This window comes from Ruditapes philippinarum, unplaced genomic scaffold, assembly GCF_026571515.1.
Source record: "Ruditapes philippinarum isolate M1 unplaced genomic scaffold, ASM2657151v2 ctg3775_1_1_1_1, whole genome shotgun sequence".
NCBI classification, from domain to species: Eukaryota; Metazoa; Mollusca; class Bivalvia; order Venerida; family Veneridae; genus Ruditapes; species Ruditapes philippinarum.
The window spans coordinates 187,634-259,722 of record NW_026854177.1 but is presented as its reverse complement, the minus strand read 5'-3'; the positions used below and the strand labels follow the sequence as shown (position 1 = coordinate 259,722).

General features: G+C 30.4%; 1 protein-coding gene across 1 annotated transcript; it reads right to left on the bottom strand.

Annotated features, from left to right (window-relative positions):
* Positions 1-33,368: 33,368 nt before the first annotated feature.
* LOC132739271 (uncharacterized) lies at positions 33,369-36,148 on the bottom strand. The gene has a single exon (XM_060726947.1). It carries the CDS (start codon positions 35,962-35,964, stop codon positions 34,249-34,251), a length of 1,716 nt encoding a protein of 571 aa, XP_060582930.1. The 5' UTR covers positions 35,965-36,148; the 3' UTR covers positions 33,369-34,248.
* Positions 36,149-72,089: the final 35,941 nt, after the last annotated feature.

Sequence of the window (72,089 nt, the reverse complement as noted above, 5' to 3'; positions counted from 1 at the left end):
TTGCCAATGATAAAAACAATTTTGTGACGTGGTACGAAACTCATTGTCAAACTATTCTAGCAAGTGTTTGTTTTGACAGACCAAATAGTTATGACTGCATGCTATTTCCCGACTGAAGACAGTTGAGTTTTGTCCTAATATGGGGAAGTATTTCTTAAAATGAACTAGAAATTTATAGAGATCAAATTATGAAATTATCCCAAATACACACGAACGTATCTTTATGTAGGCGCAAATAAAACAAGAAATTAATGTAGAAAATGAATGTTATTAAAAAAATAGAAGAAAGAAATTTTAAAACGCAACACACTTGCAAATATTTGGTTCAGATTTACTAGATAAAGTTCAATACAAACTGTTTTACACCCATTATGATGGTTCTTATATATAAACTGTTTAACATGCCCATTATGATGGTTCTTATATTCAAACTATTTAACATGCCCATTATAATGGTTCTTATAATTATACAAACTGTTTAACATACCAATTATGATGGTTCTTATCTACACATTATGTTCTTATATGTTCTGATTGTTTTGATATTTTTGATATCTCTGCAAATGGTAATGTTTCAATTGACAAACGATGTTTTTTTCTTCTATTAAAGGTCCTATTATTCACAATTGTCTAGGTTATGCTGAGAAATGACATTAATAGATTTATCATTGCCGATATACGAGTAGAGAAATAAAACAACCATGTTTATAAGTAAAAAAAGTTCATATCTGTGTTATATTGTTAATATGTCATGCAGTGTAAATATGTATACATATTCACTCCGTTGTTCATGATACAAATAACGTCAAACTCGTTTGAAGTGACCGTCAAGGAAAAAGTCAAAAATGGTAACTTAATACCAGCAACATCAAAGACAAAGTATAAAACTTTTTTCGAGATGTTCTGTGTCTAGACTAAGTAAAAATGTATATCTTAACTAAGCAAAATTATAATAATTTCAAACCTTTTGTATCGACTCTGGGCACTTTTGACTTTGCAAGACTTTTCATTCAATATGATTTGCTACGTTGTAGCAACTTGTTTGTGTTGATATTCATTCGATTCTTTCCACTATCGTTATATTAACAAATATCCCTCTTTCTGAAAAATATAAATATAACTAATAGTCATTTTCTTACTAAACTGTCATTATTTGAATATCCTGCATCTTTCCTTTAATGTTTTATTTTACAGAATAAAAAGACACGTCACAATGCAAAAGATATGTCAAATGTCCTATAACAAGAGCGATCAGTAATCACATGTGTCGCCTCATGATGGCCAATTTCATGTTGGGACAAATTTTGTGACAGACGGACAGACAGACGGACAGTGCACAACTAGACTTGGTACTGATCATTCCTGTAAAGTTTGGATAAAATTGCACCAGTAGTTTATGAGGAGTAGTCCGGACAAGTTTTTGCGTATCTGGCAACACACAGAAAAAACACCTTTTTATCAAAGGGCCATAACTCGGCCAAAAATCATTCAACCAGAAAACCCGTGCAATATGCGCAAGGACTTGAGCTACAGATTAATCCTGTAAAGTTTCATTGAAATTGCATTAGTGGTATAAGAGAAGTAGTCCGGACAAACTTTAAAAATAAAAATTATTAAAGGGCCATAACTCTGACAAAAATCATTGAACCGGTAAATGCTGACAATATGCACAACTAGACATAGTACTAATCATTCCTGTAAAGTTTGGATAAAATTGCACCAGTAGTTTATGAGGAGTAGTACGGACAAGCTTTTGTGTATCTGGCAACACACAGAAAAAAACACCTTTTTATCAAAGGGCCATAACTATGCCAAAAATCATTTAACCAAAAAACCCGTGCAATATGCGCAAGGACTTGAGCTACAGATCAATCCTGTTAAGTTTCATTGAAATTGCATTAGTGGTATAAGAGAAGTAGTCCGGACAAACTTTGTAATTAAAAATTATTAAAGGGCCATAACTCTGACAAAAATCATTAAACCGAAAAATGCTGATAATATGCACAACTAGACTTGGTACTGATCATTCCTGTAAAGTTTGGATGAAATTGCACCAGTAGTTCATGAGGAGTAGTCCGGACAAGCTTTTGTGTATCTGGCAACACACAGAAAAAAACACCTTTTTATCAAAGGGCCATAACTAGGCCAAAAATCATTCAACCACAAAACCCGTGCAATATGCGCAAGGACTTGAGCTACAGATCAATCCTGTAAAGTTTCATTGAAATTGCATTAGTGGTATAAGAGAAGTAGTCCGGACAAACTTTAAAAATAAAAATTATTAAAGGGCCATAACTCCGACAAAAATCATTGAACCGAAAAATGCTGACAATATGCACAATTAGACTTGGTACTGATCATTCCTGTAAAGTTTGGATGAAATTGCACCAGTAGTTTATGAGGAGTAGTTCGGACAAGTTTTGTGACGGACAGACGGACAGACAGACAGACGGACAGACAGACGACGGAGAAGTGATCCCTATATGTCGCCACTACTTCGTAGAGGCAACACAAAAATGAACATTAAATTACACGTTTATCGTAGTAAAACGGTAAATTTCATACCATATGTGTTTTATTTTGTATAAGTCATGTCGTGTAAAGTCATGCCAAATAAGATTAAAATACAGAACAATAAAGGAAAGGCTCTTACATCCGACAGCAACCAGCCAGAAATATCAGAACCCCAAGAAGACTGTACCGAATGACCTTGATAAACGTTCTTTTGTCTTTAAATGATAAATTGTTAGTAGAAAATTAGAACAGTGTATGAAAAAATGTAAGTCCGATGTAAAGACCTACAAACTGTTTCAGTGCATTTGTTTCTTGTATATTTTATATTTTAAGTGAAAAGCACTTTTACAGTACCAGTAATATTTTCCGTGGGCGTTTATTTGTATTAAACAACGGTGACACAAACCAAACTTATCAATGCAATAAAAGCTTTTAAAACAGCACAGATTTTATCACTTAAATTGAATCTCTAGATATATTTCTTGCTAGACATAGATAAAACTTGCTCTGGGAATATTAGGTCAGCTCTTCCATTCGTTTAACAGAAGCTTTTAGTCTTTTGTTTATCACAGGTTTGCACGTAAATATCGTGTTTTATTATTAACGTCTTTGATATACTTGTTTTAGAACAAATTACGGTTTCCTGTCGGTTTTGGTATATCTTTTATAAGCTTTTATTTTATCACCAAGTTGTTGTTTATGCATTTCATAAGGTTCGCAGTAAAAGTTAATTTGTTTTAAGGATAGGGTTTAATAAAAGTGTGTTTTTTGTTGCTGTTTTGTTCTCCTCTCTTTTTTGTTTGTTTTTGATTATTCTTTAATTTAATAAGAAATTTAAAAAAAAATGTTTGTAAAAATACAATACCTGACAACAGACATGTACATGACTGTTATAAATCAAAATATATTAGATGAAGACAGCATGACTTTATATAATTATATCAAGTTTCAAAATGATAGATTGCAATATGAGATTGAGTAAGAATATTTTCTTTTGTTCTTACTTTACAAGAAATTCTGATACTCGCTGCAATTGTATGTCAAAGATAAAAAAAGTCTTGCTTTATTGCTTGACACCTTAAATGATATATTTAAAAAAATAACAACAATAAAGATATGATGGTATTACAATATACAGTTTTTTTTTTCAACATAAAATTGTCCCGTCTTATTACTTACCAACTCATGAAAATCATTAACAGGTAAAAAAAGAAATTAAAGTTAAAATCTTATATTTAGATTCTTTCACATATTTGTTATTTCTATATTTTTCTAACTAGAAAAACAAATACACGAGGTTTTCTGAAAGATTGTAATTATTCAATTGTAAAAGCTTCTTTTATCTGTGAGTATTTTAAACATAATGTGTCTATATCCTTATTGCGCGATATATGACCCTTCAAAAATTTCAGAAATATTTTTTGTGCTTGTAAAAAACGACTTGAACTTAAAACAAGGAAAAAAAGCATACTTTAAGGCGCAAGAATCAATAAAACTTCATATTTAACTCCTAAACTGATTGAAGTAGAACCATTTTTAAAAGACTTCTGACAGCTAAGTGACAATTTACTTGAATGTCATGAATTACTTGATATTCCTTCGTAAAATTGAAAAAACATAATGCCTACCAAACAAAAAACACACACATCAACATTTTACTCGACAAATGCGCATGCGCAGATTTGAATTGTGAAATGTCATTAAGGGTTATAACAAAGCAAAAGTCAACACTCACTCATAAGTTTATTTCCAAAGTTACATCCATGCAATATGCGTGTATGTATAAAATGATCTTAAAAGATGCAAAACATATTTACAATTAGCGCCAAGGGACAATGTCTAAAGCATTCACGTGTATGTTTACAGTTATATATTTATGATTTTCATATTATTATTATAACAAATATGACGTTAAGATATATTAATCATTAGTGTCCAACTTTATTTGTCATCCAAGGAAAACGCTGTATTTCTTAAAAAAAATGTGCGTTAATTCTTATAGAAGAACAATAATACTATACTATAATTATAACGAATTCCATTTATAGTCGACTTCGTTGTTCATAGTACTTCATAGAACCAAAAAGTAACGTAATAAAGTGAATGATTTAGAAGCCAAATAATGCTTGATACTAAGTATGTAAGTATTCATCCGTAGCTGTTCTACATATATTAGAAACACTCTCCTCTCTCGAAGTTTCTAATTTTTGTAAAACAACACGGATTAACACTAACATGTACTTGGTAATCCATTTCATTTCACAGTTTAGACAATTGTATTTTAGTAAATACTTATCGCATTATTATTATAGATAAAAGACATAAATATGACACAATATTATCAATCAGTCCTAATTATGAATACGAGCATTATTCTTTATTACAATTTTCAAAAAAGTATGATAAATGTACACTTTGTCTCCACGGAAATAATAATTTTGAAGCTTGTATGCTTTTAACGGTTTTCAATGTAAACACGCAACTGATGTTAAGCATCACGATATCTTCTACTAGATCCATTTCAATTTATTACTTAAAAGTGGCATGGCTGATAGCAACATATTTAAGAGTTCATCAACCAACCAACGCGCGATATTTCATATCTTTTCTCGTTTGAGGACACCTTTAGAAAAATTCGTAAAAGTAATGTAAATATTTCCATATCAAAACAAAATATATCACAGGCTCATTATGCCCAGAAACACTTTTATTTTCATTTCTCAAAAGCTTTCTTATTGTTGTTGTTATAGTTTTTTTTCTAAAAATATACTCATAGACCATTCATCTTATCCATCTTTTGCTTCTGGCTTTTTGAAATTAGCACATTTATAGATATTTCTATTATTGTGTATGGAAGTCAAAACACTACTTCGATTACATTTTGCTACTTTTATGACAAACAATTTAACATTCAGCTTTATCTTTTGTTTTCGTTATCAGCATCTAACACGTTATAAAACCATTATTTAAAGAATAATACTCACGAGTGCCTTTTTCAAAGTGAGAAAAAATATTCTGGAAACAAATTTAAAGCCTTTTTGTATGAAACAGAACTATTGTTCTGAACAATTTTGAATTTAAATTGATGTAACACATGTTTTAAAGATACGAATATGTTTTACATTTATGCTTACACAAAACGTAATTAATGTACTTTGTAACGTTTATGTAACTTGTGACACTACGTTTTCATTGGAAAGAATATACCCAAGTTTGTGAATAAAATATTAGGAATTAATTTTTAATGATAACACACATTCTATATTTTCTTTTCATGCAGAAAATTCACTTATTTTTGTTCCAAACGTGTTTCCTCTAACTTGCCCTAAAAAGGTATCCAAACTTATGACTTTTGTAAAAAAAAAAGAACCACCACTTTTGTCACGCTATATGTGACTTGTTTATGTCTGAAGCATAGTGTGAACTTACATAAAGCGTCTTAACGTGTAACTAGGAGAAACAAAGTGTTTTTATCCATTTACTAGAGTATGTGTTTGACAGAATAATAACTATTGAGCTACTTAAATCAGAGCTTTGAACTATATTTTCCCTACTTAGTGTTTAGCGGCTGAAAAGAAGAGACAGACAACCACACGTTATGCTGTATTTCTCCAGGTTTTTGTTATTTATTTTGTAAGTTAAACTTTCTAAAATAATACTTTGTGTGATAACATCGTCTTCTATTCTCACAGTTTTTAAATCCGAAAGCATTATTTTCAAACTTAGATACAACGTTTATTTACATTTGCGTATATGCATGATAATGATGTGAATGGTATAAATATCTAAGCTTACATTGTGGAATTCACAATATTTGTACTCATGGTCTTTGGTCAAATTAAAATGATAACAAACCTTCTTGATGTCCTGCACTTATTGTGTAAAACTTTATTTTGAACAATATAAACAATATATTAAATTATGTAGCTAATTGTAACGCTAAATAAAATTATTCTTAATAATTGTAATATTGTTTTCGATGATCAATAGTTATACTTAAGTCCATGTTAAAGAACAGATAATTGAACTTAATGTAAAAAGAAATTCTCTGTCAATAATGCGGGTATTTTACTTCGATTTTTTGGTAAACCTTTTTGTTCACGCACATTTCTTGAAATAATATTTAGCCCATTTTTTCTCAAAATTTAAAGCCAGTGTTGGGGAACTGTCATTCTATAGACATATATCTTAATTACAGCGATTCTTTAACATTGTTTGTTTACATTATTTTTATTATTATTATGTTTAGATTAGTTTCCAAATTCTGAAGACGCCAAATATAAAATCGCTTATTTGGCCAATTAAGCAAATATTTATTAAGTATTATAGTAGGATGCATTTTATAAGAAAAATCTGGCCAAATTAATTCTTACTTTATCTTGTATCTAATTTTAATAATCAAGAAAAAATAATATGGCAGTGTTTAATAAAATTCATAAAGCAGTGATAACACATATTCAAGAAAAGTATTTCCTTATTTCTTAGAATGTGTTTCTAAATTCTGGTTTTATGCTCTGAAAACGTTTAAACAAACTCTTTATCCCCCATAATCTAACCACAGGATAAACGCACCATTATTGTTCCCGTAATAGCATGCTTGTTAATAAATGGTTTTAATTAATATTTGATGTTCTTTCAGATAATTTTTGTCTATTTTCCCTTTTTGCATTCTTTGTTTCCAGATTTCAAAAAAACAACGTTTAATTAAAGCAATAATTTAAACTAACATATGATAGGATAATTTCCTGAGGCAATGTACACCTTTATAACACCTTGCAATGACGTTTTGAAATTCATTAATATATTGAATTTCAAGAATAACTGGAACATAAAAACGACTTTATTAAGCCTGTAAATTATATCAGCATACCTTGTAGAATATTATCAACACATTTTGAAAAGGAACCGTTTATTAAGACCGTTAATAAAACATTCTTGGAAAAATAGCAACGAACAAGTAAGATGATACATACAAAGTATAAGGTTATCAAGATAAATTTTTTACCCAACTTATTACTTTCTTATTTGTAAAAATATAAGGTAAAATCGAGATAAACATCTTTAAATTTATTTTTTTTCACAGTTTTTATTTCTCAGACTGTATCCTTTTAATTATGAAAAGAAGAACACAAAAGATTTCTGCTCAAGCTTAAAGCTTCTATTATCTGTAAATACTTAAAACATACTGTTTCTATGTTGTAATAGCGCTATATATGACCTTGCAAAGTCTTGAGAAAGAAAGAAATTGTTTCACTTTAATTTAATGAACCAACTTGTAGTTAAAACAGGGAAATGAAGCATCCTTTAAGGCAAGAGGATCCGTAAATCTACTTTGATTTAAATCCTAAACGAGCTAAAGTTGAACAGTTTTTTAAAAGACGTTTTACGGCTGAATGGTAGTTTACTTGTCATGAATTTCTTGATATTCCTTCGCAAATTAGAAAAGAAGCACCACACAAACACACAAAAACAGACAAATAAACAAAAAAACACATCAGCATCTTAATAGACACATGCTCATTCGCAGATTTTAATTGTGAAAGTCCATTATCTAAAGGGTTATAATTCAGCAAAGTTAAACACCTCATGCATAAGTTCATAGTAACATCCAAGCAATATATATGTGTTAAGCAGTAAACTAAATGCTAAAAATATTTACAATAAATGTCAAGGGCCAATAATTGAAACTTTGAAATATATTTTTAGTTTGATATTTTTTGATGACGTATTATGATAACACATGACGTTAAGATATAATAACCATTGGTCCCATTTGATTTTACAAATTATACTATTTAGTTCCAGTAAATACTTATCGAATAATTATTATATATTAAAAGACGTGAATATGACACAAGAATATCAATCAGTCAGATATTATAAACAAGAACATAAATTTATGTAACAGTTTCCAAAAAAGTATAATAAATGTACACTTATTCTCGGCGCTTATTTGGCCCATTAAACAAATACAAATAGTTGGATGCATTTCATAAGAAGAATCTGAACAAACAAATTCTTATTTTATCTTAAGTATTGTACTTTAATTTAAAAGAAAAATATATCAGTGTTTTATAAAATTCGTAAAATAGTGATAACACACAAGAAAGAAATTTCCTAATTTCTAAGAATGTGTTTCTAAATTTTAATTTTATTCTCTGAAACTGTTTTTATATTTTTTTTCTTAAAATATGATTAAAGACTGAACGCAACAGCACTGTTCCTGCAATAACAAGCTTTGAATGTCGTGTGATATGGTTTTGATGTAACATTTGATGTTCTTTAAATTTTATCTTCTATAGTTGCATTCCAAAAAATATTAATTAAAGCAATAATGTAAACTAGTTTGTGATAGGAAAATACGCTGATGCAATACAACACGAAACAATGTACACCTTTATAACGCGGTACAATCGCGTTTTGAAATTCATTCATATAACGACTTTCAAGAATAACTGGAACATGAAAACCACTTTATTAAGTCTGTAAATGACAGGCCGAAATGTTAAAAGTTCTTTATAGATTAATCCTCCTCTGACGGAAGTAGATCTCTAGTAAGTGATCACTTATTGGTCGTTTTGTATCTGATATGTTTTAATGTGTTATTGTAATTGCATAACTGAAAGCATGTCAGCAATGTTGTCAACAAATTACAAAATAAGTCAAGATACTCCTTTCTCTGATGTATAGTCAAGGTTATAGTCATCTTTAGGGTAAATAGAAACAAATATCTTGAAATTTAAAGTATTTCATAATGTTTCATTTCTGTATTTTTCCAATTAGGAAAAGAAATACACATAGTTTTCTGAAAGTATGTAATTGTTCAATTGTAAAAGCTATAATTATTAACTATGAGGACTTTAAGCATAAAGTTTCTATGTTGTTATCGCGCGATGTATGATCTTTTTTCAAAGTCTTAAGAAATATTTCAACCGGTAATGAACCGACTTGTAGTTTAAACAAGAAAATAAAGCATACTTTAAGGCGCAAGGCACAAGTATCCGTGAATCTAGTTTGATATAACTCCTTAAATGACGGAAGTTAAAACAGGTTTTAAAAGACCTTTGACAGCTGAGTGGCAATTTAGTTGTCATGAATTACTTGATATTCCTTCGCAAACTTGAAAAAAAAACATCAGCATTCTAATCGTAAAAGGCGCATTTGCATATTTGATTTATAAAAGTTCATGAAGGGTTATAATTCAGCAAATTTTAGCACTTCATTCATAAGTTCATCAGTTCATCTGTGTTGAAGGTTACATTCAAGCAATATGTTTATATAAAAGCGATAAAAAGGCAAAATATATATTATATTTACAATCAGCGGCAATGGCTAAAGCTTTCATGTTTGTATGTTTACTTCGATATTTATTTTTAATGACGTATTGTGATAACAAACATGTCGTCAATATATATTTTGGTAGCCCGTTTCATTGCATTCTACAATTTAGACCATTTAATTTTGTTATTAGTTTTCGCATAGTTATTATAGATTAAAGGCATGAATATGACACAAGATTACTAATCAGTCCTTTTTATGAACACGAAATTAATTCGTATAATTCTTTACAAAAAAAAGTATGAAAAATGTTCACTTTATTTTTCGACTAAAGTACTAATATTGAAGTTTGTATGCTTTTAAATGTTTTCATTGTAAATACGCAACTGGTGGTAAGCATCAAGACATTTTCTACTGGATCCATTTCAGTTTATTACTTAAAGTGGCATGACTGATATCCATATATTTCAGGGTTCATCAACCAATCAATGCTCGAACTCTCATATTCAAGCTCGTTTGAAAAATACGCCTTTAGACAAACTCTAGAAATGTAGATATTTCCATATTCAAGATATTTAACAATACAAAAAATTAATTTTTGCTATAAAGTACTAACTATACAAAATATAGTTAACATGCAACCTGACAAATTTGGATTCTTATTAATGTTTAACATGCATCCTGACAATTTTGGATTTTAATAGATGTAAAACATGTTTTGTAGATACAATCATGCACCACTGCTCAATCATTTGCAGATTGCTTATGATCTCATATTTTTATAATATGTGTACCACAATTTGCTAACACAAACCGTATTTAATGCACTTTGCAACGCTTATTTTGATTGTTTCACTATTAAAAATTAATGTTAGATTATATAACACATTCTATATTTTGTTGACACTTATTACTGTTCCGAATGTGTTTTCTCTGACTTCCTTTAAAAGGTTTTCGAAACGTGTGCTTGATATAAACAACATCAGCTTTATTACGCTATATGTGACGTCTTTATGCTTGAAGTTTAGGGGAAACTGTATAAAGCATCTGAACGCGTAAGTTGGAGACAAGCAGTGTACTTTTATCCATTTACTAGAGTATGTGTTTGACAGCGTTACATCTCTTAAGCTACTTATATCAGAGTCTTGATTTATATTTTCTCAACTAATTGTTGGGTGACTGAAGATTAACCATCACTGTAGAGAAAGACAACCAACAGTAAATTTCCTAACATTGAAGTCACCAGATATTAATGTTGTTCATTTGACATATAAAGCGGATGAGAACAGTGGCGTACATATCATAACAATCTTTGGACAAACATTTTTATATTTTTAAGTACTAACAATTGAGGCGAATAACATGGCAGTGTTCAATAAAATAACTCAAAGCGGTGATTACACACGAGAGAGAAATTTTCTGATTTCTTAGAGTTTGTTTTCGAGAATCTGATGTTATTCACTAAAACAGTTTAACGAACTTTCTGTCTTTATATCTTACCAAATGCTCGACCTAATAACCATCTTCGAATGCATTCATTTTTTTGTTAAATGGTTTTAAATTATAATTTGATGTTATCTAAAACGATTTTAATTCGTGTCTATTTTCTCTAATTGCATTCCAAAAATTATTAAGTTAAAGCAATAATTTAAACTCAATTGTGAAAGAAAAATATGCTGACGCAAGAAAAACGGAACCCTGTACGCCTTCATTAGGCGATGAAGTGGGTTTATGAATTCATTCTTGTATTATTGGAACATGAAAAGCACTTTATTAAGCTTATAGGCTTGAATCTTGAAAAAGTATTCAAGAGGGAACTTCTCCCCTAACGGAAGCAGATCTTTGTTACTAAGTGATCGTTTCCTGATCGTATTTTACTTGATAAAATATATATAAATATATATTTTAAAATGTTTTACTGTTATTGAATATCATGAAAGTAGCGTTGTAAACAAATGCCAAAATGTTAAAATTTCCAGTCATAAAGTGTATGTCCTCAATTTAGACCAATATTCAAGATATGCTATTTATAAAAGTAACCTTGTGCTAATTCAACATAATATTATACGTAAAAAATATAAGAGAAGTGTGACAAAAAGGCTAGTTTGTTTTAAACTTTAATGTGGATGGTTTTTGCTTTTTTATACAAGCATGGCGCGATGTTTAACGTGTCAGCATGTTATGAAATCGTAAATGAAAATTAAAACTAAGTAACAAAATTGTGACTATTCTATTTTCCTGAATATTTATCAATATTTTTATACAACTGAACAATTTTGAAAATTCATTTACAAAACATAAAGACATCCATTTGATATCTATTATTGCTCTCATGGTATTGCAAACAGCACATTGTAAAATTATACTTAACAAAAAGTGTGGATAACGTACACTTAGGCTCGACGGAAGCAATGAATTTAGTATGCTTTCAAAGTCTTGAACACAGTTTTGTACACACGCAATGGTTATTAGGCATCAATTTCCTTCCTGCTATGTCCTTAATTTATTACATAATATGACATGACATATAAAAATCATGTGTGGCAGTAAACCATTCAATCAATGTTGAATCTTATTTTCATATTTTCCTAGGACTAAATGGTATTGACATTGATTTAATATCACCGACTTCTCTTGTACAAGTTGGTATTGATATAGAATGTATAATATTAAGGTTTTAGAAGATAAGAACTTTTACCATCCTTCATGAAATAACGTACACAGACAAAAATTTGTACACCTTATGAGGAAACAACGGCCGAAGAATTAAAGTGTACACTTAATATGGTAACGACGTGTAAACCAAATGAGGATTTTTTTAGACATAAGCACCTTATGGAATATCTTAGAGAACAATAGTATTAGGTGTAAAATACGTGCAATTCAAGAAGCATGCATAATTTTTAATTTTCTCGCAAAGACAAGAACTGAACATTAATTATTTATTTATGACTAAATCACGAACAGTTTATGACGCAAAAAACAGTCACCAAATATAAAAGTCCAAAACATACCTATGAATATGACAAGTAAAGTTCAAATTTTTATATCTGTACTTTTTTAAATATGATTGATATATTTCTTTTGTCGTGTATGGGTACATGAAGTATGCAAACGATTTTGTTACACCATGTTCTCATTTATTTCATTAAGTTAGTTTTATATGCACCACCAGATAAATGCAAACCTGAAAGATGTCTTTTATACCCTAGCAGTTTTTAATCGCTACCTTCTTCAAAGTACCTAAAAATAGTACACAACTGCGATTTAAGTAATCGAAGAGATATTATAGTGTCAAACACATTTTCTTGTTAATGGATAAAGGTTTACTTTATTTCTTCTACTGAATATTTGAGACACTGTTCTACAGTGTAAATTGTGTTTCAAGTGCTTTAAACATTCAATACAGAGTATCTTAGTCGTATAAATTGCTAATGGTAGCATTTAACTACTTCAACCTTTTAGCGGAAAAAAGAAGAAATGATTAGAAAAAAACAGGTATAGATACTTTTCACATTGCAGTAGTTACCTACACTGCCCGCCATTTTGCGTGTCATTTTCAATACAACATTGCTTATTGTGGAATAAACTATATGTATTTTGTTTTGGGTTGGTTTTACAGCGCACAAACACAATTTACGTCATATGGAGACGAAAGTGGAAAGATGATTTTGGCTAACCTCGAGTGTTATAAACTTGAAGCAGCACCAGAGATGCAAAGACGAAAGTAAAAATATTAATATGTACCCATTTAGTTGCCACTTACGATTTTCAGGTTTAAATGATGGCTACACTTTTATTATCTATCACCCTTTAAGTCAACTCCGCGGCCATAAGTGTAGACTATATAAATCACTGACTGAGGTAGCGTCCATATTGCTTTGTATTTTAAATTCTATTATTGCTTTCATAAAAATAAATATGTCATGAAACGAGATGATAATTCCAATTTATATTACTGTCTATTGAGGCTTTTTTATTTTCATTAACATCAATTTATTAATAAACACGTTATAAAAATGTTGTGATTATTAGGAAAAATATTCTAAAACTTTAAGCATTTTTAATTCCGATGAAATAAAAGAACACTGATTCATACATTATCAAAGGAATTGCTTGTTAGTAAACATGAAATAGAAAACAATATTATAATATAAAATGTAACACGTATTTACATACTTTAAAGTGAAATTATTATTTTTTTATGACTTAATCGCCTTTCTAAGAAACAGCAAGGAAATACATAATATCAAACCCATTGTTAAATTCACTTTTGTCGTTTGGGATAGCAAAACGAGCAGTGAATATCCATATAAGCTATTAACATGAGCATGCATTGTAACTTACATATATATTCATACATTATTCCAGTAACCTAAAACACACATTTTTTAACATAGTACACGATTTGAAAAATAATAAATTCATTCAATAGTCAAATACGTGTTTTCTTATATTATGAGTAATAGCGTTTCATAATCATTACGAATCGGATAAAAAACTTTCAATTTTAATCTAACACGTGCCAAATTGTACTCCCCCTTGCTGGGACGTTATGATCATACAAGGGAATATTATTATCTACACGAATCTAACATTTTTAGATAAGTACCTTGAATTTAACACCTCGAGACCGAAGTAAAATTATATAATTTTTAAATGAGAAAAAAAAACAATCCTCCGCTTTAGATATATTTTATTCGGCCAAAACATTGAGATTTTTGTGCGAATCTCAGCTTTTTGACTTAAGTGCTTTTCATTAAATTTGATTGATCATATTGCACAATTAAAATAGTTATCTGGAAATATAACGGGTCGAGCTAATTACCTTAAATTTTAAAAGCTATTGGTCCTGGAAAAACACAACGGAGTCCTTTTTATATCAGAGTAATTATAATTATCATCGCCGTCATGCAATACTATTTGAACTCAAGTGTGTCATTTCAAGATATGTTATAGTGTTTTATTCAACACATGACTCGCTTATTATTCCTAATATTGTTTTCTATGATTTCAGAAAAAGATATAATATATATTTAGGAAAACTGTAGCGTTAATAAGGTCTTAATTTGCATATGTTTTGAAAGCATTGCTGATGTTGGGAAATGCATGTCAATCTTTTACAACATTGAAAAGATGGTGTCCCTAGCAAATGTGTTTTATCTTTTCATTAACATGGTTAATACAAACATTCTAGCATTCACACACTGAGATGACCAGCACGTTTATTATCGATATATTTACCAGGTGGAAATATGTCATTTTTCCCAGAATAAGTTGGAAAAAATAAAACAAATGTGCCAAGCCAAAATATCTCTGTAGGAAACAAGTTTAACTTTTATGCACTTTTCAATAATGAAACAAAGGTCCAATTATCAATCTTGTGACAACAAATTGCTGCTTGTGGCACCTAACATATGACGCCACGAGGAATTTTGTATGACTGTTCTAGAATAGTGTAATTATCTTTAATCATGTAAAATCTATTATTAATGTATCAATAGAAGTCAAATTATCCGCAATTCCTTAACATCATAACACATAATTGTATGTCTTTCTATGATAAAGGAAAACACTTGTAATGAGTTTCCTTTGAGTTAAGTACAGATGAAATGTTATAACATGAAAGTCAATATACGGTTAATAAGATATATTTGTAGATAAACCACCACCAAATGAAAACAAAATCATTCCCATTTGCAGAAAACGAAAAGTGATATTACTCATAAGCCAGCAAATGGATATTTATTTTTTTGAAATCACGAAATTCGCAATGTAATTTTAAAACAAAATTATAATTGCATTTATAGCATGTAATGTAGCTACAAATAAATATATTTATTTTAAGGTGCATGGGGGAAAATGGTTTTGAAACTGACTCAAAAGCCCTATGTGCATAATTTCAGACATGAACAGGCACCAAAGTAGAACTTTCCGCGGTATCTAGCTTGAAGGCCTTCACCCTCACATGAGAGAGACTAGTGTTCCTGTCGGGATTCTAACCCACATAAATGAAGGGCAAGTGGTTTGAAGTCAACGACATTAACACGGCCACTTGCACTTCAATTCAGGTTCGTTATAACATAATTTTATTAAAATTGCGAGCACGCCGAGGAATTTTACAGCCATAGTAATGAGTCTGATAGTCATTCCATTTTTAATGCATGTTAAGTAATATTTCTCTTTAATAAAAAGCAGCTTTACTTGTGCAAATAACACAAAACGTAAGTTTGCAGTGGTTCGGTATGCAGAGGATGTTCAGGAAATTCAACGCCGTTTTAACATTGTAAGTTAAAAACTGTCATGCTGCGATTCTAACAGCGTTTCTTACGTAAATCTGTACCATTATTTAGTGCTTCGATGATTTTGAGGGGAGACACAAACCTGGACACTAATAATGATTTGTTTGACATTAAAAGGAATAATCAGTGAGAAGCGCACTTGCCTTTAAATGGCACCATCAGTTTTTTGGCGGCTAGGACAGGAACATGATGATCCTGAAAGATTAAAAACAGTACAGCGATGCAACAGTGCAGTCAATTTTGATGCACTAGGCTCTTACAGGCGAATGACCATTAGACTAAGGTTAAAATTACTGAAAGTACTGAAAGTCTATTTATTTATTTATTTACAATGTATTTATTTATTTTATATAGTTTATTTATTTATGTATTGTTTTTATTTATTTATTCATTTATTTATTTATTTTTTTTTTTAAATTCACGTAACATCAATACTGTATAGGTCATATGATGACTTCCCAGCATAACTGGTGGATGAAAAAACCTCAGGTGCTTTTCCGAGCATTATTTCCGGCACGAACGGGCACCTGAGTAGAATCTCTCAGGTTCAGTAAGCTGGCTGGATAGCTATGTTACAGCGGCTCTATCATCTGCATTTGTTAGAAATAATGTATATAGCCTTGGAATGACAGATAACAATATTACTTGAGGATAAATTTTTTAATCCAGGTCTGATCTTTCTATTCATGCTCCCTTCAGTTGAGTAAAATACTCTCGGAGGAAATCAACAATCAGGTTTATTGTAAAATAATGATATTAAAAGGATATTGGTGATTTTAGATTATATTTCCTACGATACGTACGACTAAGATTGTTCTTAAGGGCAAGTGCCACAGGCTAAGAATGGCTAAACAACAGCATTGCTTAAAGACATATATAGCAAATGCCCCTTAGTACGTTGACATATAGAGATAACAGCAGTAACGAGATAATGAATCCTAGTTACTGGATAACGGAACTAATAGCTACATTACCAAACCTCATTTCTAGATTATGATAGCTTCAATGTGATAACTGATTATTCTGAATAATAGATTGGGACATCATATATATGTCTAAAAAAAATATTTCTGAAAGACACGGATGCCGATGCTTTTTATATTAGAACACTGGATTATGTCAATAGATGAGGTGGAATAAAAATGTTATGAAAGGACAAATTAGTTGGTTTGTCATAAATTGTTTTGCAATTGTAATCAGGCAGATGGCTGTTTGAATATTCACTGGAGCATAAAACCTGAAAAAATTCATAAAGTTTTTACATTAAGTAACAATTATATCTATTGTCAAAGTTAAACATTGCTTATAACTATTCTAGCAAAGACTCAGTAGTTTTATCAAAGTTTAAGAAATCAAATGAATGTTTTTAAGTTTAAGAAGACGACGACTTGGCCGAGTGGTGAACGTGTCGTATTTGAAATACTTTATAAGCATTTCTTGCCATATATCACAATCCCCGTCAGGGACACGCCGCTGTATTCTCGAACAAGAAACGTTACTTATTGCTCAGTACTGCTTGATTGTTTCGTTCAGCCTATAGTGTTACCTACACAATCATACTAAAATATGTATAAACTAATTATTAGATTATATTCCGAAGCCAAATAACAATAGAATTTAAGCTTAAAGGATTTACAACTCTTGCATTATTTGATAGTTTTATATGATCTGATATCTACGGATTAAATGACTTAAATTTTTTAAGATGAGATAAAAGTCCTTCATAAATCTATCATACTCATCGAAAATGATAAAAAATTGTTTAGATATTGGTGCTTTAATAATATTTTGCTGCACATGTATAAAAGAATCTGACAATTAATGTCAATCAGTTGTTAATATTTTTAATTCATATTTTGTCATGTATATGATATAGAATATTGACCTCCAAAATGTCTGCCACTTTTGGCAAGGGAGGTAAATGTTTGAAGAAAAAAGTATATATAGAAACGCAACAGGCTACAGGAAATAGTTTCATGAGTGAATGAACGCTATCATTATCTCTTTCTTTAGATTACAAAAAGGAAATATCGCATGTATGAACGCAACAATTTTATTATGCTAGATTTATCTTCTTCAGGATGGAGAAGGATCTATATTTGGATTGGCGCCTGTTAGGAATCTTGCATTGATTTTAGATATGTCTAACAATAGCTTACACTACTCTGTTGTTCCATTTTGCATTTTGTGAAGCAGTTATGACGATTTATGCAGTGAATTTCAGTACCTCTTTTAGTATTTATTACAATTCAAACATTTAATAAATGTAGCAAATTTCAACTGAAACGCCACAAGTGACTGACGGTAATATTCGAACTTGGATGAAGGTTGAAATAAATTATTGTAACAGTTTTTTTTATTAATTTTTAAAATTCACAGTGCAGGAATAAACAATAAGCCTATGCATTTGAAATACACGTTACTAGTTTAAGACTTATAAAATAACTTTATGTCTTTAGGTTTAAGAGGTTATAATGAGACTTAATGTAGTTAAGTGAGTATTTATACAATCATCAAAGTCTTAATGACCGGTATGCATTTTTATTTTTTGGCAATTCTTCTAATGTTCTTTTATATCAACAGATTTTTAGAAGACAATGCCGGTTCTAGAACTCCTCCTAAAAAAATAAGGATTTCTTTATACATATTTGTTATGTGAAATCATAAATCGGAATTTTGTACAAATATTTGCCCACGAAACTTACTTCTCTAACGATTTATGAAGCCTTTCCGCGTTTGAGTGAAGCCTTCTATGTGGCTGGGAGTACTTCGGCCAATAATTAGTTAAAATAAGTTAGGAAATCAAATTAGGAATGCGTAAATGAAATGTGTTTCCATTTTCCCCAGTTCAGAATAACATAATATCAGAATGTAATTTTTGAAAATATTTTCTTTCCCTTTTCAAGACTTTAACATTTATGACAAATATTCCTCTTTCAAATTGTGTAAAAAAATGAATCACAGTTTGTTTGAAAGCAGCTGAGAAATGCAACAAAGCATTTATTTGCTCAAATGAAATTGGACGTTGTTGAATATATTTATAGAAAATATTCTTTTCCTCTATCTTTGTAAACAACAGATATTGTATCAGACTTTATATTAGACATTGTAATCAGACATAAAATTTACAGTTATAAAGGCCAATTTTGTTATTTCTCACAATATGAAATAGTATCAGTCGAGTTTCAAACGTCATAACATATCAGAATGTAATTAAAAATATTTCTTTCCCCTTTCAAGAATATAACATTTTCCAATGTTAAATGTACGAATTTTCATGAGGACCATTATTGCATTTATATGATTTCGTGAAATATATATATTTAAACATCATTTATCTTTTTCAATAATCAAAAAAAATTGACGAAATTTCTCTATCAAATTGTACAGCGCGATAATTAATACGTTTGTTTGAAACGCATTTGCGCACTTTTAGAGAATCAACCAAAACTTTAATTGTGACTGAATAAAATTGGACGTTGTTGAATTAATTTTATTAGATAAATATGTTTTCAACGTTCCAATCTTTGTAATCAGATTTCAAAAATAAAAGTCTTAAAATAAATTAGCGCCACTTATTTTATTTCACATATAAAAAATATGAATATATTCGATTGCATAATTTCAAAAAGAAATAAATAAAGTAACCAATACTTGTATAATTTGATGCATTTTCTTACCTTTATTTGAGCCTGAGTGTTATCCATTTTGACACGAATCTTACAAAATTCATTAGTTTTATTCTTTTTATAGATGGCTCATGTTAAAACAATGAAATAACCTCTCTATATATTCTTACTAATAGTTAATTTATATTATTTTCACATAAAATACACAATTCACCCTACCAGTAGATCACAAATAATGTAGCGCAGTTAATATTTTAAATGTGAAATAAATATTCAGTTTAACTGACTTAATGCAAATACACAGTTACAAGAAGCAACATAAATTGATAAAATAATATAACCGGTTAAAACTTATTATATTTATTGAAAACCGCAGGAAATTCACTGTTCCAGAAAAAAGTTCAATATCAAGTTGCGATATCAGATTTACTCAAACAAATATGCTAATATAGTATCAGCGAAGGTGTTTACTCTCTTTATAGCGAATGATTATCTTATCTGTCTCAAAAGAACCACTAAATAATCCAATGAAACATTGTCTTCTGCATACTTTTAATAAATAGAAATAATTTTGTTGGAAGGCTGTTATATCTAATTTATTCAGCTTAAAACTGTCTTCATAATTCTGTTTTATCATTTTTTTTTGTATTTACTAGCACTATGCCATTATCATTTCTTCAAACTTGATACACGGTAGTGTTTTAGCTAAGCTATGTTATATTCTTTTGTATTTTAAAACGGATCGTTTGCCCATATTTTATTAGCTTTTGGCATCGGTCTTAAAGGCAAATACGTATATTTACCAAGACGTCTTCCTATGTTTCCAGTCTGCAGACAACTTGGAATTGCAAATATCCTAAAGATTATACAACTTATAAGACATGGACCATATGTATATACATGTATTTAATCTTTGTCGACTATATTTGCAACGGTACCATATGCAATTTGCACGCTTTATGTGCTTGATTATCATTTTATCTGTGGTTAAATGTACTACATAAAAGCCTTGTATTTCAGTTATAAAACTAAATAAAATGTCTATTATATATTTTTTACTTTTTGGTAGAAATGTGTTATTTCAAGAGTACATTGTATATAGAAGCTGCCTATCTCTGTTATTTACATCTCTAAGTATGTCTTGCTTTTAACAATTGTTTGCCTCGGCAAAATATTTTTATATATATCTATGTTCAAGAAGAGCAGTTAAATTATTGACCAAAAAGTTATAAAATATAAAATATGACTTGTATGAACAAAAATTCATATTTTATAACTCTTATATTAGCAGTTTGATTATCAGGTATTGCCTTAATACGAACCTTCCGTGACAAGAGCAGAGATAACTTATAGAATTGACATTTGATGTCTGCTTTGCGATTAAAAAAACCCATGAGATTGATGAATATGCCTCTGCATATAATGTCTTAGTCTGATGAAAGACATCACCTTTAATCTATATTAATGAGAATCATTTAAATGTCTTCTACAGGAAATACGTGTGTTGTAAAACTTTACTCTTGTTAAGTATCTTACTCTTATATCAATCGTTTATCACTGTTTCCTTAAAGTAATCTTTATCTACCAAATATTGTAGTTTATTTTAAATTTTCGTTATTACTAATTTATATTTTGCAAACATAAAATAAAACATAACTAAGAATATATTTTATAAATTTGTAAAATTTAAATACATTTACTTACAAATTTTATTATGAACAAAAGATTAAAATAAATTTACAAAGGAAATATTAGCCTGTGTCATTCTTTTTACAAACACTATTAAAAAACGTAGAGTTTCTTTTAAATGATTTGTCTAAACAGAGATGAGGAAACTATTTTGAGCTGATGCAACACAAATAGATACACTTTCAACAACCTTTAATAGCTCCCTCCTTACTTATTTTCAATTATTTCTTTGTTTTTATTTCTGACGCTGTAGGGTACAAAGTATATAAAACATTAAGGTCAATACCACATCACTAATGTGATAACAAATAAATGTTCTCTCGGAAACGCACTTTTCTCGAAAAAAAATATATATTAACAAGTGTGTCATAGACCTCCAATCCTCTTTGTCACGTTTTACATAGTCGTAAGATACTTTTTCAGATAATATTCGAGAGTTTATAATACTAATAATACTTTATAAAGCATAATGTTCTTAAGTATCAGGAACGTGTTAGACCTTAATGGCGTAGTAAACTTCCTCTTAAGGTATGAAACATTTTATTAAACGAAATACTGGCCTCGGCAAATTGAGATATTATGCATATTAAGTATCAACATTTTAAAGATAATTTCTCATATCTGATATAACGACTGGTATATCAACATGGTGGCATGCAGAGTCGTATTTTTTTCTGCGAGACCAATTTGTCGTTTTTTTTTGTGTTTTCTTCTGGCGCCCTACAAAGTAAAAGTTTTCCTTTTGTTGTACTTTCATGTTTTCATTTTCTTCCACTCCCCCACCCCCCGTGGAGAGAAATGTAAAAAACCCGAAAAGTAATCACTTTGTCGTGCTTTTGTGTTTTCGTGATTTCGTCTGTCGCCCAGCGGAGAGAAATGCGAAAGCACGATATGTCGTATTTTTTGTGTGGATGGAAAGTACGCCAAAGTGGTCACTTTGTCGTTTTTTTATTATTATTTTTCTGGCGCTCCGTGCGACGAAAATACGACATGGCACAAATTAGCCACCATAGATCCGTTTAATGGACAGAGTTACTGAAAACTTAAGATATATCTCTTTAAAATTCCCTATACGACTACTGGCACGCCTTTTTATGCTCTCATTTTTATTAATGCAATTCAGAACCAAACCATCAGCTCTGTATTACTATTTCGACAAATTTGCGCAGCCCTAGCGTAGAAACACAAAATTACTTTACTAGCGTAATTGACATTAATGTTTTAATAAAAAATATTCATTCTTGGTTGTTGAAAGACAAATGAATATAAAAGATTCACAACTTTATTATGATTACATTGTGGGAATATGTGAAAACATTGTTATCTTTTTGCAGTTTCTAATTAGGTTCATTGTGCTAAATGTTATGTTTTCTAATCTAAATTTCGCAAAACATATCATTAAAGCATCGTGGGAAAATCGGAATTATATGGGTTTTTTAAACTTTACCGTGATTCAGTTGATTTATAGAAAGAAGATGCTGTCAATGTTAAAAAACATTTTACAGTAAAATTCAGTCCTGAAAAAAATACAACTGTCTTTTTATATCATTTATTTCACGTCCTTCAGCAGAAAATCATTAAAATGTTGTTTTTTGTTTTGTTTTTTTTATCTATATACACAATATAATACATTTTTCATTATCAAAATCTTACAGAGGAATTGCTGTTAGTATTGTTTATCTAGGTTTACAATTTTAATTTATTTAGTTGTTTTTTGTTTTGTTTTTTTTATCTATATACACAATATAATACATTTTTCATTATCAAAATCTTACAGAGGAATTGCTGTTAGTATTGTTTATCTAGGTTTACAATTTTAATTTATTTACAATAACACTAAGTTTGTATAATTTACTACAAAACATGAGCAAATCGAATACACAAACATATCAAAGTAATAATAGGTCACTTTGATGCTCAACACAAAACAAAAAAAGTAAAAATAATAAAAACATAGAGGACAGTTATATAGAGTTTCGTTAATTATGTATATATAATAATTATAGAAAATATGTTTTGTTTCTAAAACATCTAATATCTGCTGCATTTTCCTTATATATCAAAATTAATACTTTCTTAATAATAAAACAATACTTTTGATATGAAGTGCTAAAGTGTAGGAGAGCGGAATAACGAAAAATATTCACAAATAGTATAGCATCATTGAAATTATGCATGTTGTACAATCTCAGGACCAGAACTGTTCCTTTATGTATTGTTATAGATTACAATATATAAATATATAGATACATAAACCCCTCCTTTATTCAGGAATTACATGTACTAAAGACATACATTGCTTCCTTAATGATTAATGATTATGATAAAGACAAAAATAAGAATCTATATACGGACATAAGTTATACAACAGGAAAATTAATGCAAAAATACTTATCATGTAATTTCCATTATTATGTCTTTAAATAGCTTTCTTATATCTCTGTTAATTTGTTTTGTTATCGTAGTATGCACAAGCTGATCGTAGGAACGTTAACATGAGAATATTGTTTTTATTATGAAGAGAAGTTAAAGAAAGTATTTTGAATACCAGATAACCTAATCGTATTGGATTAGAGGTATTCAAAGTTACGTTACTCATTTGGTTTGTTGTTTCTTGTTATCTTTTGTTTGCTATTATTCAATACAAAAATTAATGGCTTCTACCAAATGATAAACACTTACCTTATTATTGTGATGCCGTGTTTTTAAAATATCAATGATAAATATTTATCCAAATACATGTAACTGAAAGATCATTTTAAAATGAAGACTGCTAAAAAGACAATTAAGTATCAAACGTCAAACCACCAACTAACTTACTTTTAGCAGTATTTATTTTAAAATTTCTTTTACTTGAGCACCTAACTAACTAACTAACTAACTAACTTACTAACTAACTAACTAACTAACTAACTAACTAACTAACAAACTAACTAACTAACTAACTAACTAACTAACTAACTAACTAACTAACTAACTAACAAACTAACTAACTAACTAACTAACAAACAAACAAACTAACTAACTAACTAACTAACTAACTTACTAACTAATTAACTTCCTACCTAACAAATGAACCTACTTACTAATTAACTAAATTGTAACTAAAGAATGGATTATCTATTAATAACAAACGTACGAACAGACAGACGAACGAACAAACAAACTTACTAACTAACTAACTAGATCATATTCACATGCATGTAATTATCTTATGGCATCAGAAGGGGATACATTGAATATAGTCGGTCATTCCTTTGGTCAGCTCAGATTAATGTATTACTTAATTAAGATGCAAATCAAATGTCATTGTTACGTAGAAACAATGATGTTATTGTGTTATGATTATTTCTTGCTTATTCATGAAGCCTAGGTTTAAAGTATTTGTACTGGTATCACTTCAATGCTAAGAGGAAAAATATGCATTTAAATTTTACATGAAAATATTGAGTCTTACTCATATCATGAAACTTTGCTGTTGGATTTTAAGACACCTTTGTACACATGTGTATATCGATACGGTCATGGAATTACATCAAACGACTTCCAAATTAAACCATTATTTCAGAATCTGTGACATTCATGATAAAGGGAAACTTTGATTGATATTACCATGATAATATCTTTGTTCGTGGTTTGTGTGTGTCAAAAGTGTGGAATTAAGAATAATTCTGATAATATTTGTGTGTGTGTGGGGGGGGGGGGGTAATGTTGTTGTCGTTATTTTCACCTGTAACAATTATTCAACTCTAATGTATCAGACTTTGTTGCATTGACACGTAAGAAATGCATTTTCTAAAGGATATATATTAACCTTATAAATATGGGTATTCAATTTCATGCATTCTAAACTGTTAACTACAATAAAACCACTGACAAGATGCTTTTTACCTATTAAGAGTTATAGCATTTTAAAAGCTCGCGAGAAGCTCGTAATGTAAAAGATAACAATCACCATATTGATTTCTATTTTCTGACTATTCCCAAAAGGCCGCCATTCAACACCATCCATTTAACGAATGAAATAGATATAAATCATGAAATCAGATTTTTTTTGCAGCTACTGATTACCAAGTGCCAGTTAAACGTTCTTTGAAACTATGTATGTTACATTCTTAAATTATCACATTGTGTTAAAATTTCAAGAATTGTTCGAGATAGCTGGTTATAAAATAGATAAATACAGAATCCCTAAAGAAAGCCCAGCACGGCAAAATTGAAAATGTTGCAGGCTCGGTTTGATTGAGCCTGTTCATGGACGGTAATGGAAATTGCAAGTTACCGTCCACGCCCCCTAGCACCGGCTTAAGCAGAATTCAACATTTAAACATGAAATAGTAAAATTTTGAATTTAGAAACATCCGCAGATGTGTTCATACGGCGGTTATCATGGAACCTTCAATGTGACACTTCCGTGCCATTCCATGAAAAGCGGCGTATGGTCCCCAAGTAATAAAAAAGATTTAAAGATTTCTTTAGGGTAATTGTGCCAATGTGTCAATAACTGTGAAGTATATCATCTCAAGGAGTGAATAATTGAGGGCCAATGAAATGAAGATGATTTAGCATTAATAATAATAATAATACACACGTTGCATTTGTTACATATACACGATATATAAAGAATATTGACCACTAAAATGTCTGCCACTTTTGGCAAGGAAGGTACATGTTTGAAGAAAAAATTCGGCAATTATCTATAGAAACGGAGCAAGCTTGAGGACAATTTTTTTAGGACCGTATGAATGCTATCATTATCTCTTTCTTTAGATAACAAAAATGAAATATCGCATGTATGAACGCAACAATTTCATTATGCTAGATGAAGGAGTCTTTATATTTGGATTGTCGTCTGTTAGAAATCTGGCATTGATTATAGATATGTCTAACAAAAGCTTAGACTACTCTATTGTTCCATTTGTTTTGACATGCGGTTATGAGGATTTAAACAAGAGGGCCATGATGGCCCTGAGTCGCTCACCAGAAACAACTGTTTTTCAGTGGGTTTTTTTTTTCAAAAAACTTGCTGAAAGACCAGTCCACCTCAACTTTTACTTGCCCTTCTAAGTATTGAAATATTTTGCCCTAATATTTTGGAGACTTTGTTAGAAATATCTATGTTGCAAGTGTTTTCCCATGATACTATGTAGAATAAAATAATGCAGAAAAAACAGGTCTAGGATTTCATGATATTTACGGACAGTCTGTAAATTTTTGGACGGGCCATAATTTTACAGATTTTTGTATCTGTAAATTTACAGACATTAAGTAAGAAAATAGTAGAAGCTGCATTAAAATTCAAAACCACAGGTTAAAATCAATAAGGTTACATACTATATGATTAAATGTAACAGTATGGTGATATTCAAAACAATATGATGACTTTCAATTTTCACTTTTATTAAATATTTCAAAATCATCATACAAAGATGAAACTCACCACATTACCTTTGTAAAAATAAACAATTAATAAAACTAGAAATGTGTCATCATGCCACGGATGCCCCCGCATGCAGCCAAAATTTCAGATGGTGCATTAATTATTTATTTTCATTTTAAGTTCAAAGCCCTTAAAACTTTTCAATGTTAACACAAATCATTTTCATGCAATGTTCAAGGCACTGAAATTATTCAGTCTAAACCTTTTAAAAAAAGCATATTGCATATTTGTACCCAAAATATTGGCTAAATGTAAGAATACTGAAACTGAAAGTTCAAAATTTTTCCAACATTCAGGAAAGATAAGTTTGTCTAAAATCATTGAACTACAACCAAATTCAAACTTAAACTGCTTATTCCTAAGATGTATCTATATTATTTTCAAAGTGAAAGGGACATAACTCTGCCAAAAAATCATCAAACCATGACCAAATTCCAACTTGACCTGCCCATTCGTTTGACATATCCATATGTCAAATTTAAGTTGAATATGTAACACTGTTGGGTAGATAATGAACAGAAACTATAAATTTCATATTATTTTCAAAGCGAAAGGGGCATTACTCTGCCAAAAATCATTGAACCATGACCAAACTCGAACTTGGCCTGGGCATTCCAAAAACATATCCATATGTCAAATTTGAGTTGAATGTGTTGTACCGTTGGGGAGATAATGAACGGAAACTGAAAATTTCATATTATTTTCAAAGTAAAAGGGGCATAACTCTGCCAAAAATCATCGAACCACGACCAAATTCGAACTTGACCTGTATTTTCTCATGACATATCCATATGTCAAGTTTGAGGTGAATGTGTTGTACCGTTGGGGAGATAATGAACGGAAACTGAAAATTTCATATTATTTTCAAAGTAAAAGGGGCATAACTCTGCCAAAAATCATCGAACCATAACCAAATTCGAACTTGACCTGTATTTTCTCATGACATATCCATATGTCAAGTTTGAGTTAAATGTGTTGTAGCGTTGGGGAGATAATGAACGGAAACTGAAATTTCATATTATTTTCAAAGTAAAAGGGGCATAACTCTGCCAAAAATCATCGAACCATGACCAAATGCGAACTTGACCTGTATTTTCTCATGGCATATCCATATGTCAAATTTGAGTTGAATGTGTGAAACCGTTCTTAAGATAATGAACGGAAACTGATGATGACGGAATGACAGAATGACGGAAGGACGGAAGGATGGAAGGACGGAAGGACGGAAGGACGGAATGACGGAACAGGGTAACACTATATGCCCCGGCCATTACATGGCGGGGGCATAAAAAACTAGAGTCGGTGTACCCGGTTCCGCACAGGACCCTGTCCCGCACACTTTTCCATTTTTCATTTTTTTCTTGAAAATTCAAATGAATTTATTCAGTTTTCATTTGTGTTTCACTGAATTGGCATGTTTTCAACAGGATATGACATAATCTGGGATCTTGCCCCAAGCCTCCCCACCCCAGCCTCTCCCTGGAGAGTGCAGACGAAAATGTAAATACATGTACGTGGCTGTGTAGGTCACACATAAAAAACATCTTATTCAGCAATTAAACCATGCTAATTTCTATTTTAATGTTAAAATTATTATAAAAAGAAACGTATGCTTTTGTTATGGCAAATTTGCTGTTAGTTATGAACTATGCACATGAATTAACTTCTCCCAACTACCAAACGTCAAGTCATTTCACCTTGATTCTTTTGTTTAAAATAAAACCAAACTCTTAATCGAACAAATCATAACTAAATAGATGAAAAAACTTTCAATCATAATTTTGTTGTCTATGCTTGCTACCTACATGTTGTAAAAAAGTATGTTTCCATTGTTGTTACATGTTTCCTGTGTGCTACTCTTCTTGGAAATAAATGTTTGTATACTGTAGTAAGAATGTGCATTAGATTTATTTGAAGTCCTGAAAATTTGCAAAAAAATACCTTATCTCGACTTAGAGATGTTAAATAATTTATAAAACATGCTTAAGATGTAAAATAACCTTTCAGTATAAAAATGGCCTTGTGTGCGGAACTGAGTCCATTATGTATTATATTTGGCCCATTCCTGTTGCTTAAAATCAAGTGCGCCTAGAAGTATGACCTATTTAAGATAGAAACGTTTTGGTCATCAGTTTTTATGGGCCAATGATGTATTTTTTTCAAAATAATATCAATTATTAGAAGAATTTTTAACTTTAAGATAATTTTCTTATTTTTCCTTAAAAAAGTGTACGACACCGGGTACACTGACTCTAGTCAGAAGCTGCGGATTTAAGTGTAAAATTAAAAACAGCAAATTTCACATTGAATATAGATTTGTAAATTTATGGATTGAAAAATCTTTAAATTTCTAGACTATCCTTGGGATATAAGATAGACTATCCATAAATTTACGGACAGTCCATAAATATCGTGAAATACTAGACCTGATAAATGACCACTACAGCAGGGTTAATTTTGATGGAACATTTTTTCTTTATAACTTTTGTAAATGAATACACAAAATGTCACATGCAAAATATGTAAGGTGTTTACAGTATGGGACAACAAACTTTTTATTTGACCCAATCGGTAAAATTATGGAGCTTTGGTATCGTCTGTCAAACGTAACACTCTAGTTCCAATTTTCCGTCAACTCCCGCAACCAGTACCATACGGTAATAAAAAACTCTAAAGTTTGTGCATCCCGATGTGAATGATTTGTCTTTATTTTCAGTAATACAAACTGTGCAAGTCATTTTAATAACCAAACATTCCTTACGAAAAAAACGCTTCGGAGCATTATCATTTTGCTTGGATTTCTCAGTTGTTTCAGCATTCGCCGATTGATTTGGTTGGGAAACCTCATTTGGTATAGGCGCAGAGTTGATTACGGTAGATTCAGTTGCTCCATCAACGTTAACATTGTCTTTATTGAAGAATGAAGTCAATCTAGACTGCTTTTTTCGAAGCAGATGTCACGGGTTCACTCGTCGGTAGAGCTTATATTACTGCCGCAGCTGATAAGCTGGTCCGCGAAAACAACATTTCTAATTATTGACGGACAATCATGGGTCCTTTGGAATGGATTAGAAACTGTGAAGTAAAAAGATATATCAAAGATATATAACAATATTTATTAAATAGTTTACAATGTTCGTCTATGTGTAATAAAGAGTTAATAGCGAATGCAATGAAGCATTGCAATAACAAAGTACATGTATACAAAATATGAAATAATGACATGAACGATTCCTTTTACAAAGTTGAGTTTTAAAATACTTATTAAGAACATAGCTTAATACAAATTACTTAAACTAATTACTAGAGTGAAATGCACAATAAAAATGTATCACTAACCTGTGAATTAAACAGATATATCAAAGATATATAACAATATTTATTAAATAGTTTACAATGTTCGTCTATGTGTAATAAAGAGTTAATAGCGAATGCAATGAAGCATTGCATTCGTGTACAATGTAAACGGGTCACAGGTTACATAGAAAGCGACTTATTATTATGCGATAGGTTATGAAGAAAAAAAAAGTATACATTGGAAAAGATAATTCGGCTACTTTATAGGTATATAAGAAAGGTTTATAGGACTGTTTTGACAAAAGTAATAATAATGGGAATAAAAATAAAAACAACAAGCATGATTTATTCAATTATTTATCTATTTAATATATTTATCAATTCAAACACATAACTCTTTTATTTTACGATTCGCCCTACGACACAGACATTTGTGAATTTACCCGGATAATGACGTCACAATCTGAAGCGCCCTGAACGCTTTTAACATGTAATAATCACTTAAGCGTCTAAGATGAATCATGTGACCGATCAGCTGATGAAATTCATGCTATTTATAGAAAAAATATATATACGACGCTCAGCAAAACTATGCGTCACGGAAAACACACGGCTATAATATTACCGCATCAAATGCAAAAGTACTGTGTCAAAAACGCAGAAAACGCTCTCTAGAGAAAACACTGCATGAAGTGATGTAATTAAGTGAATATGAATGAAACCAAATAAAGCTTGATACTAAGTTCTTATATTTCTTGTATAATGTGCTTACGTTATTTCATAAGAGGTCATGACCTCAAATAATTTCATCAGCAAACAGCAGGTCATTCACATGTATGAAAGAAATTCCAGCATGAGTTGTTTCCCTTTCATTAAACTATAATTTGAAGAAATGCCATGGTCTGGGGTATCTTAGCTTTAGCAGTCCCTAAAAGGGGCAAATCAAATAAATACGAGCAATTTTTATAAGAGAATACTATAAGAATGCTAATAACAAAGTTTTGTGATCATCCATCAATAAGTTCTGTAGAAAAAGCTGTCTAAAGGTTTATATCATTTTTAGCTCCCTTGACCCCTAAAAGGGTCCTATCAAATTAATATGAGCAAATTTGATAAAAGACTACCTAAGAATGCTACAGACAAATTTTGGTGATCATCCATCAATTGGTTCTGTAGAAAAATATGTCTTAATGATTTTCTATTTTTAGGTCTAGAGACCCCTAAAAGGGGCCAATCAAATTAATATGAGCAAATTTGATAAAAGACTCCCCAAGAATGCTACAGACAAAGTTTAGTGATCATCCATCAATTAGTTCTCTAGATATAGATGTTAAAAGTTATTTCTATTTTTAGCTTTAGCAGCCCCTAAAAGGGGCCAATCAAATTGATATGAGCAAACTTGAATAAAGACTACCCAAGAATGATACAGACAAAGTTTGGTGATCATCCATCCATTAGTTCTGTAGAAGAAGATGTCTAAAGGTTTTTTTCTATTTGTAGCCCTAGAGACCCCAAAAAGGAGCCGATCAAATTAATACATGTATGAGCAAATTTGATAAAAGACTACCCAAGAATGATACAGAAAAAGTTTGGTGATCATCCATCAATTAGTTCTGTAGAAGAAGATGTTTAAAGGTTTTTCTATTTTTAGCTCTGTTGACCCCTAAAAGGGGCCAATTGAAATGGCATGAGCAAATTCAAGTGTGACTGTCACAAGGATGCTACAGACTAAATTTGAAGTAAATCTGTCCAGCGGTTTCAGAGAAGAAGACGATTGTTGACGCATGACGACGGACGACGGACGCCGGAGTATCCCCCTTTGATACTAATAGCTCACCCTGAGCCTTCGGCTCTTGTGAGCTAAAAAGCCATTTCAGTTCACTTTTTTAGTATTTGTAACAATTCAAACATTTAATAAATGTATCACATTTCAACTGAAAAACCGCCAGTGACTAACAGTTATATTCAAAATTGGATTAAGATTGAAATAAAGTTATTGTTACACTTTTTTAATTTTATTTTTTTAAATTCACAGTGCAGGAATAAACAATGAGCACAAACATTTAAATACACGTTACTAGTTTAAGAGTTATAAAATAACTTTATGTCATAAAAAAGGTTATAATGAGACTCAATGTAGTTAAAGTCAGTGTTTTATTCTATCATCAAAGTCTTAGAGACCCGTAAGCATTTTTTATTAGATTGCAATTGTTCTACTGTTCTTTAAAATCAACAGATCATTAGAAGACAATGCCAGGCTAGAACTACTCCTTAAATAATTAGGAGTTCTTTATACATATTTGTTAATTGTGAAAATATGTGAAATCACAAATTTGTACAAATATTTATCCGCGAAACTACACTAACGATTTATGAAGCTATTCTGCGTTTGAGTGAATCGTTCTATATGGCTGGGAGTACTTCGGCCATTATTTAGATAAAATAAGTTAGGAAATCAAATTTGAAAAGCGAAAATGTGTTTCATTTTTTTCTCCTGATCAAACGTCATTACGTAATTTCGAAATAAATATTTTTGAAAATTAATTTTGATTTACTTCATTTTAAAGAATCTAATTTTGCAGTGTAAATGGTACGCTTTAAAACACATTATTCACTTAACTGGCATGAATATTTATATTTCTCTTTTCGGTATAAGATAATTGTCAAATAAGAGAAAAGAATGTAATTGTGTCTGCTTTTTCAATAATTATAATCTCATTAGGACAAATATTTCTCTTCGTTTAAAAGAAATGAATCAGAGATTAAAAGCAACTGTGAAATACAGCATACCATTCATTTGCTCATATTGAATATGACGCTGTGGAATATATTAATACAGAGTAATATCGCTTTTCTTTATCTTTGTTTGTTTACCATAAAATTCCTAGGATATTGTATCAGACTTTATATCAGACATTATATTAGACATAGACATTCATTGTAATTAAGGACAATTATTTCTCGTTGCACAATATGAAATGGCATTTGTCAGACATAAACATTTACAGTACAGGACAATTGGGTGTTTCTCTTTCAATAATATAAAATGGTATAGGTCAAAAATTCCAACAGGAATACCATAAAAATGTAAAGTATAATTTGGTGTTTCTAACCGTTATTTGAGACTTAGAGTAATGCATTCAAACACGATTCTTACATAATTAATTAGTTTTATTTGGATATTGAAAATAAAACAAACATGCACAGCTTTTTTTTTCTACTGATAGCTTTTTGGCAATTTGTAAAAATATAGTGATTATGTATAGAAATCACAATACTGCATTGTTTACATTGTACTACTTTAATGACAAATAACTTTAGTGCGACTTTTATCAGGTTACAAAGCAAGTAACATGTCCTACCTAAAACCAATATTTGAAAATTATAACATTTATATATCTATAATTTACCCCTTCAATGAAATAAACGTTTATTAGATTCTGAGGCATAATGTGCCTTTAACTTCTGCCAATATAGATACTTATCGTACTATTTGAGAGAGACAAACCAAAAATATGTCAAACATTCACAATGTTTTTAAGTTAAAATTGTGGTCAATGTTGTTATCCTCCCATGGTATTGTCATAATTTAAAGACCTAACATAAGATCCAATATAATCACAAGAAAAATTTCGGCTGTACCACCTAAAACAACAATAATTAAAGAAAATTATTTACATATCATTGACAATAGTAATCAATAATCACTCTGTACATGTTACATTAATCATGGCTCACTGTGTAAGTGATAAACAACCAACCTATCTCTGAATAAATACAATTTATAGATAAAAACTGTTTGGAACATATATGATGAAGATCGAACCATCATTGTAAACATGGTTATCACAAATTTCTTATTTCATGAAATGTTTATGTAAGAGATAATGTAATCTTTGAGTTTTAAGATATCATTACATATACAGTGTGAGAGTGTCCGATAATATGTGATGAAACCATATGTTAGTTGTTCATATCAATTCAAATGATATCAAACACTTTGTTAAAAAAAAAAAAGACCTATACATATACAATCAGTGTCCGATAATAGGTACATGTACGTGATAAACACACATCTATGTTATGCCTACAATACATGTCAATTGACATCAAATACTTTGATATCATTATGTGACTTGTCATAAATAAGCATCCTCTTCTGATCATCAGATATCGCCAAGCAAATTGGTTTCTTGACTCCTTTCACAGTAAAAGGAAGTACCTCTCTTGGTTTTGATGTAACCATGATTAGTCTATCACTGACGCTCTGACAACAAACAATAACCGCCCCATCATGTGTCATAACAAGTTGTCGTAGTGATTTCATATCATTGCTCGTTATTTTATCCTTTACTTTCCTATCAACAGTAAACTCAACAAGAGCATTGTTATAGAAATCAGACACAATGTAGCTTTTGTTGTCTCCGTTACATGAAGCTATATAATAAGGATGTGTACAATGTTTCGCGATATCAAACTCTTTCATTATGTTTCCTTCCATGTCAAGTAGCTGAACGCATGCTGGCCTTTCGAACGATACAACAAGAACTCCGTTACGGTAGTCGATTCCTCTACAGTCCTTTCTGACCTTAATACTGTGACTTTTAGAAATTCCATTTGATGTATTGATGAAGAGTATTTCACCTGTTGTGACTAGAGTTACTGCGAATAATTTCAAATTGATTGAAGTAGCGTCCCATGGTTGATCACCTGTATTAAATCTACGTGTTATTTCATTCTCTTCTACGTTTAAAAGTTTAAGACAATAATTTCTAAAATCAACAAGCAAGAGTTCACAACATGAAATTAATGCCATTCCTGATATGTAGCATTCGTTTGTGTCTTTAACTGACCTGACACTAAGACTCTTTACCAGCGTTGTTTGAACATTTTTTAGGCTCTTTTTGCTGTGTATATGTGATTTCGATTTTTTCTCATGGATAGCACCAATGTGTAGTTTGCCTGTCACAAGTTTTTCTAACTCGTGAGACTTTACAAAGTCAAATATTTCAATCTCACATTTAGATGCAAGCTCCTCTGTTGAAATCTGGCAGGCTTCAATCTTTTCATGAGCAAGTTTTGCTATTACAAACAATTGATTTATCTTATCTGAATTGTTACTTATTTTGTCTTGACATTCTCTCATTTCAGTTTCCATAGACTCAAATTCTTTTTGCATATGCCCAAGCTGAGACACTTGTTTCGATGTCAGCTGATCTATTCGTTTCAACAGATCTGCCTCAGCATTATCCAAATATTCGTTAATCTCTTGTCGGAAAATGTGAATATCTTTTATAATCTTATCTCTCATTTCATCAGCCGCCTTTATGCCATTTACAAAATCATCATGGTAAAATGAAATTCTACGCATAAGGGTTTCAATCTTTTTCTTGATTTGTACGAGTTCCTCGCTGGTATCGTAGCTGTCGGATACCTCATTGACGAGTTTAACAGAACATGCTTTGTGGCTAAGTACCATACAATCTCCGCATCCTACATAATTATGGTCTTCACAATAAAACTTTATAATTTCGGTATGATGGCTTGAACACAACTCCGTACATGGATCTTTTTGCTTTTTCCTTGATATTGGCATTTCATCCTTCGACTTGATTACGTGATTTTTACTTATAGCTAATTTACGATGAGCCTTCAAACAGGGAGAACAGATAAACTCATTACAAGTTTCACAGAATGCCTCCGCTTCTACTGTATCACCGTCACATTCACATGGCTGGCAAAGAACTGTAAGTTGTCTCCCTTTGTTAGATATGGAATGTTTATCGTCGCATTCCTTCCGACCTGATACTTCCATTTTGAATTTATGAAAATCAATATATCTCAATGAAAGCAATATAATCCTTTCAAATTTTAAGCTTGTTGATATAAAATGTTTTTTTGTTATGTTTGACAACGTTAACTTTTACAATAGTAAGTTATATCCGTTAATTGTTGCTGCTTTAAAGAAAATAAATGTAAGCCGACATTCCGTGATTGTTCTCAAGTTTATCTATAAGTAAACAGGAAGTTTAAATATTAAAACATATTTAAGGGGGCGCAATAATTTGGTGAAATTTATGACCGAAATAGTTACCTTTCTTTATTTGCGATACATGCACTGGGGGTATTGAATTACCATGTTACATTTGTAAAGCTACATATCTTAACAAATTATTAAAATATTAAACTTCAGAACAATTTAGTAATGTATGAATAGTCCAAATATCAATATTACATGTTACTTGTGAATTGAATTATTATTATTATTATTATTATTATTATTATTATTGATTGTAAATTGATTATAAATGCTGAAGACTTACCACTTTTATTTATTGTTAAGCATTTTTATTTTTGTTTGTTTGTTTGTTTTTATATTTTTTTATTTTAATTAAAATGAGAATTAGAATGTATATAGAGACATGTTGTTTTAAAGCAGCACGCCTCCAGATTCATGCTGATATTCCTGAAAATTCTTGAGATGTATTTGAATGTGTAATATTGTGAAGTAACCAAAAGAAAGCAATTTACACATTATCAGTGACACTTACAAGCAACGTAAATTACCAAAAACGTGGTCAAAATATTCATAAATAGCCTTTACTGCGTTAAATCTATTAATGCAGTAGAAATATAGTCGTAAATACTGAAAAATTGGTCATTAACCGCACATAAAATGCAAAATATTACTTGTATCTTGAATAATTTTACTTTTCCTTACATCTAAGTTATTTTTTCTTAAGTTTGATTTCATTGAAATATTTTTACCTATCTGGGGGTATGTAGCTTTAAATAGTAAATAACAGCAGCATAAGTGCATATAAATATATTTTTATTCATAAAATTTAGTGGTACTTTGAGTTTACTATTTAATCATTTTAGTTGATAATAAAATTTTACTTATAGTCTAGTTCTTCAAATCAATGACAATTTTAAGTACCTTGGACTGAAATGCGATATTTTGAATAAGCACGGTAATCAAACACACGACGCCGAGTTTGGAAAACCTTAAGTCATACCAGTTGATTATATCCATTCTGAAATTAAGAAGGTTTGTTTTTTAAGTAACAAAAAGATAGCCAGTAATATTATTTGTCATAAAGCAAAATAATAAAGTATATTTTACAACATTGAACCGTTACGTTCAAACTTTTCCATTCAGAAAACTATATTAGAAAAGAGCCTTTTTGTTGAATATTTTATGCGATTATTTTATGTTGTAGATCAAGCGTGTGAGTTTTGAAAGTGTAATAAGTAATACTATAAAATTATAGTTACATGTGTATCTCTTTAGTTCCCGTACCTTTCAAATTGAAGCTTAGGTTTTAGTTTCATGATTATTTCCAGTTTTGTTTGCCTATAGGTATTCTTTATGTTTAAAACTGCCTTTGCTTTACGTGTGAGACCTTAACAATTTGTGAAAATATGAATTGGAGTAACCTTATTATTCAGTTATAGATAAAGAAAAGAAGGGAAAAAAGAAGAGTGACCTTTATGTCATGAAATTAATGACACCACTTTATGTTGGAGACTATAAGTTTACAACAAGTGAAATTACTTCAAACAGTTTAGCAATCATCTATTCGCTAATTAAAACAAATGATTACCTTAAACAACGAAGCAATAAGAAACACGTTTGTGAAAGCAGTCTTTTTATCCGCATGGCTTTGCAAGTGGTGTTTAAGCATGGGCGTAAAAGTACGGGATCTCGTTTGTACAGCAATAACGTTTTATAAAACGAGAGACATAAATTTAATTACTAAAAAAGAATGTATACTAAATTAATGAGTAAAAGCAAGTTTAAGCCAAACTTATTTAATGAAATTTGAAGGCAACACCGAGGACCTATACAGTTTACACCAGCTGAGCGTGTTGTCGAGACCCCTGACATTTAAAATATCGCATTGATATTGGTCCGGTCCCAGAGGCTCCAATCTGGGATGGATCGTTTTTTGAGAAAAAAAATGAACACGCGTTCTTTTTTAATGATAAGATTTAAATTTTAACTATTAAAACTTAAATTTTAAATAATATTAAGTTTAATTTTAAATATATAGTTTTTAAATGTCCCTCCAGGGCTTCCATATTTTTCTCATTTTTTTTTCAGTTAAGAATCATGATAAACTCATTTTTCAAGAAATATGTTCAGATTATCGTTTGTTCCGTACATAACCCTTAGATAAAACATGTTTTGTATAAAACTATGCTTATTGTGTGTGTATTAAGATGTCTTATACATTTAGCTGTCTTATACATTTAACACAATTGGGCTACTTTGATAGTTTTGAGATATTTACGGTTACCATGGAAACTGCCATTTTACAAGAAATCTAACAGGTCAACATGTATCTTTCTTTTTATCATTAAATTTTACACAACTTACAAAAAATTTAGAAAACCTATTAAAGAAATCTCGACTTATCTCCCCGCGCCCCAACTACTTAGCGTGTTTTCGCTCCACGCCCCCACAGTTTTATACATATATTAAACCTCGGTTCGCGCGCCGCTAATTAGCGTGTATTTCAGATGTAGTTGTTTTGAACCATAACGTCAAATCAAATGAGAATAATGAATAGTTATGGTATAGGAAACGAGTTAAATATAAAGGATATAACACTGGCTTAGGCGACATCGATGAATGTGTCTGCTAAAATATGTTAGGCCGGGACGATTTTTTAACTTTTTAACTAACCAGTTCCATTATTATTATAATTGTTTTATCGCAATTTGAATTTTTTGGTAATAGAAATCAGCAAAAATGAAACAAAAAACAAACAACCAAAAAAAAAAGAGAAAAAAAATCAAATGATAAAAACATGTGCTTTTCTCTCCATTGTGCTTGTTCACTTTCCACTTCCAGAAAAGGCTTCTGCTGTCGTTGGTTACCTTTCAGATATTTTTAATATTGAATACTTAAAGACGTCCAATGTTAGAGACGGATTGTAAACTGATACCATGTTGAGAAATTTACATTGATTTAAGATTTAAAGGCTTTTTTTTCAGTTATAATAATTCATTCAGCGGACGTACCTTTTGATTTTAACAGTTGTATTTGGATTAAAGTTCATTTTTTTATTAATTTTCGTCCTTTTTTCTACTAAAAATGTTCGTTACCTCTCCCCCATTGGAGCCTCTGTGTTTAAAACTACACTGATATATACAAGGTACAACTGTTATATAAATTGATTTTTTTACCTATATGAATCAATGAAAAAACGGCACTGTTATATATCAATACAGTTTTCAAATGCTCATTTGAAAGTGTCTGAGTTAATTATAAATGGATAATAAGAAAAGTAAAAAATGTTCCGACCTTTGCGATAAAGGCATAGTGATTAATACGGCATCCATGCTTCGTTTTTAGCTAGAAAAAATAAAAAAAATCGTAATACTTCATGACTATTGTGTAATAATAATTATAATTATAATAATAATAATAATAATGATAATAATAATAATAATAATAATTTATTAGAATCAATAAGAATCAGAATAGAATTTGAATTAGAATCAATATAATCTCAAAACAAGTTTCGGACGTATCTACTAAAACAATGTATAATAAAAGAAAAATATTTTATATCTCATTGATTATACTAATCAACAATCCCTCTGTTACATGTTACATCAATCATGGCAAACAGTGAAATCGATAAAAACCACCTTTCTCTGAATATCATGACAAATTTCATTTTGAACCAGAATTCTTTTAATTTATTAATTATTATTTAGTAATTTAAAATTAACTTTAAGAAAAGCCGGTGCCCCTTTGCACAGTCCTATTGGACTAGCAAATAAGATTTTTCCGAGAGATTTAATAATGAAACTAATATTCTATAAGAATCTATTTTTTGCCAATTCATTGTATCGATAATAAACGTAATTGATGAACTTTATGTGTCACAACAGTTTTGCATGCATTGTATCAATGTTTTAAAATTATCTTTTATTTTTTAGCAAAACATGTTTGATTTGATAAATTGTGTTATCTTTGTTTAACTGTTTATCCAATAAGAATGTAAATGTCGAACATGTCTTAATCTATGTTTAAAGACTAATGCGCTTGCTCCTGATAGTTTCAATCCAGTGATTTCATTTTTTAAATGCCACATGTTATTATAAACCCTTTATCCGAGTTAGATGGTGATTTATCGCGAAATCACACTGACTTTAATTTGCGTGTTGAAATGAGAGGACTTTGAACTATGAAGATTTAACGATATAAAAAATATTCATTCTTGGTTGTTGAAAGACAAATGAATATAAAAGATTCACAACTTTATTTTGATTACATTGTGTGAATATGTGAAAACATTGTTATCTTTTTGCAGTTTCTAATTAGGTTCATTGTGCTAAATGTTATGTTTTCTAATCTAAATTTCGCAAAACATATCATTAAAGCATCGTGGGAAAATCGGAATTATATGTTGTTTTTTTAAACTTTACCGTGATTCAGTTGATTTATAGAAAGAAGATGGTGTCAATGTTAAAAAACATTTTACAGTAACATTCAGTTCTAAAAAAATTACAATCGCTTTTTGTATCATTTATGTCACGTCCTTCAGCAGAGAATCATCATAATGATTTTTGTTTTGTTTTTATCTATATACAAAAAATTATACAGTTTACATTATTAATATCTTACAGAGGAATTGCTGTTAGTGTTGTATATCTAGGTTTTACAGTTTTATTTTATTTTTAATAACACTCAGTTTGTTTAATTTTCAAACAAAACATGAGCAAAACGAATTCGCAAACATATTAAAGAAAAAGGTCACTGTGATGCATGGGTATTGACATCAACACAAAAAAAAAATAATAAAAAAATAAAACATAGAGGACAGTTGTATATAGTTTCGTTTAATATGTATATATTATAGAATTTAAAATATGTCTTGTTCCTACAACATCTAATATCTGCTGCATTTTCCTTATATATCAAATACTTTCACAATAATACAACAATACTTTCTGATATGAAGTGCTGAAGTGTAGGAAAGCGGAATAAAGAAAACAATTTACCAATAGCATAGCATCATTAAAATTATGCATGTTGTACAATCCCAAGATCAGAACTGTTCCTTTATGTATTGAAATAGATTAAAATATATAAATATATAGATACATAAACCTCTTCCTTATTCAGGAATTACATGTACTAAAGACATATTAATGATTATGATAAAGGCAAAAAGAAGAATCTAACTAAAGCACAATGGCATTTGTTAGTTAGTTAGTTGAAGTTTGATACTTAATCGTCTATTTTAGCAGTATTCGTTTTAAAATGATCTTTTTGTTGAGCACCTAACTATAACTAACTAACTAACTAACTAACTTACTAACTAAGTAACTAATTAATTACCTACCTAACAAATGAACCTACTAACTAATTAACTAAATTGTAACTAAGTAACGAATGTATCATCTATTGCGAACAGACAGACGAACGAATAAACACACTTACTAACTAACTAACTAGATCATATTCACATGCATATAATTATCATATGACATCAGTAGGGGATACATTGAATTTAGTTGGTCATTCCTTTGGTCAGCTCAGATTCATGTATTACTTTATCAACCCTTTACCTCATATATACGCGAAACAACGCACTTTCGACCCCCACCCCTTTTTCGGCCTGAAATAGTGAAAAAATGTTCCTAGTTTGAGCCCAAACACATGTTTTCGTTTGGAGAAATGTTGCTAAAAAATGTGAGCACTTTTTTCGGCGCCGCACCCCATCCAAAAGATGAATCAGGGGGTTTGTCAGAAGGGGATGTGCTCGCCTTTCTGTTTGGGGTGGTTTTGAAGGGGGGGCGGGGAGTCCCCCTCATAGCGGGCCAAGGAAAATTTTGGAACTTGTGAGAGGCTTGGAAAATGACGCCCAAAGTCGATTCATAAGGTAACGTGGTAGACCAACGCTGAAAAGCCTTTTGACTCTATCTCAATCCCTTGAGAAGTTTGCAGCACTTCTGAAAATAAATTTTGATGGGAAAAAAGTCGAGGCAAAATAGTGATTTTTGGGCAATTTTGAGATGTGCCCCTCGTTGCCCATGGTAAAACGGAAATTTAAGACTGAGCCATGCCGTGTACATAAGGGCAATGGGTCCATGCAATCATTTGTGCTAAGTTTGATTAGTATTGAAGCTTTTTTCCATTAGTTTCATAGGCAGTTTTGAACTTGTAAGAGGGAGGCCTTTTCAGTGAAAATGGCCCATTTTTCACAATATGCTCATGGGGGAAAAGGGGTTAAACTAAAAAAAATTATAAATGTTACAAAACAACAATTTTTCCCCAAAAAATTAAGAGTAAAGGAGCCACACAGTTAACATGGAAAAACTAAGACTTTTGGGGGTGATTTCCAAAGTTTTTCATCAATTTTTTGTTAAGCCCTTTACCTCATTATATACGCGAAACAATCGCGCCCTTTCGACCCCCTCCCCCTTTTTCGGCCTGAAATAGTGAAAAATGTCCTATTTGAGCCCCAAACACATGTTTTCGTTTGAGAAATATGCTATAAAAAATGAGCACTTTTTTGGCGCCGCCCCCATCCAAAAGACACATCAGGGGGTTGCCAGAAGGGGGATGTGCCCCCTTCTGTTTGGGTGGTTTGAAGGGGGGCGGAGTCCTCCTCATCGCCAAGAAAATTTCGGACTTCGTGAAGAGGCCTGGAATGACCCGCAGGTGCGATCATAAGGTAACGTGTAACCAACGCTGATAAGCCTTTGACTCTATTTTCAATTCCCTTGAGAAGTTGCAGCACTTTGAAATAAATTTTGATTGAAAAAGTCGAGGCAAAATAGTGATTTTTGGCAATTTTGAGATGTCCCCTCGTTGCCATGGTCAAAGGAAATTTAAGACTGAGCATGTCGTTACAAAGGCAATGGTCCAGATAACATTTATGCCAAGTTTGATTAGTATTGAAGCATTTTTCATAGTTTCATAGCAGTTTGAACTTGTAAGAGGAGGCTTTTCAGTGAAAATGGCCATTTTTCACAATATGCTCATGGGGGAAAGGGTTAAGATGCAAATCAAAAGTCAAAGTTACGTAGAAACAATGATGTTATTGTGTTATGATTATTTCTGGCTTATTCATGAAGCCTAGGTTTAAAGTATTTGTACTGGTATCACGTCAATGTTAAGAAGAAAAAAATATGCATTTAAATTTTACATGAAAATATTGAGTCTTACACATATCATGAAACTTTGCTGTTGGAATCTAAGACACCTTTGTACACATGTGTATATCGATACGGTCATGCAATTACATCAAATGACTTCCAAATTAAACAATTATTTGAGAAATTGTGACATTCGTGATAAAGGGAAACTTTGATTGATATTTCCATGATAATATCTTTGTTCGTGGTTTGTGTGTGTGTCAAAATTGTGGAACTAAGAATAATTCTGGTTATATTTTGAGTGTGTGTGGGGGGGGGAATATTGTTGTCGTTGTTTTTTCCTGTAATAATTATTCAACTCTAATGTATCAGAATTTGTTGCATTGACACGTCAGCAATGCATTTTCTAAAGGATATATATTAACCTTCTAAATATGGGTATTCAATTTCATGCATTCTAAACTGTTAACTACAATAAAAAAACCACTGACGATATGCTTTTTTACCTATTAGGAGTTATAGCATTTTATAAACTCGCGAGAAGCTCGTAATGTAAAAGATAACAATCACCATATTGATTTCTACTTTCTGGCTATTCCCAAAAGGCCGCCATTCAACACCATCCATTTAACGAATGAAATAGATATAAATCATGAAATCAGATTTTATTTGCAGCTACTGATTACCAAGTGTCAGTTAAACATTCTGTAAAACTATGTATGTTACATTCTAAAATCATCACATTGTGTTAAATTTCCAAGAATTATTCCAAGATAATTGGTTATAAAGATTTATTTAGGGTGTTTGTGCCAATGTGTCAATAACTTTGAAGTATATCATCTCAAGGAGTGAATAATTGAGGGATGATTTAGCATTAATAATAATAATACACACGTTGCATTTGTTATATATACACGATATATAAAGAATATTGACCACCAAAATGTCTGCCACTTTTGGCAAGGAAGGTACATGTTTGAAGATAAAAATCGGCAATTATCTATAGAAACGGAGCAAGCTATAATACAATATTTTTATGAGCGTATGAATGCTATCATTTTCTCTTTCTTAAGATAACAAAAAGGAAATATCGCATGTATAAACGCAACAATTTCATTATGCTAGATGAAAGAGTCTCTATATTTGGATTGTCGCATGTTACGAATCTAGCATTGGTTAACAAAAGCTTAGACTCCTCTATTGTTCCATTTGTTTTGGCATGCGGTTTTGGTGATATAAAAAACATTTCAGTTCACTTTGTTTAGTATTTGTAACAATTCAATCATTTCATAAATGTATCAAATTTCAACTGAAAAGCCACCAGTGACTGACAGTAATATTCGAAATTGGTTTAAAATTGAAATAAAGTTATTGTAACACTTTTTTAAATTTATTTTTTAAAATTCACAGTGCAGGAATAAAGAATGAGTACATACATTTAAATACACGTTACTAGGTTAAGAGTTATAAAAAAAACTTTATGTCATAAAAGAGATTATAATGAGACTTAATGTAATTAAGTGCCAGTTCATGTTAAATGTTAATTCTGCTTAGGCAGGTGCTAGGGGGCGTGGACGGTTGTTTGCACTTGACAGTACCGTCCATGAACAGGCTCAATCAAACCGAGCCTGCAATATTTTTCTATTTTTTCGTGTTGGGCTTTCTTTAGGGATTCTTATTTTCTCTATTTTATCGCCACATCAGCGCTGTTTGTGCCGTGTGGAGGCTGTAAAAAGTCGCCCCGTACATTCAATCAGAGATGTTATATTTCCGATCCTTATAGATCGTTCAGCGCGACATTATTGTTGTGCTTGTGGTAGTTTAGTTCTTTCTATTCGGCTATTTTCTTGTTGGGTGGTTCCAGTATTCCTCATTTGAATACTGTTGAATCACCCCTAGGATCTGTGGCCTGCTTTTTAAATTTGTCTTTTGACGTATTATCTGTGATTTGCAGGCCTCGTAACCTCTGGTCCCCTTTCAAAATTCCATTTTATTTAGTTCCGCCCATTGTTTTCTCGTTTAGGGCACACACATTTTTTACTTGGGGACCATATACCGCTTTTCGTGGTCACATTGATTGTTCCATGATAACCGACATGTGAACACATCTGCGGATGTTTCAAAATTCCAAATTGTGCGAGTTCATGTTAAATGTTGAATTCTGCTTAAGCCGGTGGTATGGTGCGTGGACGGTAGTTTGCACTTGACAGTACCGTCCATGAACAGGCTCAATCAAACCGAGCCTGCAATATTTTCAATTTAACCGTGTAAGGCTTTCTTTAGGGATTCTTATTTTCTCTATTTTATTTAATCATCAAAGACTTAGAGACCCGTTAGCATTTTTTTATTAGATTGCAATTCTTCTACCTACTGTTCGTTAAAATCAACAGATCTTTAGAAGACAATGCCAGGCTAGAACTTCTCCTTAAAGAATTAGGATTTCCTTAAACATATATGTTATCTGTGATAATATGTGAATTCACATATCAAACATTTGTACAATTATTTAACTATTTTATGAAACTATTCTGCGTGAAGCGTGAGTGAAGCCTTCTATCTGGCTGGTAGTACTTCGGCCATTAATTAGATAAAATAAGTTAGGAAATTAAATTTGGAAAGCGTAAATGAAATGTGTTTCCATTTCTTCTCCTGTTCAAACGTCGTCATTACGTTATTTCGGAATAAATATTTTTGAAAATTAATTTTGATTTAATTCATTTTAAAGAATCTAATTTTGCAGTGCATATGATACGCCTAAAAACAAATTATTCACTTACCTGGCATGAATATTTATATTTCTCTTTTCGGAATAAGATAATTGTCAAATATGAGAAAAGAATGTAATTGTGTCTGCTTTTTTTAATAATTAAAATCTCATTATGACAAATATCTCTCTTCGTTTAAAAGAAATGAATAAAAGATTGAAAAATGTAATGTGAAATGCAACATACCGTTCATTTGCTCCAATTGAAAATGACGTTGTGGAATATATTTATAAAATATACTGTTGCTTTTCTGTATCTTTGTTTACCATAAAATTCCTCGGATATTGTATCAGACTTTATGTCAGACATTATATTAGACATTAACATTCATTGTAATTAAGGACAATTATTTCTCTTTGCACAATATGAAATGGCATTTTTCAGACATAAACATTTACAGTACAGGGCAATTGGGTGTTTCCCTTTCAACAATATAAAATGGTATAGGTCAAAAAATCCAACAGGAACACCATAAAAATGTAAAGTATAATTTGGTGTTTCTAACCGTTATTTGAGACTTAGAGTAATGCATTCTAACACGATTCTTACATAATTAATTAGTTTTATTCAATTTTGAAAATAAAGCAAACCTACACAGAGAAAAGAGCTGATGTTCAAATAGTAAATTAACACCAGGCCTATGTATATTGTTAAGTTATATCATTTCCACATAAAAAACATAATTCATCCTACCTGTAAATCACAAATAATGAAGTACAGTTAATATTTTAAATGTGAAATAAAAATTTAGTTTAACGGAGTTAATGCAAAAAGCAACACTTTTTGATAAATGAGTATTACCGGTAAAAACAAATTATATTTATTGAAAACCGCAGGAAATTCACTGTTCCAGAAAAAAGATCAATATCAATATCAGATTTACTAAAAGCAAATATGCTAACATGGTATTATCGAAGGTGTTTACTGTCTTTGCGAATGAGTATCTGTCTCTAAAGAACCACTAAATAAACCAATGAAACATTGTCTTTTGCTTACTTTTTTGTTTTATCTATTTTTCAAATTTTTTTACTTAAATAGAAACAATGTTGTTGGAAGGTTGTTATTTTTTTTACTCATTCAGCTTAAAACTGTCTTCATGAAATTTGTTTTATCATATTTTGTATTTACTAGCACTATGCTATTATTATTTTATTTTTGAATTACCTTTCTTCTTCCAACTTGATAAACGGTAGTGTTTTAGCTAAGTTGTTATATTTTTTTTGTATTTCAAAACGGATCGTTTGCCCATATTTTATTAGCTTCTGGTATCGCTCTTAAAAGCAAATATGCATATTTACCATGACGTCTGCCTGTCTGTTCAGATAAATATTTTTTTCTCTGCAGGCATCTTGGAATTGCTAATATCCTAAAGATTATGCAACTCATAAGACATGGGCCATATTTATATATTTAGTCTTTGGCGACTATATTTGCAACCTTATCACATGCAATTAGTATGCTTTATGTGCTTAATTATCATTTAACTGTGGTAAAATGTACTAATGACTTTAATTTCAAATATAAAACTAAACTAAATGTCTATTGGTATTTTATATTTGTTTATAATCTGAGAAGTGCAAAGATCACACAATTAAAAATAAGTTAGTTTTATCTTTTTTTAATAGTATATATCCGTTCATCTAAATTATCAAGAAAGATGAAATAATGCGAATCAATACAATTCCCTTATTAAGGAAAAAACAAAGTAACTTAATCTTTACATAAAATAATGTGTGGTTAAACCAAAATGCATGCAATACAGTTCATGAAATCGATGTTAAGTACTAAAAAGATCTATCGAGATGCAACAAGTTTGGACGACCAATAGTTATAAGCTGGTGAAATAAAAACTGAAGAGGCGTATTTATGTATATTGGATAACATGCACAATATATAAATACTGTTTTTAGAGTTGGGTAGTCTAAAAAGGGAGCTTAGATAAATGCATACCCCTTATAAACCCTCTTGATAAGAAATATTGAATTTTATTTTAAAATATATAAGTATTTAAAAGGAGACAAATCTGACTTCAGGCTAAAGAAACTTTAACAGTTTCCTTGAAAAATGCGTTAATTTATTATGTTTTGAAAAATCCGTCTCAAAATTTCTTTTAAGGAAGTTTTTGTCTTGACAAGAAAATATCCTATGTGTATAGCTTGATTTTCTTGAAAAACGTTCTTGGTGATATTTTAGAATAATTATATATTTCTGAAGGTAAAAATCTTAATTACGTCTCTAGAATATTTGGTTTTGTACAATCATTCTCCAGATTTCTTTTAAAGACGTTTTTTCGTGACGTAATGTTCCAATGTGTATTGCTTGAGTTTTTGTATGAAAATCTCCAGGTGATATTTTCTGAAGGAAATAATCTTATTACAGTCCAGAGAAGATTAACTGTTCTCTAGACAGAAAAATGCTAAATGTTTTGTTTTTTTTAATTGTTCTTTTTCTTCTGTTTTTCTTGTTTGTTTTTTCTTTAATTTTTTTTTATTATTATCCAGATATCCTTTTAATGCACGGCATAGAAAGTTATTAATATTTATCGATTAAAGTTTGAAGTTACAAATCGTGTATACTATAACAGGATCAATTTTACATGCACTAAGTTTTAATTTTACAACATGCTTAATATTATACTTTTTGATAGGCATGTGTGACATTTCAATGGAGTATATACAAGGAGCTACTTTTCTCTGTTATCTACATCTCCTAGTTTGACTTGCATTCATTTTAACCACAGTTGGCCGGCCTCTGCAACAAAAAATCGTCAAATACTTATATTCAAGTAGAACAGTTTAACCATTAACTAAAAAATATAAAATATTAAACTTTCACTAGTATGAACAAAAATATATATTTCATTACTCTTGTATTAGCAGTTAGATTATCAGGTATTGCCTTAATACGAAACTGCCGTGACTACAGCAGAGATAACTTATAAAATTGACATTTGATGTCTGCTTTGCGATTAAAATACCCATGATACTGATGAATATGACTTAGTCTGATGAAAGACATCACCTTTAATCTTATTTAATGAGAGACATTTAAATGCCTTCTACTGGAAATAACTATTAGAAATTACTATTCTCATCTGATGCAGCACAAATAGAGACACTATCAACAACTTTTAACATATCCCCGCTATTATAGATCCTCATATGTTTTGCAGTTACTTCTTTGTGTTTATTTCCCAGACTGTAGGGTACAACGTATATGAAACATTAAGGTTACAACTCCATCCCTTATGTCATGACAAACAAAACGCACTTTACACTAATAAAATATATTAATCAAGTATATCACAGACATCCAATCCTCTCTGTCACGTTTTACATAGTAAGATACATTTTCAGATAATTTCAAATATTCGAGAGTTTATGATACTAATAATACATTTTAATACTTTATAAAGTATAATCTTCTAAAGTCTCAGGCACGTATTAGACCGTAATGGCATAGTAAACTTTCTCTTAAAAGGTATGAAACATTTTATTATAAATAAACGAAATACTTCCTCGTCAATTTGAGATATTATGCATATTTAGTATTAACATTTAAAGATAATTTCTCATATCTGATACAACGGATCAACATGGTGGCTAATTTGTGCAAACTCGTATTTTTTTCTGCGAGACGAATTTGTCGTTTTTTGTGTTTTCGCCTGGCGTCCTACAAAGCAAAAGGATTCCTTTCGTTGTATTTTCATGTTTTCACCCCACCCCCCTCCGTCAGGAGAAATGCGAAAACCCCGAAAAGTGTTCACTTTGTCGTGTTTTTGTGTTTTCGTGATTTTGTCTGTCGCTCAGCGGAGAGAAATGCGAAAGCACGATATGTCGTATTTTTGTGTGGATGGAAAGTACGCCAAAGTGGTCACTTTGCCGTTTTTTGTTGTTTTTTTTTTTTTTCTTTTTTTTTTTCTGGCGCTCCGTGAAGCGAAAATACGACATGACACAAAGATCCGTTTAATGAACAGAGTAACTGAAAACTTAAGATATATATCTTCATAATTCCCTATACGATTAGTGACATGCCTTTTTATGCTCTGTTCTTATTAATGCAATTCAGAACCAAACAATCAGCTCTGTATTACGTTTAAAACACATTTCTTTTATGTTGGGAAAAAACATAAAATGTGATGTTTCAAAGTGCATCATATCTCTGTACAGCTTTTTCAAAGCAGCGCCTGAGAGTTGTTTTGTTGGTTTTTAAACATAGACGATTTGAAAAACGAATTGTCCGCTATACAGAGAGCGAACAGCTAGATTAGAGGTATCGAAGTACTGTTAATGTACTTTATCGATGACAAATTTCATTTTAATTCACAATTCTTTTAATTTGATAATTATTATTTAGTAATTTAAAATTAACGTTAAGAAAAGCCAACGGCTTTACACACCGGCTTTACACTGTCCTAATGGACTAGCAAATAATATCTTACCGAGAGATTTAATAATTAAACTAATATTCTATAAGAATCTATTTTTTGCCAATTCATTTTATCGATAATAAACGTAATTGATGAACTTTAGGTGTCACAACAGTTTTGTATGCATTGTATCAATGTTTTTAAATTATCTATTATTTATTAGCGAAACATGTTTGAGTTGATAAATTGTGTTATCTTTGTTTAACTGTTTATCCCATAAGAATGTACATGTCGAACATGTCTTAATCTATGTTTTAAGATGCATCCGCTTGCTCATGATTATTCTAATCCTGTGATTTCTTTTTTAATTAAACATGTTACTCCAAAACCGTAATTCGAGTTAGATGGTGATTTCTCGCGAATTGGAAATGACTTTAATTTGCGTGTTCAAATGGAAGGACTTTGAACTATAAAGATTTTACGATATAAAAAAGGCTCATTGTTGGTTGTTGAAAGACAAATGAATATAAAAGATTCATAGCTTTATTATAATTACATTCTGGGAATATGTGGTGTTAACATCGTTATCTTTTTGTAGTTTCTAATTAGGTTCATGGTGCTAACTGTTATGTTTTCTAATCTTAATTTCGCGAAACATATCATTAAAGCATCGTGGGAAAATCGGAATTGTTTGGTGTTTTTTTAAACTTTACCGTAAGTCATTTGATTTATAGAAGGAAAATGGTGTTGAAAAAAATTTACTGTAAAATTATGTTCTCAAAACATTACAACTGTTTTGTTTATATATTTATTTCACAATATATAATTTTTTTATCTTTACACTCAAAATTATACAGTTTGCATTATTATTATCTTACAGGGGAACGGCTGTTAGTCTTGTATGTCAAGGTTACAATTTCAGTATATTGACAATAACAATCACTGTGTATAAATTACAAAAACACGTGCAAATCGAATTTGCAAACATATTAAAGAAACAGGTCACTGTAATACATGGATATTGGCATCAACCAAAAACAATAATAATAAAAATTATTAAAGATAGATGACATTAATATAGAGTTTTGTTTAATATGTATGTATGATAGAAAATATATTTCGTTATTAAAACATCTAATATCTACTGCATTTTGATAATCCGTATATACTAAATACTTTCATAATAATATAACAATACTTTTCGATATTTATAATATACAGGCTGAAGTTAAGGAAATGCGGAATAAATAGAGGCTATTTCTTTGTTTGTATGTAAGATGAAATTTTATTTCATCGAGTGAGTATTCTCACGAGTGGCGTTTTTCAAGGCGTTTTTCATCATTTGGATCGGAGATATCGATAATCTTTTGTTAAACTTTACACAACAAACAAACAAATTTTATGTTTAAAAATAAGTCAAAACGACATTTCCTTAATATAAACTTTAACATAAAAATCTGTTTTCCCCACTGGTAGCCTCATTTTAGTCGAATTTGTCATAAAAAACATGAATTCTTGCGCTGAAAAATAAGTTCGACAATCAATGTTAAATTGCTGTAATATTTTATTAAAAAATATGAATAATCGCTTGTTTTAATAATAAACCAAACAATTCTAGTAGAAGAAAAAGTCTCACCATCCAACCTTAAAACCGTTACTCACTGCGAATTTATATTAGACATGGCTTTGTAAAATGTAAGTGGCCGCCATTTTTAAAAGTTGTGTATTTCATGGGAGGAAAATAATTGTGTTTAATTCAGAGGGATATCATTTGGATCTCTTAGTCATACATCATTTTAGAAGTAAGACAACTTAGCTGAGGATTGTTACAGACAATAAATAAGTGTTGACAGATTTGTAAATATTCATAAAGCGGCTAGTAAATTGAAAAACATGGATTTCTTGACAGGTAGCTAAAGAGACTCCAGCAAACAGGTTTTATAGTACTGCTTACCTGTCGCACAACGTCAAAATAAAAGCGACATATAAAGTTAGCGACATATATAGTGAGACTTTTTCTTCTACTAGAATTGTTTGGTTTATTATTAAAACAAGCGATTATTCATATTTTTTAATAAAATATTACAGCAATTTAATTTTAATTGAGAACTAGTTGAAAGGCTACCTTTCGAACGCTTGGTTGTTTACTTATTCTTCGGGCTGATGGCTGCCATTGCTTTTTAAGTTTTCATTTTGCATTAGGCAGTCATTGCTCGTAGAATACATAAATATGCCCACATGTCATCAAGAGCCGTTTTGCATGTGGAAGGAATTGTATTTCTTAGACTGTAAAATATGAAACAAAAAAATTAGAGACGATATTTGGTGATTGGTAATTCGAATGAATTGAAGTAAGTTTTCTTGTTTTCATTACTTTTGAAATTTAGGTTATTTAACAATTTTCTCAAAACAGCCCTAACAATGTCAGAATTGTCAGCAATATTTAATTGAGTTACGTACATGGGTAAAATCATAAAAAGGTAGTTTCGACATTGAAAAGTGTGAAAGTGAAATTATCAAATATAATTTCCATGTATATTCAAGAACTACATTTACTAAAGACATATATTTTTTCTTAATCAGCATAATAAAGACAAAAAGAAGAAACTAACTACGGCCAGGGGTTATATTACAGGAAAATTATTGCAAAAAATATTTTTTCATGTAATTAACATTATTCTTAAAGGCTTTCTAATTCCTTTGTTATTTTGTTTTGTTATCGTAGTCTGCATAAGCTGATCTTTGGAACGTTAACATGAGAAATATTTTGTTATTGAGACTAGTTAAAAGAAAATCTTCTGAATACAAGAAAACCTAACCTTGTTAGTGCTGGATTAGAGGTAATTACAGTCACTCATTTTTTTCATTCAAAATTGAAATGTATGGTTTATGGTCACAGATTTCATTTATGGTACCTAAAATTACGCAAATTACACTATTTTTGTGTTGCCGTGTTTAAAACATAGATAACTTAATATATATATTTACGAAATATATAGATACTACTAATGTGGAACTGTTTAAAGACAAATAAGTATCACACTTACTAACTAACTAACTAACTAACTTACTAACTAACTAACTAAATAACTAATTAAAGGCCTCAACAGACGGTAGGATTTTGAAGTACAACACCAATTAAAATTAAGATGTACAGGCAAATCTTAATGTGTGAAGGTTACTATTTCTTGAATTCGGAAACCTTAAGTCTAGATGTAAGGGATAGGACATACTCTATTTTAAAAATCTTGTCGTACAGATTTCTACAGACCTCCCACAATGACAAGTTACAGATTACCAAATTATCTCCTGATAATGTGTATAATTAATGAAATTCCAGAACAATTAGGGCTAAAAAGTAAACATAGTAGTTAGATGGGGTAAAAATGATGTTGAAACACTCTTCAGGCGACCCAAAGTTGTGGTATGTTTAAATCCCAAATTATTCCGAAAATGATTATGTCACGGTATTGAATTTTTCTCTAATCAGGGGAGGGTAGGTAGTTTGTAGTCGGCCGGATAGCTTAGTCTGTAGAGCCGCAGTACGTATTCCGAGAGTCCCAGGTTTGAGTCTCGGTCAGGCTCCACATTAACTTTTTTTAAATGGAGGTGTTTCAATCATTACTCATGGCGAAAAAAGTATTTAGTGAGTAAAGTATGTAAAGGGTCAATTGCGAGGGATCCTTTTTAAGGAAACATCAGATGATTCCTACAGTGTAGAATTACCGTCTGAATGCAAGTGTTGTATTGCTTTGAAAATTGTACATCTTATCTCTAAATAGTGTTGTACAACTAAATCCTTACGTCTGTTGAGGCATCAACTCACTCACTACTCACTCACTCACTCACTCACTCACTCACTAACTCAATGAATGTAACAAATGAACTAACTAATTAACTACACTGCAACTAACTATCGAATGAATTATCTATTAGAACAAACGCATGAACGGACAGGCAGACGAACAAACAAACTTACTAACTAACTAACTAACTAGATCATATTTACATAATTATTAAATGACATCAGAAGGGGATATATTGAAATTAATTAGTCATTCCTTTGGTCAGTTCAGATTCATGTTTACTTTATTAAGATGCCAATCAAATGTTACTATGTGTTATTTACAATTGTGATTATTGTTTGCTTATTCATGAATCCTAAGGTTAATGTAATTGTACTGGTACCACGTCCAGGTTAATAAGAACAAAATATGCAATTAAATTTTAAGACACCATCGTAAACATGAATATATATAAGGACATGAAAGCACATCAAATGTCTTCCAAATTAAACATTATGTAGGGGTATGTTACATACGTGATAAGGGAAATTTTGAATGATATTGTCGTGGTATTATCTTTGTTTGTGGTGTGTGTCTGTGTCAAAACTGTGAAATTAGACTAAGTAATAATTCTGGTTCTGAATTGGGAGGTAGTGTTGTTATTGTTGTTTTCTGCTGTAACAAGTGTTCAACTCTAATGTATCAGCCTTTGTTACATTGACACGTAAGCAATGCGTTTGCGAAAGGATATATTAACCTTCTAAATATGGGTATTAATTTTCATGCATTCTATACTGTTAACTACAATAAAACCATTGACAATATCCTTTTTACCTATTAAGAGTTATAGCATTTTATAAGTTCGCTAGAAGCTCGTAATGTAAAAGATAACAATCACCATATTGATTTCTACTTTCTGACTGTTCCCAAAAGGCCGCCATTCAACACCATCCATTTAACGAATGAAATAGATATAAATCATGAAATCAGATTTTATTTGCAGCAACTGATTACCGAGTGTCAGATAAACGATCTGTGAAACTATGTCTGGATAATTCAAGAATCATCACATTGTTTTCAATGTTCAAGAATTCTTTCAAGACATTTGGCTTAAAAAAAAATAGGATCTATGTGCCAATGTATTTTCAAGTATCTCATCTCAAAGAGTGAATGATTGAGTGTTAATAAAATTAAAACGATTACGTATAAATAATCATACACATGTTGCATTTGTTATATAAACATATATAGCATTATATTTATTGCCTTAATATGAAACTTCCGTGACTAGAGCAAATACATTTTGATGCAGCACAAATAGAGACACAAATACAGACACTTTCAACAACTTTTAACACATCCCGATATTATAGATCCTCAGATATTTTGCAATTATTTTTTCCTTTTATATTTCTGATAATGTAGGGTAAAACGTTTATAAAACATTAAGGTCAATACCCCATCACTAATTCATGTGATAACAAACAACTCTCGGAAATGCACTTTTTACTAAAAATAAAATATATTCAAGTATATCACAATCACCCAATTCTCTTTGTCACGTTTTTGATAGTTGTAAGAAACATTTCCAGATAATTTCAAATATTCGAGAGTTTATGATAGTAATAAATAATACTTTTAAAAGCATATCATTTATAAGTCTCATGCACGTGTTAGACCAAAATGGCGTAGTAAAGCTTTCTCCTAATAGGTATGAAACATTTTATATATTAACGAAATGGCCTCGTCAATTAAAGAAATTATGGATACTAAGTATTAACATTAAAAGATGATATCTGATATCATGGATCCGTATGGCGGCTGATTTGTGCAATGTCGTATTTTCTCACCGCGACCAAATTATCGTGTGTTTTGCGTAACACCTAGTAGAGCAAAATTACGACACGTTTCACTTTCAATGGAAGTATTGTGTTTTATCTGGTGCCCCGTGGATAGAAAGGCGAAAACACGAAAAGGGAAAATCTTATCATGTTTTTTTGTGATGTCATCTTGCGCCCCTCGGAGCAAAATGCCATAGCGCGATATTACAACAAAGTGATCACTTTATCGTAGTTTGTTTTCGACTGGCGTGCAGTGGAGGGAAAGTACGACAAAGTGGTCACTTTCTCGTATTTGTGTGTGTATATTTTTTTCTGGCGTCCCTCGGAGCGAACATACGACATGGCACATAGCAGCCACCATGGATACGATTAATGAACAGTCAGAACTACTGGAAACTTCATCTTTCTCTGTACTGTTACTCATATGCCATTGTTTATGCTTTCTTTTTTATAATTGCAATTCAGAACTAAACCATCAGCTCTTTGTAACTGTTTCAACTGTTTTGCACAGACCTAGAAACGAATTACTTCAATTAAGTAATTAATCTTTCATTAGTGCTGGGAAAAATAGGTTACCAAGGTATTAGCCGGACTTTCTTGAATATAGGCCAATAATATGTGTGTTGTCTCGTCCAGTATTATAAAAAGTAATCAGTACTAATCACTTCAAAGTGAGCATCAATGTAGTATCGTTTCAATAGCAAAAAAGATAGTCGTTTGTCAATTATTTTGTATTATGACTAATGTAAGTGATTAGGTTACAGTGACAATGGTCATAAAATTATCTAGAAATCTTTAAATAGTTCTACATAAAAAAATAAAATACTTGTCCTTTCCCAGTGATTTAATATTCTTTTAAAAATAATATTTTGAAAAATTTTGCCAGCCCATTTTATCGATGATAAACGTAAGTAATGATTTCAGGTGACACAACAGTTTTTTTAAATATCAATGTTTTTAAATTTTCTATTTAATTTATTAAAACAAAACATGTTTTGATAAACTGTGTTGTTTTATCATAGGTTGCCAATTCAAAGGAGAGGATTTTGAACTATGCAGATTTTAGGATATAGAAAGGGATCCATTGTTGTTAAAAGACAAATGAATACAAAAGATCCATAGCTTTATTATCATTACATTGTGGGAATATGTGTTAAAATGTTTAAGTTTTTATAGTTTCTAATTATGTTCAGTGTGTTAAATTGATACTTCCTAATCTAAATTTCGCAAAACATATAATTAAAGCATCGTTGGAAAATCGGAATTGTATTTTTTGGGGAACTGTTACGTGATTTGGTCGATATATAGAAGGAAGATGGTGTTAATGTTGAAAAAACACTTCACTGTAAAATTCTGTTCTCAAAAATTACAACTGTATTTAATATTATTTATTTCACGATATTCAGAAACAATCATAGTAAAATGTTTTATATTTATACTCAAAATTATATATTTTTTATATATACGTAAGATATTTTCAAAATTCTAAAAAAAAACTGTTTGATATAAAGTGGTGAAATTTAGGGAAAATCGGGAAAAAAACAAACTAAAAACCAATAGCATAGTTTTATTTAAATGATTCATGTTGTACAACTTCTGGACCAAGTCTGTTCCTTATATGTAGTGTTATAAATTATAATTTATAAATATATAGATACATATACCCCTTCATACTTGTTTAACTGTGTATATGTTTCACCTTAACAGGGGTACGGGCCTCATTTTGTTTTCGATAACCACTAACAAGTTATGTAATAAACTTAAAATTATCGCTTTTAATTTTTTATTTACTTATTTATTTCAGTCTCATCTTTACATGTATACATAGAATTATATATAAAACATAAAACAAAACTTGAAAAAAACATGAAAAGCGAATCTAAACAGAATTACAAGAGACTATTTAACAGTCTATCTAAATGTTTAAATTCTATCCATTTGCAAATTAGATATTGTTCCATTTGAATTGGTATACAATACAAATCAAAATTTATGTTAAGTCGACAGGATTCAATCCATTAATATACGTAGAGCATATGACCGTTTTTGTTTACTTTAGAAATAAATCATAGTGTCATATAAGGTCATAAATTGAGGGGATGAAAGTGTTTTTCTCAAATGTGTTATTAACTTATTCTGAAAGTTGTACTTCAAAATTACCCTAAACACATGAAAATATATTTTATTTTCGACCACGTTTTGATCATTTCGTGTTAAACATCAACTTGTCTAATGTAATGGACTTGCTTGATTATCAAAACCCAAATAAGCATTTTGCTTTATCGAAATAATTAAACATTAATGACTCAACATTAAATCCATCAAAGAATAGTCATTAATGGTAGAATAATTATTTATCTATTTATAAGATGAACGGTTTAATAAAGTTCAGAGCACTGCTTTGTGTACTTTTAATTGTATGTTAAGTACATAGCTCAGCATATAAAGTAGATATGTTGCAATGTTCTCCATTTCTTCTTCATTAAAACGAGATGATTTTCCTGTAAATTGTTTAGGTAGAAACGTAGAGACAGTAGATTTTCCAAGCAAAATCCAAAAACAGAAATCAAGTAAATAGACCTACATAATATTTTTTTGCGTTTAGATATAACTGTGTTACAGTTAGATTGTCAGTGCTTACTAATATCAGATGTGCTTGTGCAATGAATAAACCTTTGGTTTAAACAAGGGTGCCTTAATAACACTTATCTTAATTCAAAATAAATACAAAACACAATTATACATGTATCATTTCTGGATATTAAAAAGGAAACGTACTACATGTATTGATTGTAGTAAATCTGATTACCCAGAGGGCATGTGATGGTAATGACCTCCTTTTGAACGGCTTGATCTACATCAAGTAAAAACTAAACCAATTTGAAAAACGGCAAGACTCTTTACATTTTCGACTGACTGCTGACGTCATTCTTAATTTTATATTATTTTACTAAAGAAGGAACAATTTGATGTCAGGTATAATATAACAGCTTATTACATGTACATGCAATAAGTAAAAAATATTTATATTTTTTTATTCTTTTTACCTATATTGATTTACGCTGCGTAATTATTTCCCTAACGTCCATTTTGTAAATTAACTTCAACATAATAAAAGGTTAACGAGATTAAACTGAGCAAGGAAATTTAATTATTCAGATGACAGATGATTTTAATCTAATTCTAGGAGGATTGGAACAAATTATAGTGAAAGCATTCCTTTTCAACAGGGGAAAACAGCAACGAAATTACTTGAAAATACATACCAACATATTGGTCCTTATCGGTCCATGAGACCCACGTGTAAATATAATTTATTTTTACATTGAGATATCAAATGCTAAATATATACTCTGACTAATGCGACTGGGATTTAAGAGGTTTTGTTAAGCACGTGGCAATCTGTGAAGAAAAGATTAGTTTAAACAAATTCATTTCCCGAATATACAATTGGACATAATCTACATAATTATACAATACAAATCAAACATTTTTAGATTCTAAATTCTAGGAAAGGGTTAGAACGGACGACTTAGTCTTATTAAATAATTCTCCTTTTTAGCATGTTTAGTGTATTTTTATGTTTTCGAGTTTTGTACTATTATAATGTTAAAAAGCTTATCAAATCTGGAATATAAATACTTTAGGAAAAAATAACTAAGCTTCAAACTTTGAACATGCTGATCGACATACCTAAATATTATGTCAACCTCATCAAGTGACATCGCATTCCTCCAATTCCTAAAGGTTGAAACGGAGACATGGAAAACTGCTTAAATATCTTTAATTGAACTTAAGTTGAAATTTTTAATAACTCTGAGAGTATTGGCTTAATATATTATAATAAAACGTGACATGACACATGTGTTGTTTTTCATATCATTAATATCATTGTGAACAAAGCCTGTATTCTAAAGAACATGACATGTTTATATACCGGTATCTATATATCACTAAGCTATATTTTGCAACTTCACATCTGGTTTTGATGTTTTGTCAAACAAAAGGTATGATATGTTCAATGTCTGATATTTCCTCCTTCATACGGACTTTTTGATATGTAGTTGTTTTTGTGGAACTTTTAATGCCTCCAGTAACGGACAGTTCTTTTATTTATCACTCTAATCATATGTTTCTTTTTATGTTTTTTGCCTTAAATTAGAGCTGTCTTAAATGGTATGCAAGCTTGATTACCTTTGGCCTTGTTTCAAAATTGTGTTATGTTTTCCTCCGATTTGACTTCCCGTTTAGGGTACACACACCCGTTTTTCCCCAGAAGTCACGAAAGTGCTACATAAAAACGTTTCATGATAAAAGCCTATGAATTATCACAGTTATCAGTATTAATGTATTATCTTTTATGTTGTGCTTGAAATAGAGGGAATAAGAATACCTAAAGAAAGTCCAAAACGGCAAAGTAGAATATGTTGTAGGCTCGGTTTGAATAAAACAGGATGTCAGAAGTCAGATGCAAGACAGTAGCGTTATGTTATTTTATGTCCGCGAGTTTTCTTTTTTAAATTCCCCTAACTTTTCATTCTCTTTAACTCACAGATTAGGATTTATTTCCTCGCAGAAAAAAATGTGCGTGGGTTTTCCGCTGAATCTGAACAATGCTTGATTTCTTTTTAAAAATCACAAAACAGAAAAGATATAAAAGTGTACGTTAGTAGTTTAGGTAATTCAGATAACGATCTTTACGTTATCTATAAGCTTGGGGCTCATATGGTTCGAAATAAGTTGTTATCGTCACAAATAAAAGTTGGCCGACTATTGAGAGAGAAATGATTTTTTTTCTCTTTTTCTAATGCTTCTGTCAGCAGGGCGAGATTTTCTCTATGTTGTAGTAATGATTGTATTTAAGATTTTCAAAGAGACAAATTTCACCGTAAAACATTCCTTAGGGGCTTGAGACTCCTGAAAATGGTTTATATTGTGAAATATCAGGCAAAAAACGATTTTCTCGGTAACTAAACACACTTAAATCATTTAAAGTAAAGTTACAGTATATGAAACACTAGCTGTTATATGATTGTTTATCTTTGAAACATATTTCATGAAAAAGACTTGGCAGACAATATACAGTTCGTAAAATTGTATGGCGACAGAAATTAGCAAAAAATAGGAATCACTGTTTAATTCATAACTTTTTTGTGCAATCTTTCAAAGCTGCAAAACGCATCTTTTCTAACAAATGCAGGTACTATGTATCTGGTTTCAATCTGTACATATAACAAAAACAAATCATCCTGTTATATCAGCCATTTTTATAGGTGTTTTCATATTCTTTTCTGTTTTTTTCTTGTAAACTTATTATTTTCATTCTATCGTGAATCATTGACATTTATGCGTGATTTTTGCCTCTAATAATTGATACCACTTATATCTGTTGTACGTACTTTTGTGGATTTTTTTTTACAATTCCTTTCAATGCAACAAAAATCCATTTTAATGTTATAATGCCTATGAGATTTATAAAGATTGCAACCACATTTTATTGAGATTCTCTTTCAAGTTATAATTTATGAAAAAAAATAATATGCGTGGGCTGTAAGATATTTCTGCTGAAATTGTAAAATGTCTGAGAGAACATGATATAGCTTTAGAAATCCAATAGATCACTAATAACAACGACACCTATTGTTAATGTGAGGATTGACACAATTGTGTTGTTTCGTAGGACACAGGTGTTGTAAAATTATCAATTAAAATTGTTGTTAATGGTTATAATGCCAATGATCTTTGTAAACATTTTCAACGCTACATAACGCCGGCCGATTATCAACAATCCACTGCTATGGCAACAAATAGACTGAAAATATGGCAAATTTGACACATAACCTGGATCCAGTGATAACGCTAAAAGTGTTGAAAATATTTTTATGAAACTTGACATATGGGTAGATGGCAGTATGGAAATTATAAACATCCTCTTCTTATCTTCTTATGTTGAAAATTCTGATTGCTATGGCAACAAGTAGACTGAATTTCAAGATTTCTGATTCTAGTTTTTAATTTTTTTCATTATAAGTTCTTTATTTCTTAATGTATTTTCTTCAAACTTTAAATATAAGATGCTAGTCATCAACCACATCATATGTGACAATGTTTACAACTCTAGTACAAAATTTATCAGAATTACCTCCCTTGAACTTAAAATTTTCATGAAAAAAATAATTTCTTTTTTTTTTTAATAACTTCTTTTTTTCTAAATGTATCTACTTCAAACTTCATATAAATGTTTCTTATTATCACTCAACAATTGTGAGAAAGTTCAATACTCTAGCAAGACTATTTTCAGAATTATGCCCCTTTTTTGTACTTAGACTTTTTTTTGAGAAATTGGTAATTTTTACTCCAACTTCTTCAATTATGATAGGATTTTCTTCAAACTCCCACATAATAATAATAATTATGACAAGGTTTATAAATCTAGCATCCATATTTCCAGAATAATCTCCTCCTTAAACTTTTAATTTTTCCTATTCGTTCTTTTAACTTTCATTTACTTCAAATTCAAAATAAACATTCGTTATTCATACCTTCATTACTAATTGTTCTTTGCTACACTCGCATCATGTATGACATCTTGCATCTTTATTTCAAGTTATCTCCTTTTTAAAAATTTTGCTTTTAAAAATGTTATATTTTGATAACAGTGATGTTTAAAAAATAACTTTAGAGTGTCCTTCAGTCCGTCTGTCTGTACATAAAAACTGTTTCCTTTGATCACTTTTAAAGAACTTTTTCAACAAATTTACTTAAAATAGAAACATAAGTTAATGGCCAATGGCCCTTCAGAATGTTGCTGGGGTTCTAACCGGTAGGGGACTTATGGATTGCTTGCAATACTATGATAATTGCTTGTTTATATTGTCCTGTGCTTTGGACATGCTGTATGTTTATAAATAGTGTATACTGAAACGTTATTGGATGTTTATTCTTAGAAGTTGTTTAGATGACAAGGATCTTTTGATGAAATTATTAGAAAAAACTGTATAAACAATAACATAACAGAATGAACTATGCATCAGAATGGAATTTTTGTTACAAATATTTTTTTTCTCATTAATCTTAGGTAGTTATATTGTATTTCACTCTTATATTGCATTCAGAGGGCAGTCTATTTATTTGTTTATTTTTTACAGGGTAGCTCTAAATATAAACATGTTTTTTATATTACTTGTACATATTTGTGTTTTGTTAAAATGGTTTGTTTGTTGTATGCAAAATGACCTGTTACAGTATAGCTTTTTATATAGAACTTACTTACAGATGAATTTCGATAATGGCAGAAATTAAAATGGTTACATATAATTGTAGAGGTTTACATGATCCGATGAAAAGAACTGATGTTTTTGATTTCTTAAAAGCAAAATGTAATGCTGATATAGTCTGTCGTCAAGATGTACATTTTACGTCCAATATGAAAAAGCATTTATATTCTCAATGGAATGCTGAATGTTATTTTAGCTTTGGTACTTCTAATGCCCGTGGTGTGGCCATTTTGTTCAAAAGAAATCTAGATATGAAAGTACATCAGATTTTTTTCTGATGATAATGGTAATTACCTTGTTCTTGATCTTACACTCAATTCTAAAAAGTTCACATTAGTTAATATATATGGCCCAAATATAGACATGCCAAAATTTTATGACCACATTTTTCAAATTATTGATAATCTAGAAAATGATTCGTATATATGTTGTGGTGACTTCAATCTTGTATTAAATACTAACCTTGATTATTACAATTATAAATCAATGGATAATAATAAGAAAGCTAGAGATGAACTTCTTCAAAATATATATAGTCGACATTTATTTGACCCGTTTAGAGAATGTAATAAAGATATTAGACAGTATACATGGCGTCGGACAAGTCCGACACAGCAGGCTAGGTTAGATTTCTTTTTGATTACTGAGGATTTTTTACCTCAGGTAAGGAGTTGTGATGTAGGTCTTAGCTATAGATCAGATCACTTTATTGTAACACTTAGTTTAGAACTTGCAATGTTACTCATGGTAAAGGTCTCTGGAAATTCAATAACTCTCTTTTATATGATAAAGAATATTTGAATATTATTAATGAAAAAATTGAAGAAATAAAAAAACAATACTGTTTACCTGTATATAATGTAGAAAATATTGAAAATATTAGCAATAGTGAACTATTATTTGTTATTGATGACCAGTTATTTTTAGAAACTCTGTTGATGGAAATAAGAGGGAAAACTATTTCCTATGCAAGTTTTTAAGAAGAAGAAAACCAAATCTAGAGAGGATGATTTAATATCACAGATTACAGATTTAGAAAAAAATCAAATGATGCTGGAAATGTTAGATTATTAAACTTGCAAAAAGAATTAAACACTATAAGACAAGACAAAATTAAAGGTAATTTCATACGCTCTAGAGCAGAATGGATTGATAATGGAGAAACACCAACTAAATACTTTTGTAATCTTGAAAAATATAACTATTCTTCAAAAATCATTCCTTTTTTGGAAAAAACTAATGGTACCATTATATATGAGCAGTCAGAAATTTTAAAAGAAAGTGAAATATTTTATGAAACACTGTATACAAAAACTGATTCTCCTGATGATTTTAATATAGAAGAGTTCTTAGGCAACATAACTGTCCCAAAATTGAGCAGAAATCAGGCAGATTCGTCTCTTTACCTTTGAGGAAATTTCAGAAACACTTAAGAATATGAAAAACGACAAAAGCCCAGGGTCTGATGGTTTTACATCATTTTTTTTAAAGTTTTCTGGAAACAAATTGGACATTTTGTTGTCAGAAGTATTAGTTATTCTTTTATTAAAGGTGAATTATCACTTACCCAAAGGGAAAACAAACCAAAACAGTATTTAAAAAACTGGCGACCAATAACTTTATTGAATTATACTTTAAAACTAGCCTCAGGCACATTAGCCAAAAGACTTAAGTCAGTTTTAAATTGTTTGATAGGTACAGACCAAACAGGATTTCTAAAAGGAAGATTTATGGGAGAGAATATACGATTAGTCTACGATATAATGAATTATTTAGAAGAAAAAGAATGCGAGGACTATTAGTAATGATTGACTTTGAAAAGCATTTGATACACTTTCTTTTGATTTTATAAATAAGACTTTTGAATTCTTTAATTTTGGCCCAATGTTTAGAAAATGGATATCTCTTTTTTATACAAATACTGAAACTGCTGTTCAAATGAATGGATTTTTGTCCAACTTTTTTAAAATAGGGCGTGGTTGTCGTCAAGGAGACCCAATCAGTCCTTATATTTTTATCTTATGTGCCGAAATATTAGCCATTAAAATAAGAACTAATAAAAATATAAAAGGTATACATATCAACGGAACAGAGTATAAGATTTCACAGTATGCTGATGATACCTCTTTATTGTTAGATGGATCTGATCAGTCTTTAAAGTGTACGCTTGATATTTTACATGAATTTTCTATTATTTCTGGATTAAGAGTTAACTTTGAAAAAACACATGTTAATATGGATTGGCTCTTTAAAATATAGCATTAGATCAATAAAAACTAGGTGGAAATTAATTTGGGGTAGTACATCATTTAGATTACTTGGTATTAACTTTCACGTTGATTTAGAAAAAAATGATAACTTTGAATTATACTGAAAAAATTGAAAATATCAAAATATATATCCAGTGTTGGAAAAGAAGGGCTTTAACACCTATTGGAGAATAACTGTTGTAAAGTCACTGTTACTTCCTTTATTAACTAACTTGTTTATGTCACTTCCAAATCCTAATTCTCAGATGTTAAAGGAAATAAGTAATATGTTTTATGATTTTGTGTGGCAAGGTACACCAAAGATTAAATCTTCTGTATTGGTGAAAGAATATGTAAATGGTGGTCTAAAAATGATTGATGTATGTGCTTACATGAAAAGTTTAAAACTTTCATGGTTAAGAAGAATTGTATCATCTGAATGTGATAAATGTTACACTATTTTATATAACTTTTTAGATATTAAGAAGCTATTTAATTGTGGAAAGTTATATACTGCATATATATATATATAATATTTTGAAAAATTCATTTTGGAAAGATGTTTTAGGTGCTTATGTAGAATTTGTAGAAAAAACACCGATTATTTCTATGGAAATGTTTTTAGAAATGCCTCTGTTCTATAACCAATATATTTTGATGGATAAAAAAAACCTATTTTTATAAAACAAAGTATGATAAAGGTATAAGGTTTATCAAAGATATTATGAATGTGAATGGTATTTTCCTTGAAAGGAATGAATTGGAAGCAAGATTAGGTATTAAAGTAAACTTCATTTACTATGAATTAATTACAAGTGCTGTCAAGAAATACAGAAGTGTATTAAGTTTAAAGTTATGTGATAATTATGAAAAATTGCTTCCTATTCTCCCATTATATGTTGTTATTTAAAGCCTATACTACTTTGTGTTAAAGGTACATCAGACATGTACAATATATACATAAAAAATGATGATATTCCAGCTTGTCAGACTAAATGGAACACTTGCTTTCAATTAAGTCAATCTGACTGGAATATAATACATAGTTGGGTTTTTGACATTACCAATGATTCTTACTTGCAATGGTTTCAGACAAGACTAACACATAGAATATTAGCTACTTATTACCTTCTTTTGAAAATGAATTTATCAGTTACAAGTATGTGTACTTTTTGTAAATCAGAACATGAAACATTGTTACACCTATTTTGGGAACGCTCATTTGTCAAAATATTGATTACAGAAATTATTAAAATTGTTAGGAATCATGATTCTTTATTTGATATTGATTGTCAAACTTTTATATTAGGTTATACAAAACAGAGCCAGTCAAAGCACAATATTCTATGTCTAGAGATAAAGAAATATGTTTATTTATGTAGGAGAAAAAATATTTTACCAAATATAGATGGATTAATTAGAAGTTTTAAATTAGCCTCTTCAATTATTGATGCATGTGCAACAAATACAAAAGATAACATAATGAATTGGACAATTGTTCAAAAAATCATTTAATTCTTTTTAAAGTAATGTAAATTTATAATTTATTAATATACAGCCATTACTTTTTGTTAAAAGTTTGAGTATAAGAAACAACTACATAATGTTTCCTCTGTTCAATGTATGAGCTACCTTTCCTTTTTTCTCTTCTTTTATTTCCCTTGTGATTTTGTTTGTATATTATTTTGTGTATGTACATTTGTATATATTATTGTGGAAATGTGAAGGTGTGATTAATACTCAATGACAATAATTGTTACTTAATCAACAAATATTTGATACATGTGTATATATATATGATAAATAAAATCTTTGTAAGGTATGGAGGGGGATGCCCTCGACCCCCACATACCCATGACGAGGGAAATAAAAAAAATGAGTGAGATGTACGGTAAATTGAATCAAACTGAAATCTGTCACCAGCTATGCCATTCATAATTCCGGTTAAATTATAGTAGAATAGCAGATTCATTGGTAGATCGATAAATATTTCATGGACATTTAATTGAATACTTTTGGATTTTCATCACAGTCATATATTACCTTTTACATTATACACGATCTGAATTTATCCTCCCGTTTCGGTTAATTAATATTTTTTTAATACATTGCCATTAAAGTCTTTTAAAGGAGCTCAACTCAGGTCAAAAAGTCAATACAAACAACCAATAAAGTTTGTCATTATAATATAAATCAAACAAAGCACTTAAAATGGAAAAATCTGCGAAGGATAATAAAGACATTTGACTCAAAATAAAATTGAATGACTACTTTTTGTCCGATTTTTAACCCGATTTTAAGAAGGGGGGGGGGGTAAGTAATTGGTCCAGTCTTGTCATGTCGAAAACTAATAAGTGGAATACCTTTGAGATTCAAGCTGTAATGATTCCGATTGCCTACGCAGTAAGCGACTCGAAATTATAGACTATAATTAGTGTGTAAACTTGTATCCATGATATTGACATTATAGATTCAAAGCAAAATTATGTCATGTTGGAGGTCAAAACGTCACCAAGCCTTCATTCTATTGGTGCTAACATAAACTTTTCTTTTCAAACTCGACCGTAAGAAGGTCTAACTTAAGCTATAGCATACTAAACTGCATAATAAGTAACACATCAAAAGTAAAAAAATCAAAAACCCCCACTGCGTAATTTATATAAAAGATTGTTTCATGTTTAACTTAATAAATTAATTGTTTTGAGTATAATTATCATTGATGGTACGTTGATTTGCTTTAAACAAAAATAAATACATTTGATTGCAATATCGTAAGGACAAAGTTATGTAACAAAGAAAGCAAGGTGATCGTTTCAAATTAGAAAAATAGAAGAACTGGTAAAACAATTAGCCAGGTTATAAATTGACTTTCCACGCTGTATTTTGTTAATTACTTAAGAGTCGACATTACAATTGTCTTTGTAATTGCTTTTAAATTATGATAAATATGCAGTAGGAAACATTTCCTGAACAAGTTAACTTTTAAATCAGTGCAAATTACTTGCCTATGAATGATCCGTACACGGGGGTGTTTGAACTTTTAAGTGTTGAGAATTGAGGACCGCTCAAGCCGGTGCTAGGCCTAGGGCGTGAGGGATGCTGCACGTATTCATTATCCCTCATGTACAGACTCATGAGTCTGCAAATCTCTGTAATTTTGTTGTGATTAATGCTTCCGAGGGATCACTTTGTTCCCAAATTTTTTTAACTATTTGAACAGCATGCTTCAGAAATGCTATCATTTTTATTTCTAACTATTTCATTATTTTTAGTATCGTGTTACGGTTTCCAAAAAAATTACTCATTTGCCATAAAGTTGAACCATCTCTCCCCCTTTGCTTCGTTGGCAATTTGGATAAATATGGTGAATAAGTATTATATATGGAAGTCTGTTATACTTCAGGAAGTATTCATATTGTATCATTTACATTATCCATTATCAATTTTTGGTCAATCACCATGGCAATTGACGATCTTTGTCAAATATATGACAAATTGAACTCAGCTTGACAACGAAAATAAAATGTGCATAATGTTACTTTAAAGAATCGCAGTTTGTTTGACAAGTTAGGCCCACAGTTAGATGATCATCAAACAAAAAAAGCTACAGCATTTCATTTCAAGAAAGCCAGGGGGATAAATAAGAGAACAGTCTGTGCAATTTGTAGAAAAACAATCCTTTAATTTTGTGACTTTGAAGTTGACTATAAGGTCATGCCTGTGTTTTATCGTTATCTTTAGGGCACATTTAGACACAACGGTTACTTTATACCGGTATACGTAATAAGTAGTCAAGAGAACTTTGATTCATTTCTTTTCATTGAATTAATGTAAATATTTGATTGCTGATTAAACTTTTTTATGACTTGTATTTTACACAATCTTCAATATACACACTAACGTTGCCAATATTCTCGTATCCCGACATTATTTGTTCAGGTTTATTATAGCATATATCATAATAGGCCAATATGCTGAAAATCTAATCGTTTTGAATAATTCAGACCCTGGGTGTCACTTCTTGGTGCGTATTCTAAATGATTTATAAAGATTTTGTATATTTAAGTAAGATGAAAAACTGGGTGTATATTATTTCTGTTATCCATTGACATGAAACCTACTCTACAATACTAGACTAAGTATGAACCAGTTTCAATATTCTGGATATATGTGTTATGAGACGTCAAAAAGGTTATTCAGTTACTAAAATCAATTGCCCTGTGAGTTTTTCAACTTGTCAATGGCGACTGCGTTTTATTCCCTTGAGGTTTGCTTGTCCAATTTAATAAATGTTTAGTCACAATGTTTTACCTATTTTACATGACATTACGAGGCGAAGGTCTGTAATTATTTCAAGCTGGAATGAAGACAACGTTCCAGTTTTTTCCGGATGAGCTTATTTGGCAAAGCAGTGCAAAGAGAAGTAAAGGAAAATATTCACTTCACTGACAATATTAAATTAAATGACTTTTACATATAAACAAATTTTAATTTTAACACCCTTTTCTGAAGATACTGTTGATAGTATTTTAAAGTATTTCAACTGTTTATCTGAGTACCTTATGGCAAACCACTGAAATTAAGACCCTATGACTTCCCTTAAATTAAATGACACAGTGAATAAATTGGCTTTCCATCCCTTTTGTACTGCACAAAGCAGCAATTAAGTTACACATCAGAATTCGAAGTAAAACTTACTTTCTTTTGGTGAAACAGCATGAAATGTTGAGAAATGTATAATATTTTGACAACAAGTATTCTTTTTCTTTTATTTGTTAATCGTTCATCATATAATTATGTAATTGATAGTCAAAAACATAACGATACTGACAGTAGTCACACGATAGGCTATAATGCACTGACCCTAGCAAATATGGTCCACTAATCACATCTAGACGAGTAAGTGGCCGTTCCTGCGACATTCAGTGACACACCACGGAACATTTACAGTACTTTCCAACTTGTGTTAAATCAAAATTTGAAATTTGTACAATATGACAATTAAGGATCGGGTTTTACGTTACACCAGCACAATAAAGGCCATATGGCGACGTTTCAGCTTTACTTGGTGAGGAAGACCTCAAGTGCTCCTATGCGCATTGTTTCCGCCACGACATCTGAGGTACCGGACGGGATTCGAACCTACAGTGGTGAGGGGGGAAGAAAGGGGCAAGTGGTTTAAGAAGGAAACAGATAAAATGAAATAGAGATATATTCAAACTTCAAAGCTATATCAGCGGCTATATGAAGGCATTATTTCGATTTTACTTCATCTTCTCGACAAACTATACTTGATGGTAAATAATATTACTCTAAATCAGTCGAGACAAGTGTTAATATCATTTCAACATATTTGCTGAAAGACATAGTCTCGAAGAGAATCTGACAATAAATGAGCTTAATTGGTTTTACAAGTATATTACAATCAATTCAGTCTTTCATTAATTGTTTCTTAGCAACGAAATAGTCACGTCTTGTAATATCACAGTAATCGCATACAAATCTCATTTTTATGACTATTTAGTATTTTAGCGTGCCTACAATTTATATTTGGAATTTAAATATCAATAACATATTTCGGTCATCCACTTTATAATCAAAATTTAGTTTAACATCATGAAAATGAATTTTGTTTCGACTTGCATGCATATTTTAAAGTTAAACTCGAACATAAGCTAAGTCGTCGTTTTCCATAACTATTAAATGAATCGATGTACAAAATATTGTTGAAAGAAATCTTGAATAACGACGTCATTTAGCGGCAGATTATTCTTGCAATCGGTAAATTGATAATGTTTTAAATATTGTTCAGGATTCAGAAAATGAAGTAAGAAATGCGCTGCAAACGTGTTATTTCGTATATTTCTCATCTATAAATTTCATATAAATGTAGCTATGTGTAGCGTAGCGATTCTCAATAATGGTATCCTGTCAATGTAATTAATTTCTTCAATCCTGAATAACTACTGTAATTATAATTATATTTTACTTCAAATATCGCTACCGTTAATGCCTCCAAAATATATTTTTGTGTATGTAACTTCCGGAAACTATGCAGCACGTGACGTCGCAGAAAATGGCGACGACGTTCACGTGACGTGAGAGCTTTTAGCGCCAAAAGGTGAACAAATTAAATTTTAAGAATGTTAATAATTCTTACAAACATTATATAGAAATATTGTTGATAAACAGGCCTTATTATTTCGATGTTCTTTTAAAGAATCCTTTTATAAAGTTCGACTTATTAAAGGGTATACACATTTCTAGAATTTATGCACCGTCCGAAGGAATGATACAGACATGTCTTGTAGAATGTGGCAAGATACCCGTCGTATTAAGTTACCCGCCAACTATAGAGGATTCTTAAATTTATCATATTTTACTTGTAGTTGTGGGTGTTTACGTCGTACCAACACAGTTTAGATCATAAGGCGACTTATCAGCGTCGCTGGTAAAGGAAAACTTTACATGCCCTTCCAGGCACGAACGGGCACCTGAGTAGACCCACCGATGTTCCGTACCGAAATCT

Bases quoted from the DNA above. Each gene is read 5' to 3' on its own strand.
- LOC132739271 (XM_060726947.1), bottom strand. From the start codon at position 35,964: ATGGAAGTATCAGGTCGGAAGGAATGCGACGATAAACATTCCATATCT.